At 47.8% G+C, this 72,089-nt stretch overlaps 1 protein-coding gene across 5 annotated transcripts; it reads right to left on the bottom strand.

Annotated features, from left to right (window-relative positions):
- Positions 1 to 39,212: 39,212 nt before the first annotated feature.
- LOC112899560 (actin-related protein 9-like) lies at positions 39,213 to 53,165 on the bottom strand. 5 transcript variants are annotated; one of them, XM_025968069.1, is made up of 5 exons: positions 52,760 to 52,976; positions 40,379 to 40,500; positions 40,219 to 40,278; positions 39,786 to 40,142; positions 39,213 to 39,703 (listed from the first exon to the last, which is right to left on the bottom strand). In XM_025968069.1, the coding sequence occupies exons 1-4, from the start codon at positions 52,800 to 52,802 to the stop codon at positions 40,032 to 40,034; spliced, it is 336 nt and encodes a 111-aa protein (XP_025823854.1). In that variant the 5' UTR covers positions 52,803 to 52,976; the 3' UTR covers positions 39,213 to 39,703; positions 39,786 to 40,031. The 5 variants fall into 5 exon arrangements, 3 of the variants coding, with proteins under 3 accessions (XP_025823854.1, XP_025823852.1, XP_025823853.1); XR_003230067.1 differs by lacking the exons at positions 39,213 to 39,703; positions 39,786 to 40,142 and having other exon boundaries at positions 40,165 to 40,278; positions 52,760 to 52,835; positions 52,941 to 53,165; XM_025968067.1 differs by lacking the exons at positions 39,213 to 39,703; positions 39,786 to 40,142; positions 40,219 to 40,278; positions 40,379 to 40,500 and adding exons at positions 45,532 to 45,858; positions 45,971 to 52,680 and having other exon boundaries at positions 52,760 to 52,835; positions 52,941 to 53,165.
- Between the last annotated feature and the right edge of the window lie 18,924 nt (positions 53,166 to 72,089).

Raw genomic sequence — 72,089 nt, 5'->3', positions numbered from 1 at the left:
TGCAGAGGGTAGGTCTGATTCCCTTAAGGTCCTCGAGTGAGTAGCCGAAAATAGGCCTATGCTTTTCTAGAACGGCTAAGAATTTGGCCACCTCCTTACCAGAAAGTCTATCGCTGATGATGACGGGAGACTCCATGTCACCATTTAAGAAAGCATAGCATAGGCTAGAAGGAAGGGGTTTCAACTCGATTGGTGGTTGTGCAGGCCATTCGTGAGTTGGGAGATCAAGGGTTTCTTCTAAATCATCCTCTTCTTGGATGAAGAGTTCAGCATTTTCTCTAGGGATGACTCAGAAGGTTCAAAAGGTGAGACGGCCATCACTTCCTCAATCGGAGGAGAAATTCTACTGGAGAAATCGGAATCGAGAATGTCTCTTTCCCTAGTTTTACATTAAAAGTTCCTAGAATGGGGGCATCAAGGAACAACTTCTCAAAGGGGTGCCCAATTAAGGCATCGAAGTCATAGACGTCGAAGACATGAAAATTAAGGGCAACCTCAAAATTATCATGACGTAAAAGTACATCATGAATTATTCCAACTCCCTCTAGGATGGATCCTGGTGCATTTATGAGTTTTCTTGGTTGGGACCAAAGAATGCTCCAAATGCGTGAATGCATAGGAAGCTGACATGATGTTTTCTCCAACCATGGGATTGTATAAAACTTTCCCCAAAGTCCCTTGGATAAAGCATTGAATGGTCAAGGAAGGGGTGATGATCTGAAGTGGTTCAAAGGATAACTCTCCCTCTTGTACCCACTCGCTGCTCATAACAGTAGTTAGGTCCCTAACCATATCTTTAAGGAAAGCCTTATCAAGCGGTTTGGTCGGACCAACTGGAACTGGGGTCTTTTCTGGTAGAAGTAACTCGAGGGATTTCCAAAATCTTCGAATAAATCATCCACGAATTCAAAAGGAAACTCTGGAGGTTGAATCTCTTCTTGCTCCATGGTTTCTGGTTCAGGGGAAGGCTCGGTGGATGAGTCCGGGTATGTTAGAAGTAACGGTGCTGACTCAAACAATGTGGCTTCCTCATGGCTTGAAGGCTCTACTACCGGGAAGGACTCGGTGAAGGAAGTGTTTTGATGGTGCTTAAGTCCCAAAATCACCATCAATTTTAGCATCATTTAAATAAATTTAATCACAAAACTTAGCTACAGGGCTTCAATCTAACCAACTCCACAAGTTTTAGTAAATTATGATATGCAAGCACACATAAGTGGAAAACAAGGAAAAACACACATGACACACAAGAAATGCATAGAAGATCACCTGCTATATCACACATACAAAGAGGGCCCACCAAGTAGAACAAACAGACGCGCCAAGGCATGAATCACCGAGGGTTAAAGCCTGGCCCCACCTGTCAGCCAGCCATAGGAAGATGGAGCCAGGGGAGGCTCATCTGGGGTCGGCCGAACCTGGACAAGCTCCTATCCAGGTGCCCTTTGATGTGATGTGCCCCCTACTCTTCCTCAACACCGTGGCTAAGGTTTCCATGCCTAAGGATGGTGGTAACCACCCTTAGAGGCTATAAAAGGAGGCCTCCTCCCCCTCACTCAAGAAACAACTCATTTTTGAGAAGGAGTAGAGGGACTCGTCCACTTGTATCATTAGGATAGGGAGTGTGTGAGGAGAAAGTGTGGAGGAGAGCCGGACTTGTCGGCATCTCTCCGACCTTGCACCTCGATGGATACAAATCGTTTGAGTAAGTATCCGAGTTCGTCTATTGGTAAGCTCTTGGTAAGGTTACCGTTACATTTATTGTTCGTTTATGGGTTCATCATCCATTCTTGTAGCGGATACTCTAGTAGAGGATCCCTGATAAAGACAGGATAACCCTGCAACGCTAGAGTAGTAGTCGATGGCATAAAAGTGTTGTTTAGGCCTTAGATTACCTTTGTTTGCTGCGAGCCCCACAATATTGCTAGGGTAGATGGCTGTAGGTGTCTACGAACCTAGTTTACCCATGTATCCTTTCTTTTATCTTTCTCTTTGATAGGAGGATGAGTCCCGATCTTCCGAGAGGTACGGTAAACTTGATTGGAGGAGAACTCGATGTTGATGATCCAAGGCTCCGAACGAACAGAACCTCGCAACCATTACACCACAGCTCCATTGGTTATCACCCATGACACATGAATGGCCTTGCTACGAAGGCTTATCCCTGCAAGCGCAATCAAGAACACAAGAAAGAATAGGAGATGCAATCAAACAAACTTGATTACGAGATGGGGTCTCACGAACCGATGAACAGCGACACTGTTTGATGACAGATTGAATCTAAGCAAAACCCAAACCCTAAAGTGGCGATGGCTACTGAATAAAAGGGAGTTAGGGGCATGCAAGTCCCCTGGACGCAACCCTAACGGACTCCAACACGGTACACGGGCCAACGGCCCAACAAACGGTGACATAGCACCCTGATAGATTCTAGATGCCCACTTGTGTCGATGATTCCTGTCAACTCAGAAGGAATTTTGAGGTGCAACTGGTTCCATTGAAAGCTCTATGAAATTCTAGTTCTAACCATATATAGAACGTCTAAATCCGACTCCGTATGTGGCCAGGGCGTCAATTTTGGTGAAGTCAGGTTCTGGATTCCGAAGTGGAGTCGAAGTCAAGTTGGACATGGACTTCTCCTTGGTGTGGACGTCCTAGCTCCTCCTCCTTGACTCCTTGGCCTTCTCCAAGTCCTTGCTGGTCCTATCCATTATTCCTAATCAATAAAATATGCATGGAACCAAGCGTAAATTCTGAAAAATAATTGACAAGGTTAGAACGTACCTGGAGATCCAACTGTCGCGCATGTGCTCTAGTGATTGGTCCTTGCATTGTATGCAAAGGAGAGATGACCTCATCATCCTCCCCCTCTTGAATTGGAGTCGTTCTCGGCTCAAGCTCATCTTCCTCACCCAAGTATGGCTTCAAATCTGAAATGTTAAATATGGGACTAACCCCAAACTCGGGAGGCAACTCAAGTTTATATGCATTATCATTTATCTTCTCAAGAACCTTAAAAGGTCCAGCGGCACGTGGCATGAGCTTGAACTTTCACAAATCCGGAAACCTATCTTTTCTCAAATGAACCCACACCAAATCACCGGGTTCCAATTTTACCTCTTTCCTACCTTTACTAGCAGCAATTCGATACCTTTCATTCATTTTTTCAATTTGCAACTTAGTAGTTTCATGCAACTTAAGAATAAATTTAGAATGTTGTGTAGGATCTAAGTTCAAAATTTCAAAAGGTGGTAAAGGTAGCAAATCAATTGGAGCATGAGGATTGAAACCATATACTACCATAAATGGACTTAACTTGGCTGTGGAGTGAATAGATCTGATGAGGACATCCCTCCCAACGATACACCCATGCCTACTACGCAGCAAGGACCAATGACAAGAGCTCGTGCACTAGAGCTAAATTATCAGGTAAACTCGTTCCTCTCTTTCCATAAACCATCATCCATGAATGGGGTACTACTAAATTCTTGTGATGCTTTTCTTATTCTTAGGAACATGGGACATGAACCAGATTGGAGGGAGAGCAAACACGATAAGAAAGCGAGTGTGGATGATCAGATCGGACCATACCAGTTCGGACCTCCAGGAAGGGGCAACTTCGGAAGGCCATAACTCTTAGCTCCGAATATTGTTTGAAGCACATAAGTACTTGTTGGAAAGCTCCTGAAGTCTACTTTCAGATGGATCCAACCTCAAAACAAAATTCTAAAGGAGTTAAGCAGAATCGCCAAAATGACATTTAGTCTTTCAGTCTTGGGCTGAGGCCCTTGTATCTAGTTCAGCCCACTAGGGTCCCATTCTAAGTTAGGGTTTACACCCCCCACGCCTCTTGGCTGCCCCCCCCCCCCACCTATATAAACCACCAGCAGCCACCATTTGACACTTGGGTTTTGTTTGGTTGTAAGTTAGCTGTTGCTACTTCCTTGTAAACGCGTGTGTCGATTAGACCACCCGATTTGCTCGATTCAGAACCCCAACTTCGTGTGTATCAGATTTATCCTTTGGGCAAGGTCTGTGTGCTGTTTGCTTGTCCACTTGTTCTTGCTTGTTCTTCAATTTGCTTGTAGGTTCAAGGTTGTTCTTGGCACAGCAAGAACAACACAAATTGGAGGCGGTGTAACTGTCGCTAAGGCGCAGCGCAGCCCTTGTGGTGTTGTAGTCGGGCAGCACAACGTCGATCCTCCTCAAATCGAGTTATCCCCCACTCTCATCGAAAGATTGGGAGCAAACCCCAGCGGGTTCCATCATGTGGTAATCAGAGCAAGGTTTTTTTCAGTGAGAGATTCTACCAATCCCTTTACCTACAGTCCAGAAAACTACACAAAAATAGGCTAGATCTGAAAATCCTAACAACAAGTTTGAGCTTTTGCTGTTCTGCTTAGTTCTTTGCTTGTTGAGTTTTCAGTTGCATTGTTTGGGCTAGTTGCTGGTTCTTAGTGGTTCAATCTTTAGAGTTTTGAGTTCTGGTCACGTTTTAGTCACCACGAAATCCACCAAATCTATTCATATTTCCGCTGTCATTTCTGCCACCATGAATCCATCTTCCCAGATCTGAGCACTAGAAGAAACAGTCCTATATCTTGTGTTACATGTCCGATTCAAATGTTTAAATACAATCTGGAAAGCTTATCTCGTGTTCTTTCCAATGGATCTAAATTTGCTCCCTAACTCCTTCTGAGCGCGTCGCAATAGCACTTGAGATTCACGACCTGCTGTTTGAAAGTTGAGATGTTGGAACTAATTTCAAAGGAGTTGTGTGCAGCAATCCCTTTGTTTGGGTTGTTGGGTTTTCAAAAGAGTTTTAGCCCCTGAAAAAGAAAGAGCAAAAAAAAGAAAGAGAAGAGAAGAGAAAAAAAAAGTGAAGGGAATAGAGCTGTTGATTTCTTGCATTCCTTGCTGTCTTGGTGTGTGACAACATTTGTGTTCAGGCTCACGTCTCTAGCTTGATTTGGCACTAGGACCAGCATAGGACCATCAATGAATGTCTATTCAACTTGCTTTGACTAATGTGGTTCTAGTTGTACCTTGATTTGTTTTGTTTGCAGCCACCTATAGCTCCACAAATTATCTACTACATCACGGGGTTGTGCTTGTGTAACCATTTGTGTTGTTCTTGCTGGCTGCCGACACCTCCTGCCTTGCTTGGTAAGAACATGTAAGAACTTGAATGGACAAGTCTGACTGAACATATAGTGTGCCACCACCTATTTCCTTTAGTTGGTAGGCAACTTCTTGTGACTTTGTTTGCTGCAAGCTAACCATGGCAGGTGCAGGGAGTGAGGATGAGGATGGTGGAGGTCTGCTTACACCTCGCACCAAAGGCATCGTACAGCATTTTCAAAAGCAAGTGAGGGAGTACACCTTTGGAATTGATAATGATTTGCAGGTAATAAATGAAAAGATTGGGCAAATGGAGATCGCACAGATTTCCAACAACACCAAGCTTGCAGGTTTAGAGACGACAGTTGCTCGCATGGACAAGAGTCTCGCTGCTCTTCTAAGGCGCTTTGATGAGGATGAGGACGGCGCAGAAAATTCAGGTGTTGATTATGCTGCTGACACCGAAGTTGAGGATCGAGGCCAGCGACGTCTACGTCGTAACCGTCGAGGTATGGGTGGACAACGTCCACATGAGGTACATAACAATGACATTGCTTTCAGTAAGATAAAATTTAAGATACCCTCTTTTGATGGTAAATATGATCCGGATGCTTATCTTACTTGGGAGATGGCTGTTGAACAAAAGTTTACTTGTCATGATTTTCCTGAAAATGCATGTGTTAGGGCTGAAACTAGTGAATTCACTGATTTTGCTTCCGTTTGGTGGATAGAACATGGCAAGAAAAATCCTAATAACATGCCACAAACTTGGGATGCTTTGAAACGGATCATGAGGGCTAGATTTGTTCCATCTTACTATGCATGTGATCTTTTAAACCAGCGGCAGCAGTTAAAACAAGGTACTAAAAGTGTAGAAGAATACTATCAAGACTGCAAATGGGCATGCTACGCTGCAATTTAGAGGAGGATGTGGAACCTGCTATGGCTAGATTTTTGGGCGGGTTAAACCGGGAAATTCAGGATATCCTTGCTTATAAAGAGTATACTAACATAACCCGTTTGTTCCATCTTGCTTGCAAAGCTGAAAGGGAAGTGCGGGGATGACGTGCAAGTACCAGGACTAACATTTCTGCAGGGAGGAATTTTTCCACGCAGCCCCGCTCAAGCATTCCATCAACTGGACGTGCTGCTGCACCTTATTCATCGTCAGCTCGAACAGCAGCCCCACCTTCTAGCAACAAGCCTCGTGACAACCCTGCAAATTCAGCAGCAAAGACAACACAAAAACCTGCTGCAACCACTTCATCGGTGGCATCCACAGGTAGAACAAGAGATGTTCAGTGCCACCACTGCAAGGGATTTGGACATGTCATGCGTGACTGCCCAAGCAAGCGTGTTTTGGTGGTCAAAAATGATGGTGAGTACTCATCTACTAGTGAACTTGATGAAGATATACTTGCATTGCTTGCGGCTGACCATGCAGGAAGTGAGGGCTACTCAGAAGAACATATTAATGCAGCTGAAGCCGACCGCTATGAGAGCCTAATTGTGCAGCGTGTGCTGAGCGCACAAATGGAGAAAGCGGAGCAAAATCAGCGGCACACATTGTTCCAAACAAAGTGTGTCATCAAAGAGCGTTCATGTCGAGTGATCATCGATGGAGGTAGCTGCAACAACTTGGCCAGCAGCGACATGGTGGAGAAGCTTGCGCTAACCACCCAACCACACCCGCATTCATATTGCATTCAATGGCTGAATAACACCGGTAAGGCAAAGGTAACAAAACTTGTGCAAATTAATCTTGCCATCGGATCCTACAAAGATGTTGTTGAATGTGATGTTGTGCCAATGGAAGCATGTAGTATTCTGCTAGGAAGGCCATGGCAATTTGATAAAGATTCTATGCATCATGGTAGATCAAATTAGTATTCCTTCCAATACCATGATAAAAGGATTGTGTTGCATCCAATGTCTCCTGAAGCAATTTTAAAAGATGAACTTACTAGAGCTAGTAAAATGAAGAATCAGGAACAGGCTAAATGTGGCAGAACCAATCTGAATTATACCGGCTCAAGTACGCGAGTCCACTCCAAAGGGCTTCGACGTACTTCAAACGGTATAATCCCTTGGCCTGTCGGGTAACGTCCCGATAAACCACCGATACACAGGATCAAATAAGGTTACCTCACACGAAAGTGAGTTCAGAGATACAATCACCATTATATTTTACATCACGGGAAATCACATTACAAGAGTTTCCAACAATAGAGCAAGTTTCAAATTTAGAGAAAACAATACAAACTGATAAAGTTATGGTTTTTAGCAGCGGAAAACATACGCGATGATCTATAGCACATCGTCAAGACGGATGTCATGCTAAGCCCGGGCACGACATCACTCGATATCACCAGTGCTGGCCGGGGACGGATCCCATTCCACGGACCAATCATCTGGAAGAGCACAGGGCCAAGGCAAGGAAAGAGTAGGGTCTTCATAGATATCACCTGAAAAACATACAACTAGCAAGGCTGAGTATACTAATACTCAGCAAGGCTTACCCGTCTCATGGTATACTTAGCCATGTAACTAGACTTATGAAGGCTTTTAGCTTTGGGTAGAGTTTTCAGCTGAAAAGCAATAAAGAGTAGATCCTTACTTTCAACTTTTAGCTTTCAGGTTCTAGTGGATTAACCATTCTAGGTAAGCACCTATAACTACTCAAACATGGTAGAATCTTTAATCAAACATCATCTTTGATAATCATAAATTTGCTCTTGTTACTCTATGTGGTAAAGGGAATAAGTAGTCTCATTCATCGTGAGAGGCGGACGATTCTGAATCGAGATTCAAACCTTGCAAGGTAAACCTAACACACACGCTTGGAACACCACAGGGTCGTTCCGAAGCAACCGTTTACCTTTCATTCCGACTCGTGGATCAGATCCACCACAAGCGACTGCAGGTCATACGCACATCCAAAGTGCAGGACGTACGTCTGTAGCGCGACTACAAAACCCGTACTCCTGGTTGCCCAGCAACACGTATGCCTACACGTTGAACAAAGTAACCAAAAGAAGCAAATACATGTGGTGGGAGGTATGTCCACTCCTCGGGCCGATTGGTTACTAGGCTTACCGCTTACCATATTTCACGGCATGTGGTTAGTACTTTCAAACGCTTAACCACCGCTACCACACACTGCAACCTTATCAAGTTCCACAACACAGACGGGGTATCATCTTAACCATGATACCTCACAAAACTCCCGTCCGTCATCCTTATAGTGATAATAGGAATGTAAACATTACAATTCCTATATCGCGCGAGTGACAGGGAATCACTCGACTTCTACCGGTCCTATCAGCATAGCAGCTATTCGGACTCAAATTCTAGTGTTCAATACATTGGTTCCTGGAACAATGCAACTAAGGTTTCCAAACAACTCCTAAGAACCTAATGCATAAAGACATATATAAATAGTATAGTTTGCAGTGTAATAAAGTAAGGGTTATGTCCGGGGCTTGCCTTCACTGGTGGGGCTGAAGTCAGTAAAGTTAAGATCTTCTGAACTTTGGTTCAGGGCTTCAGATAATTCCACGACGAAGTTCCCGGGGTCTTCAGAATAACCTCCTTCTGATTCCGGGATTAGCTGGTAATTTTCGTTGGCGAGAGTGGTCGAGTCTATATGATATGCAAGATGGAGTTCAATGAATGCATACACTTTCATTTCAATTCACAATAAAGTTGCAATCCAAATAAAAGAACATTACATTTCGACAAACAACCTAACTACCCTGTACTGGGTAGTCATTTATCGGGTATCAACCAAATTAACTAGTTACGTTAAGCAACAGGGTGGGTTACCCTAAACGTCTATACTAACTTCATTAGGTAGCATGTTTGGTTATCTAATTGGCTAGTGTATAGGTTTTGGCCTTAACCGATGAGGATGCATCAGGTTTAGCTGACTGATATGCTTTGGTCGTGTCCAACAAAGGCGTGCCTACTGTGCGATCTTACTGATCCAAGGTTGTGTACTTTGGTCTGGATAGCTGATTGACAGGTGCACTGGTTTTCTAATTGATCGATGAAAACATCGATCACTTTAGCAGAGGGATGTTTCCTAAAGCGGCTGTGTCCTAACTAATCTGGGTGAGCATTAGCGTGCTTAACTGATCGCGTGCGTATCAGCATAGCGGATTCATGCTTTAGCAAAACTAGTCGATCGGTGGTTTGACCTTCTAGCCGATTTAGTGTATCGGCACATTCGCCGATTTATACATCAGTAGAATTAGTCGAGTGATGTATCGGCATAGCTAGTTGACTAATGTGAGTAACTAGCCGATGGTGTATTAATAGACTAGTCGAACTATGTATCCGTACGGCCTGTGTCTCAGCGTATTCAGCCGATTGGTGAATCAGCTGTGTAGCCGGTTTTCATCCTTAATGTTCTCTTATATCTACTGGGGTATATCAGCTGTGTAGCTGATTGTCCTACTCTGCACTGGCTGTGCCTAACTACGATGTGCTTAAGTGTTATCTTAGGTAACTAGATGTGGTTGCATCGGCTGGATTACGTCAACACAACAATTGAGTGCCGTACAGCCGATGGGGTTATCTAAGTTAGACCTATTTCAAGATTTAGATGTAACAGAACACTAATATTAAACTAGGTTGGTGAGACCATAAGTGCGGAATTAGACTAACGAGGATGTGGTTGAGGGTATGTAACCGGTAAGCATATAGCCGATCTCTCAGCCGATAAATTGGCTGATAACAGTGTGTGGATAAGGATGGTAAAACTAAGGATTGACCGGCCATATTTGACCGCTATGGGAAACAACTGGAATTGGCTTAGATCAGTGGATAATAGAACTCTAAGATCGTGTGTGTATCTCCGATACGTCGACTATGTGCAGCCGATACGATATTTAAATCGGAGGGTTAGTTGATCACTGTGCGCATCGGCATAGCCAATTTATGTTTTTAGCAATTTAGTCAATTTGTAAACATCAGCATGCTAGCCGATCAGGGTATGTAACTATTTGATTGTGCATTGGTAAACTAGTTGAGAGTGTGAACATCGGCCGAGCTAATATGTGCGCATGTGCTAGATTTGTGAGTCGGCACAAGTAGCCGATTCCCTATGCTGTACTGGCTGTGCTTAGCCAATAAATACATTCTCTATTGGATGTGCCTATCCGATTCTTCACTGGAGTGTTAACCAAAGTAATCAGTGTTTAAGTGGTTTGATAATATTAACAAATAACTGATTAATGCATAACCGGCGTGGTTGTCTAAATCGGATCAGGTCGGTCAGGGCACTAACATCGGATCGGACCAAAAGGGTGGTTAACATCGGCCGAGGGGCTTTTGCCGGTAGGGAAGAAGTTAAAAGGCTCATGGCCGATAGGGTTACGCCTATCAAAAATTGGCTGAACTAGTAGTCGATTGCTAAGCCTAGTTACAAAGGTGTATCAGCTAAGTAGTCGATACACGAGGTAGACTAGGACCTTTACAGGAAGGGGCTCTGACAAGATTGTAATCAAGACTAAAGCAAAGGTATGAGCATCCATATGAACAAGGGTTAATCAATCATCACAAAAAGTCTGCCATAGGGGCAGCAAGTACATCAGACATGGTGCACAATTTATCTTTAGTCAATCTATGGCAAGGACTTTGGCTACCAATAGCTAATTAAGTTTAGCGTCACACAAATAGTAGGCTAAATATAAATCAAACATTTCATGTTCGAATTAGACCTCTCTTATGTTTTAAAGTTGCACAACAAGTCTAATTAAGATTCGAACAAGCGGCACAAGAAACATATTGCAATAACAAGCACACATGACTAAATATAACTTTAAGTGGATATGCTTAGCTATTTCTTCTATAACACAAATTGAATTGATTAACTTAAAAGAATTTAAGTTACAAAACAAAATTAGGTTTGAAAATTCCACATCAATTCATACTTAATCTATAAAAATTGTATACCAAAAATCATGATCTACAAAGTTAACATGTAGGAGCTATGAATATTACACTCTTTTATCTTGGATTTAACATAGATTCAAAAATATTTAGTTTCATATCAAACTCATTTAATAGAAGTTGTAGAGCTTAAAATCTAATTTCCAACAAAACTGGTTTTGCAATTTTTGGAATTTCCTACAATTTTCTATTGAATTTATAATCAGCAACACAGCTCACATGAAATAACATAAACTCTTACCCAGAGGTCCCCAAACAACACTGTTTCTATGGGTCTAGAACTTGCAGAAACCCCTTGAGCTTGTTCCAATTGTTGCACTAGGTCCTTCACCTGCAATTGGAACAGAGGAAGCGATTGGGGAAAAATGGAGCTCAGGGACGCGGCTGCTCCGGCCTCAGTCTTCCGCACGCCTATGCTACGTGTCCACCTGCGCTCGTCACTCGCCTGGAGCCGCTGCTCCCTGCGCCTGGCCCGCCAGCCAAGCCGCGCCACCAGCAGCTCGCCCCCGCACGCGTCGCGCCCGCGCTGCCGCGCGCCGCAAGCCAGCGCTCCGCACCCGAGCCGCCACCAGCCGCTCGGGGCCGCTCGCCCGAGCTCGCCTCCAGCCGCGCGCCTCCGGCTCCTGTGCGCGCTCCCGCCTAGGCCGTGCCTCCGCCCCGACCCGGCACCGCACCAGCGCCTGGGCCCGCTCGCCCGCCTGCGCCGGCCTCCGCTTGCTGCCGCGCTCCTCCTGCCCAAGCCGCCGCTCTTCAGCGCTGAGCCGCGCGCGCCCAGCGCCGTGGCTCCGCCCAGCGCCAGCTCTGGCGCCTGCTGCCGCCAGTTGCTGCCTGTTTGTGCTGAGGAAAAAGAGAGGGAGAGGATAGGGACGGGACTGTGCTGCCGGTGGGAGAAGAGGAAGGGAGGCAGAAGAAGTACACAGCGCGGGGAGAGGATAAGGGCACGGTGGAGGAGGCGGAGAGGATGGAGGAGCAGCACAGCTAGACGCGTGGATTTTTGCAGCAGGAGGTGGCGATGATGGTCGGCACAACGGCGGGCTGCAGAGCAGAAATAGAGCAGCGCCAGAGGAGGAAGAGAAAGGGGATTTCCCAAGGACTCGTTTGTAATTTTAGAGAATTGCAGGGACCTCTTGGTAAAGAAGAATTTAACCACTGTTCTAGAGCTCAAACAAAAATGTGGCCAAAATGAAAGTTGTACAACTTTTCAAGTTCTACAACTTTATTTTAGGGTTTGAACTCCAAAACTCAAAGTATGAAGTTTTATTTTAAGACTTGGACTAAATTTGAATTTTATAAAATTTTGTCCTTGTTAAGGTAAATTTTATATAACCTTGGACCTATTTGCAAGATGCTATGTAAGTCATGATTACTTACATTATTTCCCTTTGGCTTCTAGTAATTTTGGAAAGTTGCTTTTGTAAATCACCTATTTTGCATAAAAGGACTTATTCTTTATAAAATTACATAAATACCCTTATTTTCACTATTTTACCCAAAATTTTTACACACTTCAACACACGCATTTCCAATGAAACTTTTGGATATATATTTTTTACAAGACATAAAGTAAGAAAAATATATTTCATTTATTTTGAAATTACCTCCTATTCAAATACATTTTACAGAAACAACCCTAGGTTTTTCTGTAATTACAAAAATACCCATTTTACTTGCACTTTAAATTTTCAAAAGTTTCACACAAACACACAAAAGTTTTACACTAACAAGCATACACTTCACACTATCAAATTATAAGCCTAGCTTATAGACACATGAACTGTCACACTAAAAGTGAAAATCAGATTGTGGCAAATGAACTTGAGAAGCACAAAAAGAGAAGTGCCAAATCTGTTCATGATAACAGAAATGAGATCAAGCTGAAAGGGGCATGTTTCATTGCTACTAAATCTGATTTGGATGAGATTGATGCTACCACTGTTGTTTGCTATGCCTTGATTTGCAAACAAACCTTGTTTTCACTTCAGGACATACCTCTTTCCTTGCCCCCTGTTGTCACTAATCTTTTGCAGGAGTATGCGGATGTTTTTCCAAAGGAGGTGCCACCGGGGCTGCCACCAATTCGTGGGATTGAGCACCAGATTGACCTTATTCCTGGGGCCTCCTTGCCCAATCGTGCACCATACAGGACCAACCCTGAAGAAACTAAAGAAATTCAGCGCCAAGTGCAAGAATTGCTCGACAAAGGTTACGTGCGTGAGTCTCTGAGCCCCTGCGCTGTTCCTGTCCTTTTGGTTCCTAAGAAAGATGGATCTTGGTGCATGTGTGTAGATTGCCGAGCGATTAATAACATAACAATCAGATATCATCATCCTATCCCTAGGCTAGATGATATGCTTGATGAATTGAGTGGCTCAATTGTGTTCTCGAAAATTGATTTGCATAGTGGTTACCACCAGATTCGCATGAAGTTAGGAGATGAATGGAAAATAACGTTTAAAACTAAATTCGATCTATATGAGTGGTTAGTCATGCCTTTTGGTCTCACTAATGCACCCAGCACTTTCATGAGATTAATAAATGAAGTTTTACGCGCTTTCATTGGCAGATTTATTGTGGTATATTTTGATGATATTCTGATCTATAGCAAATCACTAGAAGACCATCTTGATCATTTGCATGCTGTTTTGGATGCTCTCCGTGATTGTTTGGTAACCTTGAGAAGTGCACCTTTTGCACAGATCGAGTCTCTTTTCTTGGCTATATTGTGACACCGCAGGGAATTCAAGTCGATCAAGCCAAGGTTGAAGCCATTCACAGCTGGCCGGTTCCCACAACGGTCACCCAAGTGCGAAGCTTTCTAGGACTTGCTGGATTTTATCATCGCTTTGTGAAGGACTTTAGCACCATTGCAGCCCCATTGCATGAACTCACTAAGAAGGGTACAACCTTCACTTGGGCTGCAGCTCAACAGGATGCTTTCAGCGTGCTCAAAGATAAGTTTAACTCATGCACCCTTGCTCCAACTTCCAGATTTTAATAAAACATTTGAACTTGAATGTGATGCTAGTGGAATTGGGTTGGGTGGCGTGCTGCTGCAAGATGGTAAGCCTGTAGCATATTTCAGTGAGAAATTGAGTGGACCTAGCTTGAACTATTCTACTTTCCCCTGCTGCCGGCGTGAGCCACGGGCCGCTGATGAGCAATCCGTAGCCGGCCGTAGGACCCCCATCCCCCTCCAGCCGCCGTGCCATCTTTTCTTGCACGAGCCCGACGCGCCGCCCTTTTCCCTGCTACCGCCGTCGCCTCGCCGCCGCCGCGTCGTGCCGCGAGCCCGGGATGCCGGCGCCCCGCGCACGGCACGGCCATGCCGCGTCCCTGGGAAACCAGGACTCGCGCGCGTGCGTGCACCGAGCCCAGCCTTGCCTCAGCCTAGCCTACACCACAACCTCGCCGTGCACGTCCACCCCCGCGACGGGACCGTGACGTCGCGTTCGCGTCGCGGCCATGCCGTTGAGGCATTTCCCCGAGCGCCCATCGGGCGCCACACACACGCACACATGCACTCGCACCTGCTGCACCAGATCCGGGCCGCCACACCGGATCCCGCGGAGACTGACGTCTGGGCCCGAGCAGTCAGTAAGAGAGGGGGGAAGAGCAGACGCAACCAGCCCGCGAGGAGGAGAAGGCCCAGCCGCGAGGAGAAGAAGAAAGAAGGCCCAGCCCATGGAGGAGAAGAAGCTGGCCCACGGAGGAATCAAGCCGAGCCGTTCTTCACGCTTAGCCAGCCCGCTGCCCGAGCCGGCCTGCTAAGCCGCAGGCCGAGCTGAATCTCGAGCTGATCTGCGAGCCTAAGCCGAGCCGATGGGCCTTGAGCCGGCCCAACACCACTTTCGGCCCAGAATCAAACCGTGACCCTTTTCTTTTTCCTTTCCCAGACCTGACCCGAGGGGCCCACCTGTCAGCCTCGTGCCGAGGCTGACCAGTGGGGCCCGACGGCCGCTGACCTGACCCTTGACCGTTGACCGTTGACCGGTCAACGCTGACGTCAGCAGGGCCCACTGCTGACGTCATCATCCAGGACCCCCCTGATGACGTCAGCATGCCACGTGGCACGCCCTGGTGCTGCCACGTGTCTCTGTTTAGTGTTTTTCTTTTCTGAAACTCTTTTATTAATTTCAGAAATAGGTTTTTCCTTAGAAAATTCATAATAAATTATCCGGACCTCAAGGCCTTAGACATGGTCGGTAGACCTAGGGAAATCTATACGATTCTATCCACTTATTATAATACCTTGGACTATTTTTCGTCGACCCCTTGACTCAGTTCTCCTCCACTCTTGAGTTACTCTCTTACCTACGCTGACTCAATTCTCACGTTCCTACGCAGGGTAGCAACCGCGATGGCAACTACAATGGAGAATGTGACCCACGACCTCGAGCTGTACGAGGAGTACCACCAGAGGGGCGTCTTCAAGTGGTTCGAGCGCGTGGTGGAGCACATCGGCATCGACTTGGCCTACATCAAGCTCTCCCTGAAGTCGACCACCGCTTCCCCATACTACTCCAAGATGGCCACGCTCGTCGTCTTGCCAGACCCCGCAGTGCCCGCCTTCGAGGGCAAGATGGTCCACAGCTTCGGCGTACTCACCGAGACCGCCGTCCAGTCAGCCGCTTGGAAGATGACGATGGAGCTGCTTGCCCAGTTCTGGCAGACCAAGTTCGCGGACTCCTCTTTCCGCCTGCTGCCTTGGGCCGTCCTGCCCAATGAGGACCCCGAGGCCGTCTACCTGGAGATGTACTCTGCCCCGGTTCAGGAAACCGGAGGGGACCAGTACATGATCCACACCACCGGCTCTTACCTCTACGACCTGGACCACCTAGCTGTGATCCTCTCCTCGGAGAGCGAACAGCTCCACCTGGGTTTCTACGACAGTGTGAGGCACATCCATGTCCTGCAGCACGAGATTCAGGGGTGGAACCAGCTCTACACCACAGCCCAGAGAGAGGCCCGTCTCAACCAGAGGAATTACATGGAGGCGCATTTGATGCGTCAGACAGAGACCCAACTGAGGACGGCCGCTGAAGCCAAGCTACTCCAGACCGAGACCGAGCTCCAGAAGCTCCGGGAGGAGAAGGCCGCGTGGGAGATCAAGGAGAAGGACTACCTAGCCACCATCAGCAAGCTCAAGGACCGGGCCACCGACAGTGAGGCTGAGTGCCGCCAGCTGCAGACTCAGGTGGACGACCAGCAGGACTTCATGACCTTACACGGCTACTTCGAGGCCAAGGTGGAGGACCGGGTGAAGGAACTGGAGGCCCGACTGGAGAGGAACAAGAAGAACATCGCCTTGCTGACCCGCACCGCCGTGTACCTCCGCGACAAGGCCGCACGCGCCTTGCAGACGTGGGAGATTTCCGACTCCATCCGCGTCGATGAGATCCACGAGCTGAGGGACCAGCTACCCGAGGAGAGTCAGCCCCTGGTGAGGAAGGAGGATTTCAAGCTCATCCCCACGGAGCTTCGCCTGCACCTGTGCCCTCACGAGGAGATGCCGCCCGCGATCGAGACCGAGGAGGTGGTGGAGGCCGTCGCAGCCATCGACGCCATCTTCCCGGAGGACTACCCGGAGGAGTACAAGCGCGTGTTGTCCTACAAGAAGCCGTGCGTCACCTTCTATTAGGGCGTGAGTCAGTGTCTTAGGTAGGGGTAGATGTAGGATAGGTAGCCGCCGATGGTCCATTCCGGCGAGTGTTCTCAGGAGTCTTCTTCTGAGCCGATGACATGTTTCCGGCTAGCGTTCTATGATGTCACGAGTTCAGGTAGACACGTTAGGAGTCGCCACTTTTTGTAATTGTTCATGATGTATTCTTAGAGCGTGAGTTGGGGGTGTTATCTTGAAGGCTTTTGTGTTGACCTCGAGATAACACTGGTGATTCCTTGTACTGCCTGAATGATGTCTAAATGGATGGATGTTATGTCTCTTTTTCTCGCATTATTTTGTTCGATAATTGCTTCCATTTTAAAATGTTATTGCCTTTATTTTTGCAACTTTCTCGGATAATTGGCATGTGTGCCCATGTGTGTATTCTTTTACTTTGGGTGGTGAGTGCTGACGTTTACGCGGGAGAATTTTCCCCCTACATCCTAAACAGGAAATGTCGATCCGGGGATCCGATCGCTTGATGGCCCGTTCCGAGCAAGCCGCCCAGGAAGAAGCCGCAGCCGAGGCACGCGGACGAGGCCGCCCGTTTGGCCGTGGGCGCGGACGTGCAGCCCCAGCACGTGCCCCGGCAGCAGGGCGTGGAAGAGGCAGAGGACCTGTCGCGGGTGCCGCACCCCGCGCCTTTGGGGAGGCACGCCGTGGAGATGAAGCCGATGAGGAGGAGGTCGATGAGGAGATCGACGCTGAGCCAGCACAGCAGCCACCGCCACCACCGCCGACACTCGCGGAGATCATGGACAGGCAGACTCAGCTACTTAGCGTCTGGCCGAGTCAGTTGATCAGAGGAACCACGGGGCCAACCGTCATGGCCCGCCTGAAGAGGACCTCCAGCGCAAGATCGAGAGATTCATCCGCCTGAAGGCCCCGACTTTCAGCTACGCCGAGGACCCTTTGGAGGTCGATGACTGGCTGAGGGTGATCGAGACCAAGCTGGACCTCACCAACTGCACCGACGAGGAGTGCGTCGCACTCGCAGTCCACCAGCTTGAGGGTACCGCCAAGTCGTGGTGGGACAGCTACTGTGACTCCCACCATGACCCAGCACACATCTCGTGGGAGGAGTTTGCCAGGGCGTTCCGTGAGCAGCACATGCCCCGGCAAGTGATGATCCAGAAGGCCCAGGAGTTCCGTACCATGACTCAGGGTATGATGAAGGTGGAGGAGTACGAGCGTCACTTCACCAAGATGATGAGGTACGCTGCGGACGACACCAACACCGAGGAGAAGAAGCAGTTCTGGTTTCTCCGAGGACTACACCACGGCATCCGTTAGATCGTGACGGGATGCGAGTACCCATCCCTCCGCAGCTTGGTCAACCGTGCCATTGCTGTGGAGAGAGAGAGACCAGGATGGGAAGACCGTCAGCGCAACAAGAAGCGCCAGACCGACCACCAGGTACGAGACCGGCCCTTCCAGAAGGCAAGGAACGCACCACCTCTGCCACCGAGGAGCGGTTTCCGTTCCGGCTCCAGTCATCCGAGCAGGAACTACGGTGGGGGAGGCAACCACTACTTCGGCAACAGGACCCACGGAGGGCAGAACCAAAGAGGAGGCAACTACCACCGCCAGCAGCCGGCACAGAGGACCAACAGTGGCTCCACACCGTTTGTTTGCTTCACCTGCAACAAACCGGGCCACAAGTCCTATGAGTGCCCCGAGAAGAAGACCTCGACCCTAGCTCGCGCGCCTGGCTCCGCCGGCAGGCCTACTCAAGCTCCGCGCTCCGCAGACCGTGGCCGCCTCACCCACCTGACTGAGGAGGAGGCCCGGGATGCCCCCGATGTCATGACAGGTGAGTATCTTATCAACGGCTCTAAAGCCTTGGTGTTGTTTGACTCTGGAGCCACTTGCTCCTACATCTCTTCCAAGTGTGTTGCACAAAAATCCCTTCTGATGACCCCGAGAAGCCATCCTATCATCACTAGCTCCCCACTGGGGGATCATAGATGCACATTAGCATGTAAAGGAGTGAAAATCGTGATTCAGGGACTGCCATTCACAGCTGACCTGACAGTACTGCCGTCCGAAGGGATAGATGTTATTTTGGGAATGGATTGGTTGACTACACACAGGGGTGTCATATCTTGCTCGCCTAGGTTGGTGACCCTGGAACACCCTAGTGGGAAGAAGATCGAGGTGGAACCGTTGAAGTCCCGAGATGTACCTCAGGTGTACAATTTGAATAGCTTGGAGAAGAGGACACTCGAAGATGTGCCAGTGGTTTGCGAGTATCCTGATGTGTTTCCCGAGGAGCTGCCAAGACTACCACCGGACAGGGATGTCGAGTTCGTGATTGACCTTGTGCCAGGGACGGCACCGATCGCGAAGCGACCCTACCGCATGTCCGCGGAAGAACTCACCGAGTTGAAGAATCAGCTAAAGGACCTGCTAGATAAGCAGTACATCAGGCCTAGTGCATCGCCATGGGGATCACCCGTGTTGTTCGTGAAGAAGAAGGATGGAACCATGAGGTTATGCATCGACTACCGATCGCTGAATGCCGTGACCATCAAGAACAAGTATCCGCTACCCAGAATCGATGATCTGCTTGACCAGTTGAGAAAGGCCAAATTCTTCAGCAAGATTGATCTGAGATCCGGATACCATCAGATGAAGATCCGGGAAAGCGATATCCCGAAGACAGCGTTCGTGACCAGATATGGCCAGTACGAGTTCACCGTAGTATCGTTCGGACTGACCAATGCACCCGCTTACTTCATGAACATGATGAACAAGGTGTTTATGGAAGAACTGGACAAGTTCGTCGTAGTCTTCATCGACGACATCTTGATCTACTCTGAGACAGCCGAAGAACACGCTGAGCACCTGAGGATAGTACTCGAGAGGTTGAGACAGAACCAGCTGTATGCCAAGTTCACTAAATGCGAGTTTTGGCTAGAGAAGGTTGCCTTCCTAGGCCACGTGTTGACTGCAGACGGGGTTGCTGTAGATCCCGAGAAGATCGAAGCAGTGTCCGAGTGGCAGCAGCCGAAGAGCGTTACCGATATTTGAAGCTTTTTGGGTTTGGCAGGCTACTACCGGCGATTTATTGAGAATTTTTCCAAGATTGCCAAGCCTATGACCGAGCTACTCAAGAACAACGTACCGTTCGTATGGTCACCCAAGTGTGAATCCAGCTTTTAGGAGCTCAAGTCCCGACTCACTACTACTCCAGTCCTCACTCTTCCGGACATCCGGAAGGACTTCGTAGTCTATTGTGACGCTTCTCGTCAAGGCCTGGGTTGCGTGCTAATGCAAGATGGCAAAGTTGTTGCATACGCCTCCCGACAGTTGAGGAAACACGAAGAAAACTACCCTACCCACGACCTTGAACTCGCAGCTGTTGTGCATGCCTTGAAGATTTGGAGGCACTACCTAATTGGGAACAAGTGCGATATTTATACCGACCACAAAAGCCTAAAGTATTTCTTCACTCAGGCAGAGCTGAATATGAGGCAGAGGAGATGGTTAGAGCTGATCAAGGACTACGACCTGAATATTCAGTACCACCCCGGCAAGGCTAACATCGTAGCAGACGCCTTAAGCAGGAAGCACTATTGCAGCAATCTGATGGTTCATGACGAGCAGCCTGCACTGTGCGATGAACTCGAGAGATTGAAGTTGGAAATAGTAGAGCAAGGGCACCTGAACACAATGACAGTCAAGTATGATCTGGAAGATCGAATCAGGCAAGCACAGCGACGATGCCCGGAATTACAGAAGCTCAAGCGAGCAATGCGAGACGGAAAAGCGACCGACTACAGGGTCGACGACCAAGGGGCCATATGGCTGAAAGATCGCATATGTGTACCCTAGGATCAAGGGATCCGTGCCGAGATTCTGGATGAAGCGCATAACTCCAAGTACGCCATACACCCAAGGTGCACGAAGATGTACCAGGATCTGAAGGACCGTTTCTGGTGGAATGACATGAGAACAGACATAGCCGAATTCGTGGCTAAGTGCGACATTTGTAGAAGGATCAAGGCTGAACACCAGCGCCCTGCCGGTCTGCTGAAACCACTTGATATTCCCGTATGGAAGTGGGACGACATTTGCATGGACTTCATAATAGGATTACCCCGGACTCTGAAGGGCAATGACTCCATTTGGGTAATCGTCGATCGCCTGACTAAAGTGGCACACTTCATTCCCGTCAAGACCATGTACCCCGTGAGCCGACTGTCCGAACTGTACATAGAGAACATTCTGAAGCTCCACGGAGCACCACGAAGCATAGTATCGGATCGAGGCCCTCAATTCACCACGAAATTCTGGCAGAGCTTGCACAAATCCCTAGGGACTCAGCTAGATTACAGCACCGCCTTTCACCCCCAAACCGATGGGCAGACCGAGAGAGTGAACCAGATCCTCGAAGACTTACTTAGAGCATGTGTGCTAGCCTACGGGAGTGATTGGGAGAAGAGTTTGTCCTATGCTGAGTTCACGTACAATAACAGCCATCAGGCCAGTTTGCGGATGTCACCCTTCGAGGCACTTTATGGCAGAAAATGCAGAACTCCTCTGATGTGGTTAGAAACTGGGGAGAGATCATACTTTGGTCCAGACTCTATCGTAGAAGCTGAGGAGAATGTTGCCAAAATCAGGGAGAACCTGAAGATAGCGCAGAGCAGACAAAAGAGCTACGCCGACAAGAGGAGAAGAGACCTCTCGTTTGAAGTCGGAGACCACGTGTACCTGAAGGTGTCACCACTCCGAGGCACAAAGAGGTTCCATGTCAATGGGAAGCTAGCCCCGAGGTTCGTTGGACCGTATCCGATCATCCAAAGGATTGGAGGATTGGCGTACAAACTGAAGCTACCAGAAGGACTTGCTGGGGTACATCCGGTTTTCCACGTATCCCAGCTACGCAAATGCTTGCGAGTGTCGGATGAGACAATACCCCCAGAGGCTGTGGACTTGCAAGAAACGCTCGAGTATGTAGAGTATCCCGTGAAGATTTTGGCCCGAGCAGACAAGGAGACTAGGAGGATCTCCATTCCCTATTGCAAGGTTCTTTGGAGTAATCACACAGAACGGGAAGCCACTTGGGAGAAAGAGTCCGATCTGAAGGAAAGATACCCACACCTTTTCAAGGACCAGGTAAACCTTTAATCTCGGGGATGAGATTCTTGTGAGGGGGGGAGTCTGTAACATTCCATGTTAGTATTTATAAGGTTTGTTTAACAAAAATTATGGATTTCAAAAATTTTTGTGAATGGTCTTGGTTTGAAGGGTTATTGCATCTTATTTGATTTGGATTTTCGAATTTGTTTGATTCATTTGTGTGAGATTTGAATTTGAAAGGGCCATTCAAATTCAAATCTAAATGCTAAACTCTAACACCCCCCAATGGGCCACCAGCCCACCACCCACGCAACCCGAGCCCATCTGCCTTTCCCTTCTTTCTCTTCTTTCCCCCGCGCGAGAACCGGCCCGCACGACGGCCCAGCCCAACGACGCGAAGCGTCTCGCGCTCTCTCCCCTTCCCTTCACCCGGGGCAGCTGACGGGCGGACCCCACCCGTCAGCTTTCCCCTTCCTCTCGCCCACGCCCTCTCCCGGCTCGCCTCGCCCGCGTCGCCGTTCGCCGCCGCTCCGCGACAGAACCTCCAATCGCCTGCCCCTTCTTTTTCCTCTTTCTTCCCCGCCGCGGCCCCCGGTCCCTCACGTCACCTGGCAGCCGCGCGCGCCTATCGCCGCTCCGCGACAGCGCAGCGCAACTGCCCGCCTCTTTTTCCCCCGCGCCTCGGCCGCCGCGCTGCCAAGCCCCAACCCGCGCTGCAGCCGCCCGATGCCCGCCGCGTGGCCGTGGCACGGACGCCGGGCATCGCCGCCCTCGGTGTCCGGGCCCATGCCGCAAAACCTAGGACCGCCCCCCATAAAACCCCGAGATCGCCGCCAAAAACCCTAGCCACCCTCGCGTCCCTGCTCCATTCCGCCGCTGCCGCACCCGAGAGAGAGAGAGAGGGAAGGAGGTGGAGGAGAAGAGCCGCGCGAGGAGGAGGACGATGTCACCCGGAGCCGCACGAGGAGAAGGTTGCCGCCGCCCGGAGCTTCACCGAGCCGGCGCCCCGATCGTCTTCACCAACACCATGGTTCTTCCTGCACGGCCTCGACCCACCGGCTCCGACCCGCCACCGCACCGGGCCCTTCTCCCTTCAGCCCCGCCGGTGAGCCGCACCGCCGCCAACCCCTCTTCTTTCCCCTGCTGCCGGCGTGAGCCACGGGCTGCCGATGAGCAATCCGTAGCCGGCCGTAGGACCCCCATCCCCCTCCGGCCGCCGTGCCGTCTTTTCTTGTAGGAGCCCGACGCGCTGCCCTTTTCCCCCGCTACCGCCGTCGCCTCGCCGCCGCCGCGTCGTGCCGCGGGCCCGGGATGCCGGCGCCCCGCGCACGGCACGGCCACGCCGCGGCCCTAGGAAACCAGGACTCGCGCGCGTGCGTGCACCGAGCCCAGCCTTGCCTCAGCCTAGCCTACACCACAACCTCGCCGTGCACATCCACCCCAGCGACGCGACCGCGACGTCGCGTTCGCGTCGCGGCCATGCCGTTGAGGCATTTCCCCGAGCGCCCATCGGGCGCCACACACACGCACACACGCACTCGCACCTGCTGCACCAGATCCGGGCCGCTACACCGGATCCCACGGAGACTGACGTCTGGGCCCGAGCTGTCAGTAAGAGAGGGGGGAAGAGCAGACGCAACCAGCCCGCGAGGAGGAGAAGGCCCAGCCGCGAGGAGAAGAAGAAAGAAGGCCCAGCCCATGGAGGAGAAGAAGCCGGCCCGCGGAGGAATCAAGCCGAGCCGTTCTTCACGCTTAGCCAGCCCGCTGCCCGAGCCGGCCTACTGAGCCGCAGGCCGAGCTGAATCCCGAGCTAATCTGCGAGCCTAAGCCGAGCCGATGGGCCTTGAGCCGGCCCAACACCACTTTCGGTCCAGAATCAAACCGTGACCCTTTTCTTTTTCCTTTCCCAGACCTGACCCGAGGGGCCCACCTGTCAGCCTCGTGCTGAGGCTGACCTGTGGGGCCCGATGGCCGCTGACCTGACCCTTGACCGTTGACCGTTGACCGGTCAACGTTGACTGGTCAACGCTGACGTCAGCAGGGCCCGCTGCTGACATCATCATCCAGGACCCCCTGATGACGTCATGCTGACGTCAGCATGCCACGTGGCACGCCCTGGTGCTGCCACGTGTCTCTGTTTAGTGTTTTTCTTTTCTGAAACTCTTTTATTAATTTCAGAAATAGGTTTTTCCTTAGAAAATTCATAATAAATTATCCGGACCTCTGAAAATTATGAAACCAGTTTCATAATTCTTCTAAAATCATGTACCACCTGTTAGAATAGGCATTGTGGTGATTTGGATCTTATTTGCAACCTTTTCGTGCACTTTTGCGCTTTGGTCCCTACTCTTACTCGTATTTACGAATAGGACCCGACCGCGAGGAGTTGACCGATGACCAGGACTACCCGGAGGCCCAGGAGGACTTCGAAGAGACGCCAGGTTCACGCGCATCTACGAATTGAACTCCTATTTAGGCATTTGCTTGTAGATATGCTATCGCTATATGTATGTATTTATACCGAGGTAAACCTGCATGGCCCTTTTATGTACCACACTCCTTGCCAACCTATCTTACTTGTTTATTATATGAAATGCCTTGTAAATCCTTGAATGTGTATGTGTGGGATATGGATGGATAGTCTTGGCGTGTGTGAAGTGGTTCTCTTCAGGAGTTGGTGATTAGGGCTTAGCCGGGAGTGGGCAACCTAACTCGATCGTGGATCGAGGGCTTGGGGCGTGTATCTTGGCACACCCTACGGAGTACCTGTGGCGGGTACAGTTTTGGTTACGCGTTTGAGGTGTTCAGGGCACCCGTTAAGGGTGCGGTTGCGGACCACCGAGGTGGATACGCCTTCGACGTAGATGCCCGCTCCAGCAGATAAGGACCGGGTGAGAGTAACCATGACTTGTGGGAATTTGTTAAGCGTGCACACCACTTACCCATTATGAGGGTGGGCCCGGTCCGGAATTAGCAAGCGCGATACCAAGCCGGTAGGAGGATCGAGTATCGGTGCAGGGGAAGGGGGTGCTGACCTCACGTTCCCCGAGACGCATGGGAGGCTTCACAGTCCCGGGGCGACCTCCCGTGGGAGGATGCGCCCAAGACCCGGGAAAGCCGGATGGTGCCGTGGCTCCAAATTCCGTTTCGTAGACCGGTGTTTCGTATACTAGTCGGCTGATCTCCGGCTAGTGTCGATTCGAGTGGGTCCAGGTGTACAACCCCTGCAGGGTGAAAACTATACGTATAGCCGTGTCCTCGGTTATGGACATCCCTACTCCTCTGTTGCTCTTATTAGTTAGTGTTACTCATGATTTCTACCTCCCTCTAGAATATTGTCCTACCAGGGGGCAGTTGAGATACGAGGAGAGGGAGTCCTCGCATCGACTTGGTGGTTTTGGAAGGTGTGTGTGACCGGGAGTCCGGAATGCCGGAAGAGCCCGAGTCGGGAATGAAAGGAGATGAGTATTCTTATATATATTATTTTGCATGAATAGGGAAAACCCCAGCTGTACCTCTTGAACTCTGTTATATCCGTAGTATAGACCACAAAAAGCTTGCATACAGATGGTGACGTGAACCTATCCCATTCCTTGGGGATAGCCTGGTATGATGGAGGGTCCGATCCGGAATTCGACCACAACGACGACGGATGGTACGACTAAGGCCCGAGCTACGCTCAAGTCGCCTGTGGAGGAGGTTCCCGAAGACGAAGGACGGCCGAAGACCTAGCTACCGTTTTGCGCCTTCTGCTTGTTCGATCTAGCCGAGAGGCTTGTAATAATTTCCGTACTACATATCCTTTGGATTTATGTAATAATTAAACCCATGTTTGACCTCTCAATGAGTATGACTGTGATATTATGCCTGAAATGAGTTCTGTATGTGATAGCGCTTGATCCAGGGACTATCACGACGATACAGGGAGTCGGATTCCTCGATTCGGGAATCCGGTTCATTTCACGTGGAGAGATTTGTTGCTCGCTGCACAACATGCCAAAAAGCTAAGTCACGCCTTAATCCTCATGGTTTGTACATGCCTCTACCTGTTCCTAATGCACCATGGGAGGATATTTCAATGGACTTTGTATTAGGACTGCCTAGAACAAAGAAGGGGAGGGATAGTATTTTTGTGGTTGTGGATAGATTTTCTAAGATGGCACATTTCATACCATGTCATAAGACCGATAACGCTACTCATGTTGCTGATTTGTTCTTTTGTGAAATTGTTCGTTTGCATGGTGTGCCAAACACAATTGTTTCAGATCGTGATGCAAAATTTCTTAGTCATTTTTTGGAGAACTTTATGGGCTAAATTAGGTACTAAGCTGCTATTTTCTACTACATGTCATCCCCAAACTGATGGACAAACTGAGATTGTGAATAGAACTTTATCTACCATGCTTAGGGCTATTTTGAAAAAGAACATAAAAATGTGGGAAGAATATTTGCCTCATGTTGAGTTTGCTTACAACCGTTCACAACATTCTACTACTAAAAAGAGCTCTTTTGAGATTGTTTATGGTTTTGTGCCTCGAGCCCCTATTGATTTGCTGCCTCTACCAACTTCTGAGAGATTGAATTTTGATGCTAAACAACGTGCTGAGTTGACGTTGAAAATGCATGAGACCACAAAGGAGAACATAGAAACCATGAATGCTAAATATAAATTTGCTGGTAGTAAAGGAAAGAAGCATGTCACTTTTGAACCAGGTGATTTGGTTTGGCTGCACTTGAGAAAGGATCGGTTTCCTGATTTGAGGAAGTCAAAGTTGCTTCTGAGAGCTGATGGCCCTTTTAAAGTTGTAGCTAAGATAAATGATAATGCATACAAACTTGAGTTGCCTGCAGATTTTGGGGTTAGCCCCACATTTAACATTGCAGATTTGAAACCATATTTGGGTGAGGAAGATGAACTTGAGTCAAGGACGACTCAAATGCAAGAAGGGGAGGATGATGAGGACATCCCTCCCAACGATACACCCATGCCTACTACGCAGCAAGGACCAATGACAAGAGCTCGTGCACGAGAGCTAAATTATCAGGTAAACTCGTTCCTCGCTTTCCATAAACCATCATCCATGAATGGGGTACTACTAAATTCTTGTGATGCTTTTCTTATTCTTAGGAACATGGAACATGAACCAGATTGGAGGGAGAGCAAACACGACAAGAAAGCGAGTGTGGATAATCAGATCGGACCATACCAGTTCGGACCTCCAGGAAGGGGCAACTTCGGAAGGCCATAACTCTTAGCTCCAAATATTGTTTGAAGCACATGAGTACTTGTTGGAAAGCTCCTGAAGTCTACTTTCAGATGGATCTAACCTCAAGACGAAATTCCAAAGGAGTTAAGCAGAATCGCCAAAATGACGTTCAGTCTTCCAGTCTTGGGCTGAGGCCCTTGTATCTAGTTCAGCCCACTAGGGGCCCATTCTAAGTTAGGGTTTACACCCCCCACGCCTCTTGGCTGCCCCCCCACCTATATAAACCACCAGCAGCCACCATTTGACACTTGGGTTTTGTTTGGTTGTAAGTTAGCTGTTGCTACTTCCTTGTAAACGCATGTGTCGATTAGACCACCCGATTTGCTCGATTCAAAACCCCAACTTCGTGTGTATCAGATTTATCCTTTGGGCAAGGTCTATGTGCTGTTTGCTTGTCCACTTGTTCTTGCTTGTTCTTCGATTTGCTTGCAGGTTCAAGGTTGTTCTTGGCATAGCAAGAACAACACAAATTGGAGGCGGTGTAACTGTCGCTAAGGCGCAGCGCAGCCCTTGTGGTGTTGTAGTCGGGCAGCACAACGTCGATCCTCCTCAAATCGAGTTATCCCCCACTCTCATCGAAAGATCGGGAGCAAAACCCAGTGGGTTCCATCAAGATCTGTTATAAGAAAACTCAATATGTGGCAAACGCTCCTCCCACAACCTCAAATTATCTTTCAAAACAGCCTGCAACATAGTAGACAAGGTACGATTAACTACCTCCGTTTGCCCATCAGTTTGTGGATGACAAGTAGTAGAAAACAGCAACTTTATTCCCAATTTATACCATAAAGTTCTCCAAAAATGGCTCAAAAACTTAGCATCCCTATCAGAAACAATAGTATTTGGTACACCATGCAAACGCACAACCTCATGAAAGAACAAATCAGCAACATGTGAAGCTTGTCGGTCTTGTGATAGGGTATAAAATATGCCATTTTAGAGAAACGATCAACAACCACAAAGACACTATCCCTCCACCTCTTTGTTCTAGGAAATCCTAAAATAAAGTCCATAGAAATATCCTCCCAAGGTGCACGAGGAATAGGAAGAGGCATATAAAGACCATGTGGATTAAGTCGAGACTTAGCTTTGGTCCATGTAGTGCAACGTGAGACGTAGCGCTCCACATCACGCCGCATCCATGGCCAAAAGAAGTGAGCGGCCAGCACATCCTCCATGTTTTTAACACCAAAATGTCCCATCAAACCACCGCCATGGGCCTCCTGCAATAGCAAAAGATGAACGAAGCTAGCTGGAACACATAGCTTATTAGCACGGTAGAGAAAGCCTTCACGCAGCAGAAATTTTTGCCATGTTCTTCCTCTTTACAATTTTCAAAAGCATCTTTGAAGTCCAAATCAGTAGCATATAATCCCTTTATGGTCTCTAAACCAAAGATTTTATGAGAAAGTTGAGACAGCATGGTATAACGTCTAGATAAAGCATCGGCAATCGTATTGTCTTTCCCTTTCTTATGTTTAATGATGTAAGAAAATGACTCTATGAACTCAATACATTTAGCATGATATTTGCTCAGATTAGCTTGTCCTTTAAGGTACTTCAAAGATTCATGATCCGAATATGTGATAAATTCTTTAGACCATAGGTAATGTTGCAAAGTTTGTAAGACTCGCACTAAAGGTCATATGTAGAATAATTCAGCGAAGGACCATAAAATTTTTCAATAAAGAAAGTAATAGGTTTACCTCCTTGTATAAGAACTCCTCCAATACTAATCCCGCTTGCATCACACTCAAGCTCGAAGGTCTTCTCAAAATTAGGAAGTTGCAGCAATGGTGCTTGTGTGAGCTTTGATTTGAGAGCATCAAAAGCTTGTTGTTGTGCTTGTTCCCATTGAAATGGCACTCCGTTCTTTCTCAACCGTGGAGAGGTGCTTCAATGGTGCTGAAATCCCGCACAAAACATCGGTAAAAACCTGCAAGACCACGAAAACTTCGAACCTACGTGACCGTAGTTGAAAGTGGCCAGCTTGTGATGGCAACAATCTTTGCCTCATCCACCTCAATGCCCTGTGATGTAACAACATAACCAAGAAAAGACACACGATCGGAGCAAAAGGTGCACTTCTCAAGGTTACCAAATAAATGTGCATCGCGCATGACATTAAAAACAGCACGCAAATGTTCAAGATGTGCATCATATGACTTATTGTAAATAAGGATATCATCAAAGTAAACCACCACAAATCTACCAATGAAAGCATGTAAAACCTCGTTCATCAATCTCATGAAAGTGCTGGGTGCATTAGTTAAACCAAAAGGCATGACTAACCATTCATAAAGATCGAACTTGGTTTTAAAGGCAGTTTTCCATTCATCCCCTAAAGCCATACGAATCTGATGATATCCACTACGTAAATCAATCTTGGAGAAAATAACAGAACCACTCAACTCATCAAGAATGTCATCCAAATGAGGAATAGGATAGCGATATCGAATGGTAATGTTATTGATGGCTCGACAATCAACACACATGCGCCAAGTGCCATCTTTCTTAGGAGCCAAAGAACAGAAACAGAATAAGGACTAAGGCTCTCACGAATGTACCCGCGGTCCAGAAGGTCTTGGACTTGTCGCTGAATTTCCTTAGTCTCGTCAGGGTTGGTTCTGTAGGCAGCACGGTTTGGCAAGCTCACCCCTGGAATCAAATCAATCTTGTGCTCAATGCCTCGCACAGGTGGTAATCTGGGGGGTAGCTCCAACGGAAAGACATCCATATACTCCTGCAAAAGGTTAGCAACAGCAGGTGGTAAAGCAATGGACGCGACCTCAGTGGAATATAAAGCATGTTTGCACACTAAAGCATAGCAAGGTCCAATAAATGCAGATAACTCATCAAGCTCAGATTTAGTGGCAAACAAATCAGGATTGTTTAACTTAATAGGTTGCTGATTTTCAGAATTGAAAACACCCTTTTGTTTAGCATTATTCTTTTTCTCATTCTCAAATTGCACAATTTCAGTGGGAGTCATTGGCAGCAACACAATTTTCTTGCCCTTATGCATGAGAGTATACTTATTAGATCTACCATAGTAAATAGCATCAGTATCAAACTCCCAAGGATGTCCCAACAAAAGAGAGCAAGCATCCATAGGCACCACATCAAAATCAGCAAAGTCATGGTAAGACCCAATTGAAAAAGTATCCTTGCTATTTTTGTTACCTTTACCTTACCGTTGTTGTTAAACCATTGAATGTGATAAGGATGTGGATGCTCCCACATGGTCAAGCCAAGCTTCTTGACCACCTCAACATTCACCAAATTGTTGCAGCTACCTCCGTCAATGATTGTATGCCCACGGCAGTCCTTGACGACAAGAAACATGTTGAAAAGGTTGTGACGTTGGCGTTTGTCGTCCTCTCCCACCGTGGTGCTCAAAGCTCAGTGCACAATTAAGGTCCTGTAGTTGTTGGTCGCAGATGTACCAAGAACCTCCTCAGCACCATCATTGGATCCTGAAATGTTAGCTGCAATAATATTTTCATCTTCAATATCAGAAGCACTAACATACCCACCGTCAGCGGTAGCAATGATGGTCTGTTTGCTAGGGCAATCTCGCTGGCAGCGGTGGCACTTGATGTCGGATGTGCGACCAGTGGAAGTGTTGGGCACCATAGCCTTTGCTGCAACACCAGGAGACGTCTGGGACTTGCTACTATCTTGACCCTTTGATGTTGAATGTGTAGTGCTGCGTACAACACTGGTGGAGGAAGGTGTGGCCGCACGTACGCTCGAGGAGGGCGCCGCTTTGGCTGGCGCCGGAAACTTCTGTCACACCTGGTTTAGGAAAGGAACCGAATGCATCCCATATATGCGCCAGGATCAAGTTCCGCAAATATAGTAGATATCACAAGTGAATACCCAAATTAATGCATTAACGAAATAGAGTATATTAGTACTTTATTACATGACTGACAGTCTTAATCTTAAACAAATAAATAAATATTGATAACTAGTAGCGGACTTCGACTTCACAGGCAGATGACTGGGAGACATACGCCTAGTATTCCTCGAAGTATTCAGATAACTTCGGACAATTATCTTGTGCTAAGCAGCATTGTTTCTAATAAAGCAAGTGTGACACCGAAGGTCTACCTCCTTTCGTGCGCCCCTCACCATGGTTGGTACTCAGCAAGTGGAGTAAATTATATGACATGCAAGGCTATAATCAAGGAAAAGCTAACATGGTTTGACTGCAATAAGCATTTTTAGTTGATCAAGTTTTATTAAGCAAGCTTAACTATGTGTAAGTATATACCAATCCCTTAAACATATATTAGTAACAGATAAGCATCATCATAAATAAACAAAGAACATCGCTTTAGATCATCTTAAAGTTTAATTATCATGTGAGTGTCCAAGCCGCTCCTAACCGTGAGCACGGCTGATATGTCAGATTTCACTCTACAGAGGTTGTACACTTTACCCACAATTTGTGTTTCCCTTGATGCTCGGATTTGCAAGGCCCTTAAACACTTCCAAGGTGAGTGGCAGGGATTCACTACGAGGCCTTTACAAAGATTCCCTAACTTATGATAATCCGCTAAGGTTTCAAGCCAAAGCGGTCATAACCCTCCCTAATGAGGAAACGCCTTAGCCAAGGACCACATATATCAATATGCCTCAAGAGAACCGAGCTATACCCCGACGATGCAATCCCTCTTGCCCTTTCGGTAAGATCATCATAAGCTAAAGTTTCTAATTAATTAGCCAAGACCAGAACCATGTAGTATTGTGGTTGCACTGTTTTCCTGGGTGGTTCTCCATGTTCCAATTAATGCAATGATCTTAATTATCACCATAAAAGTATTCCACAACATGAGTAAACCAGTATAGCATGATTTCAGGTTATCCAACCAAAATCTAAGTAATAGAAACTAGCATAGCTACAACATAAATGTAACAACCCAGGTTTAATCAAGAAAGTTCAAAAGAAACTAGGCACATCCTTAGTTTAGGATCCATCATATTCTAGACACATGCATGCATATAAAGTAAATGTGTGTAGTTATAAAGTTATTGGGACTAGAGTACGATCAAGGACCATTTGCCTTCGTTAACGAACTGCTTCTGCTCGAGAACATCTTTGAAGCTCGGCTCTTGTGGACCCTCGAACTGCGTACCGTCTATCGTAGCATACAAATACATAGAACCAAACAAATACAATAAATAAGAAACAGTACACCAATCAATATAAACAGAGCAAAATAATATAATAAAGCTACTGCATATGTTGTAAGGATCACGTGAGCGCAAGAATCGATGAAAACGGAGTTAGAACGGAGAAGTTAGGGTTAAAACATGATTCTAGGGGCTTATTTGTAGAAGATTTGAAACTAAGAGGGCTCTGACCGAAGAAACTGAGGGCTAGATCATAATTAAACCTTAGACCTAGGGGTTAGATTGTAAAATAGAAGGATCTAGGACTGTGGGTTCTATTTTTGAAAAAGTCAGGGGCCTAAACGGAAGAAAAAGGATCTATTCGTGAATACTTTTGAACTACCGTGGACTGCGGGTTGATTTCTACAAAACTCAAGGACTAAGCGCAAATTGACCTTGGGTTGATCGGTACCGGACCCTATTGACTCGGGTTAGATCTAATCTAACCCGTTGGATCTAGATCTGACGGCTGGAACGCGAGGGCGGCGCAGGGCGGCGGCGCTCAGCGTCGGCGGCGGGTCGGTGAGGCGGCGAGCAGCGGAGCCTCATCGGGGCAAATGCGTTAACATGCTCCCGGCCTCGGTTTCGAGTGCGGCTTGCACTGGGAGATAGCGGGCTCAACGGGTAACCCATCTGGGGGCTTTGGGGGTGGCGGAACCGGCCGGAGCAACGGCGCGGCGGCGAGCGGCGGCTCGGGATCGACGGCGAGGCCGTGCGGGCGCGGGGAAGCAAGGGAGAGGGAGAGAAGTGGTGGGTGAGTATCCTCACCCCGATGCGAAGCCCCTGGAGCGCTTGTTCATCGGCGGGAAGCGGTGGAGCGGCGATGCGGCGAGCTCCCAAAGCTTGGCAATGGCGGCGGCGGTAGAGCTGCTGCGCTAGTGTTTTCCTAGGCAGATGCGGTGGCTGTGGCTTGGGGACTAGGAGCTAGGGCACGGGGCATTTAAATAAGGGCACGCCAGGCACCTGGGCGTGCGGGCCTGTGGCCCCCCGCGGCGGAGGTCCACCGGACTTGGGTGCGAGTCCGAGTTGGACTCGCGCCTGAGGTCGGGGACGATCCTGACGGGTGGACCCCGCCCGTCAGCGAGAGGAGGAGGGGGAAAAGGAAAGGCCGGCGTGCGCTGCAACCTGGGCCGGGGGGTGTTGCTGGGCCGCGCGAAGGAAAGGAAAGAAGGGAAGAAAGGCCGCCTGGTTGGGCCGTGCGGGAGAGAGGAGAGCTGGCTGGGCTGGGCCTGAAGGGAGAAAGAGAGAGAGAAAAAGAGAAAGAAAAGTGGGCCGGGCCCAACTAGGAAATGAGAGAGAAAAAGAAATGCATTCAAATGCATTTGAATTCAAATTTTAAATTTAAATTCAAATGGAAGACAATCAATAAAATAATGCGAGGGGCATGAAATGCACAAAGCCTATAGTTCCTTATATTTTTTTTATGGTTTATTAAATTGCTATTAATTCATGATGCATGCTCTAAGCTCAAAATGAGAGAATGAAACCTTATGGTCCTAAGAGAATACTAAGTTTTAAATTTTCAAAATTAGGGTGTTACACTGCCGTGGCGTGAAGGTGTTGTTCTGCCGCTACTGTTGGTGACCCTGCAGTTCTTTTTCCACCAACATAGCAAGTTGAAACAAATGTTGTATAGAACGATATTCCTTATAATCAACTATGTCCTGGATCTCACGCCGTAAGCCCCCATAAAACCTAACAATATGGTCTTCCTAATCCTCAACTACCCCATAACGAAGCATACATTTTTGCAACTCTTGGTAGTACTCTTGGACAGACATGTCACCCTGATCAAAGCGTTGTAATTTCTTACAAAGATCACGTCTATATGATGGAGGAACAAACCTAGTGCGCATCTCTTCTTTTAACGCAGTCCATGTCTGTGACGCATTATGTGCATTGACAAGTTCATTCCACCAAATGATAGCAAAATATTTAAACCCACTAGTGGCTTGTCTAACTCTATGACGCTCAAGAACAAGATGGGAGCTAAATTTCTGTTCTACCATCATATCCCAATCCAAGTAAGTCTCAGCATCATAAGATCCATAAAAAGTTGGAATGGAAAACTTAATCTTAGCGTAAGGATCATTATCTTGCTCAGGAGCATGAGGACGACGTCTACCATTACCTCCCATACCTTGACGATGACGTAGAAGGCGAAGCTGTTGTTGTGCATCAACCTTGTCGTCGCCTAACTCGTCCTCTTTGTAATTGTGAGCAAGGCTGCGGGCAGCACGGACGATGGGGGGTGGAGCGTGGTGGGGAAAATGAGCCTCCACCGCGTCCAGCCGTGCGGCAAGACCATGAATACTTGTATGAATTCTATGAAAGGTGTCTGTTGTAGTGGTCTGGTACTTGTTGAAAGCATCAGTCATCGCCCGCATCATGTCTTTTAGTTCCACATAGGACACGCACTCATTATCATTCGGTGGTGTAGAAGGAGAGGTCTCGTCCATCAGCTCCTTTCCTGTCATGGTTAGAACAAAATAGAAATAAAGGCAAAAGGTTGTGAACCCTACGACTACACTCTCTAAAGTGGAAGTGGAAAACAAGCAGTAAGATGTGTCTTACCCCGTTTTTACCAGCACTGCAGGTGGCAAACGGTGACCGGTATGACAACCCGAAGAGAGTGGGTGTGATTGCAAAGGGTACCTGTTCTGCTCGGGAGAAGATGGAACTTGGGAAGGCTCAAATGCAGTATATGTATGTGGCCCACAAGTTAGTAACAGATAGCAATGCTGAATAAGTGTCCGAAGAACTTGATCTAGTTGCTGGCCTAAAAATGTAGTAGAATAGTTATGGCAGCAAGCAAGGAACAAGGATAAAAGATGATGAACAACAAAGACAGTAGCAGCAAGTATCCAGCAGCTCACATAGAAAAACAGCAATTTACCCCCTGTTTTGTCTTTTAGCACTAGTAGGAATCAAATTTTTATTTTTTTGCTTTGTTTTTGTGATATTTTTTTCTCAACCAGGGGCACAAGAATAGGAACAGCACCAAATATCCGCCCAAACCGATGAAAGATGTGATCGGTACAAATTCAGGAGCATTTGGAAAAACTGGTGCTGGAACTTTGGAGCCCGAATCAAGTGCCTTCCTGATTTTTTTTGAATTTTTTGAGAATGTCCTGCCCAGTGTAGTGGGGGAATCATTTGTCCAACTTTTCAAGGGCTTTTCAAAAAAAATTCACCTTAATTGGAGTTCTGAGTGAAAAGTTATGCCCGTTTTAAGGAGGACCCTCCGAATTAGGTTTTTGTGGCGGTGGAAACTGAATCGGATACGAATAGGTGGATCGGTGGTGGATGTAAAATTTTCTATAGACTGATTATTTTTTGTGGATGGCAGCGGATTGAAGAAACAAAACTAAACTAAAACAAATCTAAATCAGCAACCAAACTCAACCTAGGACACGAACTCAGAACTACGGACTCCAAAACTAAATTGTGCAAAAGGCTGAGCGAGGGTTGTAGGTCGGACAGAGTAAAAATTTTTGTGGCTTTTTGTGGACTATAGGACGGAAACAAAATTAATCTAAAGGCACACGAGTATACCTCATGGGCAACCTGATAATTGATACCACTTGATAGGAGGATGAGTCTCGATCTTTCGAGAGGTACGGTAAACTTGATTTGTGGAGAACTCGACGTTGATGATCTGAGGCTCCGAACGAACAGAACCTCACAATCACTACACCACAGCTCTGTTGGTTATCACCCATATCACATGAATAACCTCACCATGAAGGCTTATCCCTGCAAGCGCAATCAAGAACACAAACAAGAACAGGAGATGCAATCAAACAAACTTGATTACAAGATGGAGTCTCACAAACCGATGAACGGCGACACTGTTTGATGACAGATTAAATCTAAGCAAACCCTAAACCCTAAATTGGCAATAGCTACTGAATAAAAGGGAGTTAGGGGCATACAAGTTGCTTGGACGCAACCCTAACGGGCTCCAACACGGTACACGGGCCAACGGCCCAACAGACGGTGACACAGCACCCTGACAGATTCTGGATGCCCACTTGTGTTGACGATTTCCATCGAATTAGAAGGAATTTTGAGGTGGGACTGATTCCATTCGAAGATTTATGAAATTTTGGTTCCAACCATATATAGAACGTCCAAATCCGACTCAGTATGTGGCCAGGGCGTCAATTTTGGTGAAGTTAGGTTCTGGAATCCGAGGTGGAGTCGAAGTCGAGTTGGACATGGACTCCTCCTTGGTGTGAATGCCCTAGCTCCTCCTCCTTGACTCCTTGGCCTTCTCCAAGTCCTTACTGGTCCTCTCTATTGTTCCTAATCAATAAAATATGCATGGAACCAAGCGTATATTCTGAAAAATAATCGATAAGGTTAGAACGTACCTGGAGATCCAACTGCCGCGCACGTGCTCTAGTGATCGGTCCTTGCATTGTATGCAAAGGAGAGATGTCCTCATCACTCTTTCTTTTATCCTTTTTGTTACCATGGAGCATATTTCTATCCAAAATCTTTCTGTTCCCAAGGGCGAGTTCTTAGAGCAACCTCAATCTTCCAAGCCCATCACAGCTTCTGGCTATGAACTCTGTCCTGGCTTCATTGCCATGGTTCGGGAACAACCCTTCTCAGGCTACGATAGTGAAAATCCCTACCACCACCTACGAGAGTTCAAGCAGTTGTGCTCATGCCTAACCATTTCGGGTATGGCATAAGAAACACTTCAGTGGAAGTTGTTTCCTTTCTCCCTTGTTGAGAGAGCGAAGCAAAAGCCTTCATGGCTAGGTCCCCGATGCAGCAAAGCATATTGGGCATGCCAGTTTTCATCAGCTCCTTCTCCATCAGCGGAAGGAAAAATGTCCCCCCCCCCCCACACCGCTTTGGCAAGGAACTGGCGCTCACAAACACTGCTCTCAAACTGAAGGCTCCCAATTGTGCAGCCACCGATTAGTTTGGCTCCCAAAGCATTTAGCTCGGCAGCAACAGCAACAGGATCCTTTATGCTCACAAAGTAGGCATCGCTTTCAGATTAACTGCCACTCCCTTCGGAGTCTTCGCTCCAGAAGCCTGACGAGCACTGGAGCCACTTGGGTCAGACTTGCCAGTAGCGGTTGGGAGGTCCCTATTGCCGCTGTTGTTCGAAAAGGATGATGAGCCGGAACTGGGCGAGCACGAAGAAGATCGCTGAGGGCTAAGCGTAACTATCTCGCGAGCCTTCATAGTCAGAGCTGAGGACTCAACAATTTCAACTCTGCCAAGCTCCTCTGCCCCCTCGTCACTCTTGGGCTCTTGTGCGTTCAACTCCAGATTCATAGATTTTCAAGCCAACGAGCCAGCACGAGGGGTTAGCTCCATGGAAACAAGCGCAGCTGAAAGGGGGTCTTGCTCTTCGTCTACAGCGTCGTCAGATTCACCCTTTGTTTACAGCATCATCAGATTCCCCCTTCAACTGAAGGGGGGAAGGGGAAAACAAGGTCTGCGCAAACTGGGCATGTTTCCGCCCACGGCCAGGCCTCGTCCCACTTTTCCTTTCCTTCTCCTTTTCAAGGCGCGAAGTAGCGAGACTGCTAATGCCACCTTTGGGCATCTTCGCGCCTAAGGCAGATCGCTTGTTTCTCTTCTTATCTGCAGCAACCTTGTGCTTCGCGGCAGCAATACGTGAAGGGGCTGTGATACCGAAGGCCTGGAAGATGTGATTGGTGCGCGTCCCACCCAGCTTCTGCTTGATATGTTTATATTCTGTGGCGGTCTTAGGGCCAAGAATATCATCAGTTCAGCGTTCAATGGACCCCGGACTAACACCTACGAAACCGAAGGCATCATTCGTAACAGAAAAAAGGAAGCAACAAGTACAAAATTTTCAGTCAAATATTCACCTTCTTTAGTCAACCCAAAGAAAGAACCAAAGTCAGGCACAGGAATCAATCCCACGTTCTCCTTCCATGAAGTAACGGACCAACCATCCTTCACGGGCCAGTACTCGCAAGCGACAAACTCCTCGGTGATGTCATGAGTGCCGAAGACTTTTGACCTCGCGAAGCATATCCATGAAGGCCTGGTGTTCCGGAGATTCTTTGACATCAACACTGGGGGTGCTCAATGTTAGGTTCTGAATTTGCTTCACCATGAGGGGATGAGTTCTGATCTCGGGGTCGAGGGGAACATTGTGGTAGAACTAGAACGAAGTCCAATCTTCCCACTTGTTCCGGTAAGCAGTCATCGGGCCATAGACAAAGTCACCGTAAATGAATTTGTAACAGCCATATTGAGCTTCGGCTTCCTGATCATTTCACCAATCGGCGAAACCGCCTTTGGTTGGTAATGAACTTTGTGCACGTACGCGAAGCCTTCAGCAGAGTGCTAAAAACGGCATGTCTTCGTCTGCCAAAAATATAGGTTCAAGTGAACAAAGGAATTCGGCGTCAATTGATGTGTGTACATGTTATACAGCCGAAGGATATCCACCAAGGTGGGGTCCACAGGAAACCGAAGGCCCATGATGAAGAAGTCACAAAAAATGACAACCTCATCATCGTGTGGATTAGCTGAAGTCTCTCCACTTGAGGGGGCTCGGCCATCGCTGTCAGCAATCATGCCCAAGCTCACCATGTTGGCGATAAGGCCTTCGATCATCCTGGTGTGGCCGAGGGTCGTTGTAGGAGGCTGCTTCGGGCGGTCAGCTTTCGGTGCCATCAGTGTCAACAAATGGGCACGAGGACTCAAAAGGAAGGGTCGGAAACAAAACGACGGCGTGTGAGAAATATAAAGGGATCACCGCGGGCGAGAAGAAGGAGAGCTCCGAAGGTGTCAAAGTTAGAGGGCGCGGCAACAATGACAAGATGCGCCGTTTATATAGCGCAACAAGCATGCCCAAACGAAAAGGATGATCCTGCCCCCGAAAACACCGTCTTCGTCTTAGCACCAACAATATGATTTTGAGAGCCAAAGAGGGGCTCCCAAAGTCTTTTTTACATTATCGGTTTTTTAATTGTGTTTTCTTTTTCCTATATCCTTTGTTATTCATCTTTTTTCAACAGGATTGTCATCGGATCCTAACATGGTGCTCCAGCTTCGTGGTAGCGGATCCAAAGGGTGGCGCTTCGGGACATGTCGGACGCGTCCAGATGTCGAGGGCTCGGGTCTCCCAAGGAAGGCCCTCGTCCTCGAGGGGCTACTATTGGGGACGCCACCTTCGGATCTACTCGACGGCCATGAGCCGAAGGCCAGATCGATCCTCAGCCTAATAACCCTAGGAACACGAAGCTTCAGATATTTACCGAAGGGTTTTTCGTCCGAAGAGGACCGAAGGGTCGAGATGGTGAAGCCTAAGTCAAGAGGGCCCGACAGCAGCTAATAGAGCCAAGATCCTTGCGGAGTTCAGGAGTCGAAGGCCGACCGACGAAGGGGCTTCCTCGAAGGGGATCAAGCTGGCAGGTGTGGTGAGCTGCAAAGTTAGAGAGGAATTACTATATGCCCCTGGAATATTCGAAGAATATAGTCATTAAGGGGTAAAAATATGTAATTACAGGGTGATCCCTTGTAACTGTAACTGATGGGATGGTTGATCCCTGTTGAATAGAATACTATTTTCTATTCCGAAGACGTCTCTCTTGTCTTCATCTGTATAATCTTAGGGCTGTTGTGTTGTTTCTTCGCTCCGAAAGGTACTCTCCACCAACAACCGCCCCGCGGGGCCACCCGGTGGCAATCGGCTAATCCTCGCTTAGACCCCTAAAGGCCATGCTTTGGGGTACCCATCGTACCTAAACCCATCACATAAGGTAAAGGCATGTGGTCACAATACACACTAACTTTGGAGGAAGAGGTTGGTTCGGTGAAGGCATTTCTTCATCCAAAAATGGTATTTTCATCAGTGATGCAATCTGTAAGAGTAACAACTCATTAGCTGCAGAGCCAAACATAGTCCAAAAGGAAAATGACTGGAATCTTTTCTTTTACAATATCATATGCGCTCTCGCGCTCTGCATTCTGTGATGAAGAAGCACGGTAATTGAGCATCTGCAAACAAGCATAACTCTTGTTCAGTAAAGTTATATTGAAATTACAATGCAAGTATGCAACAAACACTATAGGAAGGCCTCCCTCTTATTTGCATTACCTGATCTCGAACAGAGAACTTTTGTTCTTTGCCCTCCTGTGGATTGATGCATCGCACAATGCAGTGCGGTATATTGAATGGTACATCCTGACTAGCAAACCCCATGCGCACGTTTGCAGATCCTACAAAAGATGTACAGGTGCTTAAATGACTAGCAACCATGAATTACATTCGTGTAGGAAAAACAAGTAATGCACTTCTCACTGTCAGCACGGTATGTTACAAATCATGTAACGCACTTCTATTAGAAGTTAACTTCGTTACTGTTCTTACAACCAAGCAAAGGAGAAACATGGCGATATTCCCATTTTGAATTATCAAAATTAACCTGAGGTTCACAATTTCCGAGCACATTGGACCCCGTAAGGCGTGAATCGCGAATAGAGCGACGAAGAAGCAAATCTGTCAGGCATGGGTAGTGTTTATCTCCGTTAGTCTGGTGGTTTTGCTTCGGGTTCCTGGATATTAGGCCTTGGGCCGTTGCCGGTGTGCGTGTGTGTGTTTGCGGCCCATGAGCCATGCTATATGTACTGAGACAGCCTGATCGCTTGTTATCGAAGAAGTGAAATGAAAACTCTCCACCTGAACCTCTCCTCTCTCTCCCGTGTTCTTCCCCTTCCTTTACGATTCTCCCTCTAATTCTCTATGTCTCCTACCTAATTTCTTGTATCCTGTTATCGTGGTGCTCTGATGGTCCTCATAGGATATCGGGACATTATATTTGGTATCAGATTCGGGTCTCGATCGGTGGGAATTCCTGGTTACCTCTCGGTCTTGAGTTGATAAACGCCGCTGGTCAGAGATCGCCCCTGTTTCGATCTCTTCGTAATTCCAGTAGCCCATCACTCCACTTGGAGAAGGAAGCCACCACGGCTCCCAATCGCCAAGCTGCTCATACTCGGCAGATCTGTGCCGCTATGGATGAGATGGAGGAGCGTATCTGTAAGCTGTTCGAGGAAAAGCTCACGTCCGTTGTCGAGAAGCTGGAGGACTTTTCCGTGGTGAAGGTGATGGAATAAATAAGAGCTTCAGTTTTAAATTAATCTGAAGGTAAAATATGACCATGATGAAAAGTGCGTACAGAAAACGAACATATGTAAATATACTGATCAAGCGATTCAAGATAAAATATTGCAGCAGCAAAATCAACCCTAAGGACAGAAAACCGTACATCTCTAGGCTGACCGGAATAACCGGATAAAGAAGATGACGGCGATGATCAGCACCTCCGCGCGCTTGATGACGCCGAGTCGCGTCACACTGATGAGGAGGAAGACGAGCCGTGGCGACGAGGACGTAGAGGACGGCGATGTGGAAGGGTTCAAGCAGTAGCGCAGAGCGCTTCCCAAAAACCTTATTCGCCCTCTTCCAGTGCAGGATCGCTGAGGACGAGGTTCCAGAGACCTGCTCTCCCGATCGCCAGTGCATGCTGACGAACGGGATAAAGTAGCGTACGCGGCGGCGTAGCAAGCAGGCTGAGGCGTGAGGCACGTTGTGCGTTCTCTATCTTCTGTATCCGGCACCCATGCGTATTTATAGGAAGAACCCGCTAGGATTTTTGCATCCCAAAAACAAGTCGGTTACGAGTCCCAAAATTCCGCGTGTGATATCTGTAACAGATTCGAAGTGGCAAAATAAATCTGCAAAAGGAAGCCGCGTTCCCGCAAGGATTGGACCGGATTTTTGGCGGACCATTCACGCGCACGTCGCGTGCGCGCGCCCTTCGCCCGAAGCCCAAGCCCGAGCCCGGCCTGGCCCAGCGAGTGAGCGCGCGCGTGTTCTTACTTCTTTCTCTCACCCACACTTGCAAGAGTATGGAGAGCATCCAACTATTTAAGTTGGATTTCCTCCACCTCCACTAGCAAGGTGGGACTAAATTATTGCCATGCACCTTTGCACTAATGGGCCTTTGAGATTTTATTGGAATATTTGGATTTACATGGTGGGCCTTTGCACTATTGGGCCCAAATATTCCAACAATCCCCCACCAGATCTCAAAGTCTCATTATGATTTTGCCTCAACCCACTGTTGTTTGATATACAAGTGTTTCAATGGAGACTGTTAAGTTGAACTTCCATCTAGAACAGCAAGTTACACTCATTTACAACTTGAACAATGGACTAAGCCTTGAATTGCAAGTTTTGTGCAAATGAGTTTCATTTACAATCAAACTGATACTTGACCTCCAGTAGGCTACTTCGCAGTTGGAGCATATAGGTCATACTCTCTGGTCTCTTCATGAGCTTAATAGAGATCATCCGAATCTCACAGACTGCAACCGTCCAACAGTCGGGCTCACATAGGTGTATTCTTTCAAGAACGTTCTGCAGGATAACGTCTTTGCTAATTAAAGCCAACAGAATACATTAAGGCCAACGCCAACCTGCCATGCAGTAATCAAGAGTATTGCATACTTCTCGAGTGAGTATAAAAGGTTACTCTCATGCTAACCTCTAGCTTGTTCTTCCCGGATTCTAATTCACGGGATCTCCGATCATATAGTTTGGGTTACCACTAGGGAATAGCTTATACGGGTCTCAAACCCATCTCCTTGGATGCATTGTCTATCACATTGCGTGACAGCCCCTTGGTGAACGGATCAGCCAAATTTTTCTCAGTGTGGACATAAACCACGGTGATAACTCCGGAGTTTCTCATTTTTCTGACTGATTTTAACCGTCTCTTGATATGTCTTGAAAACTTCATATTGTCCTTTGAACTGTCTACTTTGGCAATCACCGTTTGATTGTCACAGTTCATCATTATTGCCGGCAGTGGTTTCTCGATAATAGGCAAGTCCATCAAGAGCTCACGAAGCCAATCGGCTTCCACTGTAGCTGTGCTGTGAGTTTTGCCTCCATAGTAGACCTCGTCAGTATCGTCTGTTTGCATGATCTCCATGAAACAGCAGCACCGCCAAGAGTGAAAACGTATCCACTAGTGGCATACAGCTCATCTCGATCCGATATCCAATTAGCATCACTGTATCCTTCCAGTACTGCAGGAAAATTGGAATAGTGAATCCCGTATTCCATAGTACCCACCAGGTAGTGCATTACGCGCTCAAGCGCACGCCAATGATCATCTCCCGGATTACTAGTAAACCGGCTCAACTTGCTAACAGCAAAAGAAATGTTAGGCCTCGTTGCACTCGCAAGATACATGAGTGAGCCAATCATCTATGAATATCTCAATTGGTCTCTGCCAATTCTTCTGTTCTTTCGAAGGATCAAGCTCAGATCATAGGGAGTTGGACTAGATTTGCGATCCTTATAGCCAAACCGATTCAACATTTTCTCCATATAATAGGATTGCGAAAGAGTAATCCCATTCTCTCCCTTGATCAGCTTGATGTTGACAATAACATCAGCCTCACCAAGATCTTTCATATCAAAGCTTTGACACAAGAATATCTTGACCTCGTTGATTACATCAAGACTAGTGCCAAAGATCAGTATGTCATCGACATACAAACACAATATAACTCCTTGGCCCCCACCATAGCGGTATACACACATCGATCAGCCTCATTGACACTAAAACCTGCTGATATGAGTGTCGAGTTGAAATTCTCATGCCATTGCTTAGGTGCTTACTTCAGGCCATACAAAGATTTATACAACTTGCACACCTTGTCCTCATGACCCTCTACTACAAAAAAATCAGGCTGTGTCATGTAGATTTCCTCTTCCAGCTCTCCGTTGAGGAAAGCTGTCTTAACATCCATCTGATGGATGAGAAGACCATGCGAGGCAGTCAGGGAGAGTAGAACACGAATAGTGGTCAATCTCGCAACAGGTGAGTAAATATCAAAGAAATCTTCGCCTTCTTTCTGGGTGTAACCCTTAGCCACAAGACGAGCCTTGTACTTGTCAATAGTACCATCAAGCTTAAGCTTCTTCTTGAACACCCACTTGCAACCCACAGGTTTGCAACCATACAGTCTTTCGACCACCTCCCAAGTTCCATTGGAGAGAATGGAGTCCATCTCGCTACGGACAGCTTCTTTCCAATCATCCGCATCGGGAGATGAGAATGCCTCAGTGATTGTTTTGGGAGAATCATCTATGAGATAAACAGTGAAATCATCACCAAAAGACTTTGCAGTCTTTTGCCTCTTGCTCCTCCTAGGAGCATCACTGTGAATCTCCTCATGATTTGATTCAAGTGTGTATTCATCATACTCAGAAAATTCAACAGATTTAGGAGTTGTATTCACTGTTTCATTCAGAGGTAATAAAGATATAACATGAGAGTCTTTCATAGGAAAAATATTCTCAAAGAAAGTAGCATCACGAGACTCAAGCAGTGAATTTACATGCATATCAGGCACCTCAGATTTAACTACTAGAAATCTATAAGCAATGCTATGATTTGCATAACCCAAAAAGATACAATCCACAATTTTAGGTCCCAACTTGCGCTTCTTGTTGATTGCCACATTCATCTTGGCCAAACAACCCCATGTGCGCAAGTAAGAGAGTGAAGGTCTTCTCCTAACACACTCCTTGTAAGGAGTCTTTTCCTTATTCTTCATGGGAACTCTATTCAGAACATGACATGCAATCAATACTGCCTCCCCCCACCATGCATTAGATAATCCAGCGGTGTCTAACATGGCGTTAACCAAGTCAGACAATGTGCGATTCTTCCTTTTGTCAACCCCGTTTGATTCGGGTGAATAGGAAGGCGTCCTCTCATGAATAATGCCGTGTTCCACATAGAATAAGTCAAAATCGTTAGAGAAATATTCACCTCCTCGATCGGACCTAAGTCGTTTGATCTTTTTCTCAAGTTGGATTTCTACTTCAGCCTTATAGATTTTAAAGCAGTTAAGAGCCTCATCTTTTATTTTCAACAAGTACACATAGCAAAATCTAGTGGCATCGTCAATCAAAGTCATGGAATATCTTTTTCCATGTTCTGTTAACACGCCATTCATCTTACAGATATTTGAATGGACGAGTTCTAGAGGTGCCAAATGTCTCTTCTCTGCCACCTTATGAGGTTTTCGAGATTGCTTAGATTGCACACAACTATGGCACTTAGAATCTTTGACTGTGGAAAAATTCGGAATTAAACTCATGGTGGAAAGTCGAAACATAGAGCCAAAATTCAGATGACATAAACACGAGTACCAAACAGATGCATCACTCTCATTTATACCATCAGAAATTAAGTTCACGGACTTATTACAATAATCTGAAACTGAAAAACGGAACAAGCCTCCGCACTCATAGCCTTTACTGATAAATTTTCCACACTCAGATACGACAAATTTATTGGACTCAATCACTACTTTAAAACCTTCCCTACACAAAAGGGAGCCACTAACTAGATTCTTGCCGATAGTAGGAACATGTTGCACGTTCTTCAGCTGCACGATCTTTCCCGAAGTAAGTTTCAGATCAACCGTGCCAACACCACGAACAGTAGCATGCGACCCATTGCCCATCATCACTGTAGAATCCCGAGCGGTCTGGTAAGAAGAAAATAATGTAGCATCAGAACACATATGAACATTTGCACTAGTATCAAGCCACCAACTAGTAGATTGAAATACTGAAAAAACCAAAGGTAAAGAATTATACCCACTGGTTTCCACTCCAGCCATGGTGACCATGTTCGCAGTCTTCTGCTCAGGTGAAGACTTCCTTCCTTTGCGGTGTGGGCACTTCTTTGCCCAATGATCGGTAGATCCACACACAAAACAGCCTTGATCTTCCTTGAACTTCTTCTTCTTGAAAGTAATGGTACGCTGCGGCTTGGTCTTTTTTCCCTTGCCCTTGCCTTTGTCCTGAGACTTCTGCACTATGTTGGCACTAGTGTGACCCTCAGCAGCCTTAGATCGCCCATCCTTGGCCCGAGCTTTTTCCTCAATATCAAGGGATGCTATCAGATCAGACACTGATATCTCCATCCTCTTGTGTTTAAGCGTAGTGGCGAAATCCCTCCATGAAGGAGGCAACTTGGCAATGATGCCACCAGCCACAAACTTGTCGGGTAGGTTGATCTTGAGGTGCTCAAGCTCCTTGGCCATGCACTGTATCTCATGAGCCTGCTCGACTACAGATTTCCCATCGGTCATCTTGTAGTCATGGTACTGCTCCATAATGTACAGCTCGGCGCCAGCATCTGTGCCGCCATAGTTAGCCTCCAGGGCATCCCACAACTTTTTAGCGTCTGTATGATCAAGGTACACATCCTGTAGACGATCTACAAGTGTACCGATCACAGCGCCCACAAAAACTGTGTTGGCCTCGGTAAACGCCTTCTCCTGCTCAGGGGTAAGAGGCCCCTCAGGTTTGCCCTTGGACACCCACAGCACGTTCATGGCAGAGAGCCACATAATCACTCTCGTTTGCCATCTCTTAAAGTACTCGCCAGAGAACTTCTCGGGCCTCAAAGCATCAACAAATCCAGCCATGAAACTAAAATTTCTATAATAAGGTTTTTGGATTGATGGAATAAATAAGAGTTTTAGTTTTAAATTAATCCGAAGATAAAACATGACCATGATGAAAAGTGCGTATAGAAAACGAACATATGTAAACACGCTGATCAAGCGATTCAAGATAAAATATTGCAGCAGCAAGATCAATCCTAACCAGATCATACTAGGTATGAAAGACGTAGTTAGGGACAGAAAACCGTACGTCTCTAGGCTGAACGGAATAACCGGGTAAAGAGGATGACGGCGACGATCAGCACCTCCGCGCGCTTGACGACGCCGAATCGCACCCCACTGACGAGGAGGAAGACGAGCCGTGGCGACAAGGACGTAGAGGACGGCGATGTGGAAGCGTTCAAGCAGTCGCGCAGAGCGCTTCCCAAAAACCTTATTCACCCTCTCCCGGTGTAGGATCACTGAGGATGAGGTTCCGGAGACCTGCTCTCCCGATCGCCGGTGCACGCCGACGAACGGGATGAAGTAGCGCACGCGGCGGCGCAGCAGGCAGGCTGAGGCGTGAGGTGCGTTGTGCGTTCTCTATCTTCTGTATCCGGCACCCGTGCGTATTTATAGGAAGAAACCGCTAGGGTTTTTGGCGTCCCAAAAACCAAGTCGGTTACGAGTCCCAAAATTCCGCGCGTGATATCCGTAACAGATTCGAAGTGGCAAAACAAATCTGCAAAAGGAAGCCGCGTTCCTGCAAGGATTGGATCGGATTTTTGGTGGACCATTCACGCGCATGTCGCGTGCGCGCCCCCTTCACCCGAGCCCGAGCCCCGCGAGGCGAGCGAGCGCGCGCGTGTTCTTCCTTCTTTCTCACCCACACTTGCAAGAGCATGGAGAGCATCCAACTATTTAAGTTGGATTTCCTCCACCTCCACTAGCAAGGTAGGACTAAATTGTTGCGATGCACCTTTGCACTAATGGACCTTTGAGATTTTATTGGAATTATTTGGATTTACATGGTGGACCTTTGCACTATTGGGCCTAAATATTCCAACAGAAGGAGCAGCTCACGGACTTAACCAACAAGATCTCCGACCAAGCTGGTCGCCTCGATCAGGTACAGAAGAAGGTGGACTTGGCGATGACTTCTCTGGGTACCGTACAGCAGGAGCAGCAGCAGATGGCTCGCACTCTGAAGGGATCCGCGCTGCCGAAGCTGACGATTCCGGGTCGCGATGGCCCGGGATTGATGGGAAGTCACCCAACATTTCCGCCGCCGCCACCGCCGCAGTACCATCCTCCTCTGGTGATATTTCCCCTATCCCCTGTGTTGCCTGATCTGAATACTTCGGTGTCAGATGCCACTGGAGCTCCTGGGGTTGGTAGTCAGATTGTTCTGGTAGGAGCCATTACCTCTCGTTCTGCTGGGATTTCTGATGATTCTGGTGCTCGGCGTCCTTGGTTAGCTAAGTTGGATTTTCCTCGCTTTGATGGAACAGATGTTAGAATTTGGCTAGACAAGTGTATTGCTTATTTCACCATGTTTCAGATTCCAGAGGGGTTTAAGGTTACTGCTGCCACTATGTACCTGGATGGTCGCACTGCTCATTGGTTTCAGGCCTATGAGGATTCTTATGGTGTGCTGAGTTGGGATCAGTTTCAGAGCGGTCTTAGCCGAGTTTGAAGTCACTACCCATAGGGATAAAATCATGGAACTACTATCTCTGAAACAGCTTGATTCTGTGGAAGACTATAGAAAATCCTTTGAGCAGTTGGTCTACCACATCCGTTTGTATGACAAGACAATCAGCAAAACATTTCTCATATCACAGTTTGTGCTGGGTCTCAAGGATGAGTTGCGAGCAGCAGTGGAGTTACAAATCCCTAACACTCTTGGCAAGGCTGCCACATTGGCTGCCATACAGGAAGGGTTGGTACTCCGACAGAAAAAGCCCTACTACAAACATGCTACTCCTAGAAGTCCTTCTTCCAGCAAAGCTGATTCTCCTACACAACCACCAACTGGTGATCTCTGGAAGGCCAGACATCTCTGGAAGGCCAGACAGTTGAAAGAGTTCAGGAGACTCAATGGTCTGTACTTCCAAGTGTGGTGAGAAACTTGTTCCAAACCACAAGTGCAAACAACCTGCAAATCCGGCCCTGAATTATATTGCTATAGAAGATGGAGGGATGGTGGCTTTATCTTGTCTGATGAGGTCTTGGATTTATTAGAGTCCCCTCCCTCTGTGTACAACCCTGAGGACATTTTTGTTTCATTAAATGCTATATCTGGTGGTGGTAAGCCCAGGCTTACTAAGTTCAGGGGCCTGGCCAGGAATCAGGTGGTCCTGCAATTGCTTGACACTGGGAGTTCTCATACTTTTATCAATGTTGGGTTGCTTGACAAGATATCTTGCACTGTGGTTGATATCACTCCTACGGAAGTTAAAGTGGCAAATGGTCAGACCATTCTCTGTTCCCAAGCTGTGAAGAATTTTTCTTGGTGGGTGCAGGGGCACACTTTCACAGCTGATGCCTTGGTTCTACCTTTGGGGGCTTATGACATGGTCCTTGGGATGGACTGGTTGGAGCAGTTTAGGCCCATGAATTGTGATTGGCATGACAAGTGGGTGGAGTTCACCCATCATTACTCCTTGATCAGATTGCAGGGGATTTGGTCCCAGTCCACTTGTCATTTATCTGAGATATCTGCTGCGCAGCTATATAAATCTTGCAGAGGCCATGACATTTGGGCACTGGCAGTTGTCTCTCTTGCTGAGGATGATCCCACTTCTACAGCCCCTGTTGTCCCTGTTATTATTCAGAAACTGATCACTGAATATGCCTTAGTGTTTCAAGATCCCAAGACATTGCCCCCATCCAGACTTAATGATCATGCTATCCCTTTGGTTCCTCAGGCCACCCCAGTAAACTCGAGACCTTATAGGTACTCACCACTTCAGAAAGATGAAATTGAGAAGCAAGTGGGTGAGATGTTGGCTGCTGGTCTTATCACTCCTAGCACAGTCCATTTGCCTCACCAGTTTTTTTGGTTAAGCAAAAGGATGGCTCATGGAGATTCTGTGTAGATTATAGGAAGCTCAATGAGATCACTGTCAAGAACAAGTTTCCAATGCCTATCATAGATGTGCTGCTTGATGAGCTTGCTGGTGCTAAGTATTTTGCTAAATTGGACATGAAATCAGGGTTCCACCAGATCATAATGTTACCCGGTGATGAATATAAAACAGCACTCAAAACCCATCATGGGCACTTTCAGTTTAAGGTCATGCCATTTGGGCTCACTAATGCCCCTGCCACATTTCAGTGCCTCATGAATGCCATATTTGCACCTTACTTGAGGAAATTTGTGCTATAGTTCATGGATGATATTCTCATCTATAGCCCATCTTTGGAAGCTCATGCTGAGCATCTCGAGCTGGTGTTCCAAGTGTTAAAGCAACATCAGTTGGTGGCCAAATATAGCAAGTGTTCCTTTGCTCAAACCAAGTTGGACTACCACAGCAACTGAGCTCAGGGGATTTCTTGGTCTCACTGGTTATTATAGGAAGTTTGTGCGCAATTATGGTATTATTGCTAAACCCCTAACAAGTCTGTTGAAACTCAAATCCTTTCAGTGGTCCGAGACAGCTCAACTGGCCTTTGAGCAGCTAAAACAGGCAATGTCTACCACACCAGTCTTGTCCTTGCCAAACTTTCAAGAACCATTTGAGATAGAAACCGATGTATGTGACACAGGAGTGGGTGCTGTCCTATCTCAGAATGGCCATCCTGTGGCTTTTTACAGCAAAGCACTTGGGGTCATCAATCAAAAGCTGTCCATATATGAAAAAGAATTCATTGCAATTCTAATGGTTGTTGACAAATGAAGGTGCTATCTACAGAGAGGGCAGTTCACCATAAGGACTGATCACAGGAGCCTCTGTCATCTTCAAGATCAAACCCTATCCACTGACTGGCAAAAGAAGGCAATGGCTAAGTTGGCTGGGCTACAGTTCAAACTACAATACAAGAAAGGGGCAGAGAATAAGGTGGCTGCTGCATTGTCTAGGGTGGGACATGCATTTGAATGTTCTGCAATTTCTTGTGGCACTCCAGTCTGGTTGCAAGAGGTGGTTAATTCATATGCTACTGATGTAAATGCTCAGCAACTGCTTACTGAGTTGGCTGTGGTTAGTCCCAATTCTCATGGCTTTTCCCTGAAAAATGGTCTGATATACAAGATACAACAAGTCTGGGTAGGCAGCAACACAGCCTTGCAGACCAAGATAATTTCTGTATTTCATGCTTCTGCAATTGGTGGGCATTCAGGAGTGCAGGCTACATATCAGAGGATAAAGAAGCTCTTTTATTGGCATGGTCTCAAACATGATATGTAATCTTTTGTGAAGCAGTGCCAAATTTGTCAGCAGGCTAAGCATGAACATTGTAAATATCCACGGTTGTTGCAGCCCCTGCCAATTTCTGCAGACTCCTGGAAGGATCTCTCCATGGATTTTATCGAAGGCCTGCCAAAGTCTGACTCTTATTCAGTGATTCTGGTGGTAGTTGACAGATTCACAAAGTATGCACACTTCTACCCTCTGAAACATCTTTATTCTACAAAGACTGTGGTTCAATTATTCTTTGACAATGTGGTCAAGCTTCATGGGGTTCCACATACCATCGTGTCAGATCATGACAAAGTTTTTACTGCATCATTTTGGCAAGAGTTGTTCAACTTGTTGGGTACCAAACTGCTTATGAGCTCGGCATACCACCCACAAACAGATGGAAAGACCGAGAGGATCAATCAGTGTCTTGAGATGTTTCTTCGGTGTGCTGTTCATGACTCACCCACTAAGTGGCATAAGTGGCTTTCCTCTGCAGAGTTGTGGTACAATTCTAGCTGTCATTCTGCCCTCAAGTGCTCACCGTTCAAATCTTTATATGGAGTTGATCATAACCCGGGAACTTTGCCTGCACCTCCCACAAACTCTGAAGATGACCCATATGAGGCTGTTGTTCTGCTGCAAGACAGACAACTTCTCCTGGCTACACTTAAGGAGAACCTGCACAGGGCACAGCAGAAGATGAAATCATTCGCTGATAAGAACAGATCACCAAGGCAATTTCAGTTGGGTGACTCAGTTTTCCTCAAGCTGCAGCCGTATGCCCAATCCTCTGTGGCTAACAGGCCCTTCCCAAAACTAGCATTCAAATATTTCGGCCCCTACAAGATTCTGGAGAAGATTGGCAACACTGCTTACAAATTGGAGCTGCCTGCTCTTGCTAAGTCCATCCAGTCTTCCATGTGTCGCAACTGAAACATTCTGTGCCTGACCATACTCCTGTGTTTTCAAAGATTCCTACATTCCCATCTCTGGACACAGTGGATGTGGTGCCTGAACTATCCTGGACAGACACCTGGTGAAGAAAGGCGATACTGCCATCACTCAGGTTCAAGTACAGTGGAGTGGTCTGCCTCCTGAGATGTCTACATGGGAAGATTACTACAGTTTGAAGTCTCGGTTTCCGTCTGCACCAACCTGGGGACCGGCTGGTACTGAAGGGAGGGAAAATGTCAGACATGAGTAGTGTTTATCTCCGTTAGTCTGGTTGTTTTGCTTCGGGTTCCCTGGTTATCAGGCCTTGGGCCGTTGCCGGTGTGCGTGTGTGTGTTTGCGGCCCATGAGCCGTGCTATATGTACTGAGACAGCCTGATCGCTTGTTATCGAAGAAGTGAAATGAAAACTCTCCACCTGAACCTCTCCTCTCTCTCCCGTGTTCTTCCCCTTCCTTTACGATTCTCCCTCTAATTCTCTGTCTCCTGCCTGATTTCTTGTATCCTGTTATTGTGGTGCTCTGATCGTCCTCATAGGAGATCGGGACACTACAAAACCGCTTCAGAAAAAAAAGTAGGCCGAGAAAGGTAAGTGATAATTTTACATGTGCGAGCACTAGGATTTCGACAGGGGCGCACCTAGGTTGATGACTACGACGAGGTTGGAGCCGCGCTCGGCCATGAGCTACAATGGCACCACCGTCTTGAGGTAGTCCTGCGAGACGGGGCGGCACAGAATCAAACCTTATGGGGGTAGGAGGAACAAGCCAGATTCGGCGTGGAGGAGGATAGGCAAGGGAGGGGAGCCAATAGAGCTTACCATCTCGGTGGCGGCCGCCGCGGCAGAGTGGGGCGCCGGGGTTGAGGCAAAGGCTCTGTTCCTCTTCCACTAGGAGCGGGTTTGCTCGCCCGCTTTTTGGGTGTGGATTTCTTTCCCCCCACTACGAGCGGGACCATCAGATAAGTCGTGTGCTCCGCATCCGCTGGTCTTGGGGCATGTTTGATTACTGCCACCATTTACCAAAAAATGTAAATAGTACAGATTACTCCCATTCGGATAACTCCAAAACTATTTTTGGATTTAATTTATCCCTAATCTATATTATTTGGTTGAGTTTACCTTTTTAATAAATTTATCTTAAGTTAAAATTTTCAGGATGGTAGCAGTTATCATAATATATTTTAGAAAAATATGTCAATAAATTTTTATCATTACTTTGATAGGGTATAATATTAAATAATACATTAACCTTTATGATATAAAATTATAGAAAAATAATGTTGAAAAATTTAAAATATTTTTTTTGACATACGTTGTGATGCACACTACATCCCTAGTTCCCTACTATATTAAATTACAGATTCCACTTGTGTGTGTAGAGAAATAAAAAATAAATAAATTGTATTAGGAGGTAAATTGAACCAAATGATATAGTTTAGAGCTAAATTGGATTAAGAAATAGTTAAGAGGGTTATCCAAACTTTGACCATACTTAAGGGGAGTAATTTGAACTTTTCTTAGAAAAAATATTCAAAATCTTTGCCACACCTTTATAAGAGTAAGAGATGCTTAGTACAACTTTTTTTAATTATTATATATTTACTAGCAACAAATTTAGCCACGACTATTGCTACAACTTAATTGTACAAACTAGTCAAACTTACTTAATCTTAGGCATGGAAGGCAATAAACAAAATATGCTTTCTATCTTCAACTTTCGCTACGTAACTGTGCAAGCTATTTGGAAGCAAGGAAATGTTTTGGCGATTCTTTGAGAAAAACTTATAAATGGATATCTCTTGAGGAGCATAAATTTTTTTACTTTTGTTTTAAGTCAAATACATAAAAGAAGTATGATGAAAAATACACCAACATGTACAATGGGGAAGAATTGGATCTTTTTCAATTTCTACCGAATCGTTAGTCTAGCACTAGTATTGTCCAATCTATGAATTTTCAAACTAGCAACTAGGACATGCTAACATCATGATCTTAGGTAGGTAAACATATTAATATGATTATTTTTCCTAGTAAAGATCACACTATCAAAAATTTCACCTAGTCAAGAGAGCACACTAGATAAAAAAACGAAAGCACACTAGCAAGTATATCCACTAGGCAACAAACAAGCAATCAAGAGCAAGAACAAAAAAATCTGAATCAAACTGCTCAAATGTAAATGAGAGAGACACAAGACAACCTGATTTTTTCCCCATGGTATCATGGAGTTGACGCTCCCCCTGGTCCACATTGGAGCACTCACTAAGGGTCTTGCTCCCTTGCACATAACAAAGACAAGTCTTCACTAAGAACGCTCCTTCTCTATCTCCGGAACGACGAGTTTCAAACCGTGTACAATCTTCATCTTGGCCTCTTGGGTCTCCTACAATTTCCGAGAGCTCTCCAAGATCCTCCGGATCACCAAGACCATCTAGGTGCTCCTAAGGTTTTGCTTGACCTACACTAAACTGGTCTTAAGCTTCAAGCACACTTGCTACTCTCAAATGGATTGGTTCTTCTTGTTGGATCAACTCTCAAGCTCTAGATCTTCATCCCATGGCCCAGAGGAAGTGCTTATATAGGCTAGAGAGCCGGCCACAGCCATTGTGTGACGCCCCGAAAATTTCCAAACTCGAATCACGCGCTAAGATAATCTTGTTCGAAACCTTTTCGTCGTCAAACCTCGTTCAAATCTAAACCCTGACTCTCCCCCGGATTTGCCGTCATATCAACACCCTCGTCGCCGTCCCGTCCCGCACCGCTCGGCGGGTTGTCGACCATGCGCGACCGCCATCCTGCGAGCAACGCCGACGCGGCCCCTTTTCCCCTCGCACATGGCGCAATTGTCGCGCGCGTGGCCGACAGTGTGACAGTTCATGTGTTTGTAAGCTAGGCTTATAATTTGATAGTGTGAAGTGTACGCTTGTTAAGTGTTAAACTTTTGTGTGTTTGTGTGAAATTTTTGAAAATTTAAAGTGCAAGTAAAAAGGGCATTTTTGTAATTACAGAAAAACCTAGGGTTGTTTCTGTAAAATGTATTTGAATAGGAGGAAATTTCAAAATAAAGGAAATATATTTTTCTTACTTTATGTCTTGTAAAAATATATATTTATCCAAAAGTTTCATTAGAAATGCGTGTGTTGAAGTATGTAAAAATTTTGGGTAAAATGGTGATAGTAAGGGTATTTATGTAATTTTATAAAAAAAGTCCTTTTATGCAAAATAGGTGATTTACAAAAGTAACTTTCCAAAATTACTAGAAGTAAAAAGGTAATAATGTAAGCAATCATGACTTACATAGCATCTTGCAAAAAGGCCCAATGTTATATGTAATTTACAGTAACAATGACAAAGATTTTATAAAATTCAAATTTAGTCCAAGTCTTAAAATAAAACTTTATATTTTGAGTTTTGGAGTTCAAACCCTAAAACAAAGTTGTAGAGCTTGAAAAGTTGTACAACTTTCATTTTGGCCACATTTTTGTTTGAGCCCTAGAACAGTGGTTAAAATTGTTTTTACCAAGAGGTCCCTGTAATTTTCTAAAATCACAAACAAGTCCTTGAGAAACTCCCTTCCTCTTCCTCCTCTGGCGCTGCTCTGTTTCTGCTCTGCAGCCACCGCTGTGCCGACCCATCCTCGCCACCTCCTGCTGCCAAAATCCACGCGTCTTCCTCCGCAGGTAGCTGTGCCTTATTTTCTTTCCCACCGGCGGCAACAGCATCAAAACGTTTCTTTTCTTCTTCTTTCTTCCTCTGTTCTTCTTCCCGTTAGCTTCCTCTTCCACTCACGGACGCTGGGGATCCGGCAGCCAGGGGCCCGAGCGGCGTGCGGCGCGGCAGGTCGTACGCGCGCGGCAGGCGGGCCCAAGCGGGGTGCGCAGCAGGCGTGCGGAGCAGCGGGCGCTCGGTGCGGCTCGGCAGGCGCTTGGGCGAGTGCGTGACAGCGGGCGGCCGCTGAGGGCGCGAGCCGATGCGGGCGCAGGTGGCAGACGGCCGCGGCCCAAGCGGCAGGCGGGCGTGGGCCGGCGCAGGAGCGGGGAGTGCGCAGGAGGCGGGCCCAGGCGGAGCGAGCCGCGGCGGCTCGGGTTGAGCGCACGGGCGAGCGGGCACCGCGCAGGCAGGCCGGGTCGGGGTGGAGGCACGGTCTAGGCGGGAGCGCGCACAGGAGCCGGAGGCGCGCGGCTGGAGGCGCCAGCGGGGGCCCGAGCGGCGGCCGCAGGAGCTGAGCGTGCGGCTGGCGCGGGGCGGTTCAGCGCGCTGGCGTGGGCGCCGCGCGGCGCGAGCAGACGAGCGGCTCAGGCGCGAGCGGTTCGGCCAGGTGCAGGCGGCGGAGCGCACGGCCGGAGCTGCCTGCTCCTCTAAGTTTTCCCCCCACGCCGATGTCTCCCTTGTGGCCCTTCTCCTCGCTTCCTGATCACCAAAAGGAGTTCCCGGTGTACTGCTCGACCTTCCCGACCCCCGGCATAACCTCCTCCCACTGGAATTGAACCCCCACGGCGTCTCCTCTGCTTCCAGTTCACGGGAAGGACCCTGTGCAACAATTGAGACAAGGTCAGGGTGTTTTCTGCAAGTTATAGACTCACAGAAATAGTGCTGTGTGGGGACCTATATGTAAGAATGTTTGTTATTTCATGTGAGAAGCGCTGTTAGCTTATAAATTCAATAGGAAATAGTAGGAAATTCTAAAAATTGCAAAACCAGTTTTGTTAAAAATTAGATTTGGAGCTTTACAACTTCTATTAAGTAAGTTTGATATGAAACTAAACATTTTTGAATCTATGTTAAATCCAAGATAAGAGAGTGTAATATTCATAGCTCCTACATGTTAACTTTGTAGATCATAATTTTTGGTATACAATTTTTATAGATTAAGTATGAATTGATGTGGAATTGTTAAACCTAATTTTGCTTCGTAACTTAAATTCTGTTAAGTTAATCAATTCAATTTATTTATAGAAGAAATAGCTAAGCATATCCACTTAAAGCTATATTTAGTCATGTTTGCTTGTTATTGCAATGTGTTTCCTGTGCCGCTTGTTTAAATCTTAATTAGACTTGTTGTATAACTTTAAAGCATAAAGAGAGGTCTAATTCGAACGTGAAATGATTGATTTATATTTAGCCTACTATTTGTGTGACACTAAACTTAATTAGCTATTGGTAGCCAAAGTCCTTGCTATAGATTGACTAAAGATAAATTATGCAACATGCCTGATGTACTTGCTGCCCCTATGGCAGACTTTTTGTGATGATTGATTAACCCTTGTTCATATGGATGCTCATACCTTTGCTTTAGTCTTGATTACAATCTTGTCAGAGCCCCTTCCTATGTAAAGATCCTAGTCTTCCTCGTGTATCGACTACTTAGCTGATACACCTTTGTAACTAGGCTTAGCAATCGACTACTAGTTCAGCCAATTTTTGATAGGCGTAACCCTATCGGCCATGAGCCTTTTAACTTCTTCCCTACCGGAACTTCTTCTCTACCGGCAAAAGCCCCTCGGCCGATGTTAACCACCCTATCAGTCCGATCCATTGTTAGTGCCCTAATCGACCTGGTCCGATCTAGACAACCGTGTCGGCTAGACGTCAATCGGTTGTTTTGACTGATAAAATCGAACCAATCAAACACTAATTACTTCAGTTAACACTCCAGTCAAGAATTGGATAGGCACATCCAATAGAGAATATATCTATCGGCTAAGCACAGCCGGTACAGCATAGGGAATCGGCTACTTATGCCGACTCACAAATCTAACGCATGCGCACATTTTAGCTCGGTCGATGCTCACACTCTCGACCAATTTACCAATGCGCAACCAAATAGTATCAACCCTGTTTGGCTAGCATGCTGATGTTCATAGATCAACTAGTTTGCTAAAAACACAAATCGGCTATGCCGATGCGCACAGTGATCAGCTAACCATCCGATTTAAATAACGTATCGGCTGCACATAGTCGATGCACACACGATTTTAGAGTTCGGTTACCCATTGATCTAAGCTGATTCTAGTTGTTTCCATAGCGGTCAAATATGGCCGGTCAATCCTTAGTTTTCCCATCCTTATGCGCACACTGTTATCAGCCGATTTATCGGCTGAGAAATCGGCTATATGCTTACCGGTTACATACCCTCAACCATATCCTCTTTAGTCTAATTCTGCACTTATGGTCTCACCAACCTAGTTTAATATTAGTGTTCTGTTACACCTAATTCTTGAAATAGGTCTAACTTAGATAACCCCATCGGCCGTATGACAATTGATTGTTGTACTGACGTGATCAAGTCGATGCAACCACACCTAGTTATCTAGATTAACACTTAAGCACATCTCAATAAGGCACAGTTAGTGCATAGTAGGACAATCAGCTACACGGCTAATGTACCCCAATAGATGTAGGAGAACATTAAGGATGAAAACCAGCTACACAGCCGACCCACCAATCGGCTGAGCACGCCGAGGCCCAAACCTTACGGATACATAGTCCGATTAGTCTACCAATACACTATCAGCTAGTTACTCGCACTAATCAACTAGCTATACCGATACATCACTCGACTAATTCTACCCGATGTATAAATCGGCGAATGTGCCGATACACTAAATCAGCTAGAAGGTCAAATCACTGATCGACTAGTTTTGCTAAAGCATGGATCCGCTATGCTGATACGCACGCGATCAGTTAAGTACGCCGATGCTCACACAGATTAGCTAGGACACAGCCGCTTTAGGAAACATCCCTCTACTAAAGTGATCGATGTTTTCATCGATCAATTAGAAAACCAGTGCACCTGTCAATCGGCTACCCGGACCAAAGTACACAACCCTAGATCAATAAGATTGTACAGTAGACACGCCTCTATTAGACGCGACCAAAGCACATCAGTCAGCTAAACCTGATTCATCCTCATCGGTTAAGGCCAAGACCTACACACCAACCAATTAGATAACCAAACATACTACCTAATGAAGTTAGTATAAATGTTTAGGGTAACCCACCCTGTTGCTTAACGTAACTAGTTAGTTTGGTTGATACCCGATAAATGACTGCCCAGTACAGGGTAGTTAGGTTGTTTGTCGTAATGTAATGTTCTTTTATTTGGATTGCAACTTTATTGTGAATTGAAATGAAAGTGTATGCATTCATTGAACTCCATCTTGCATATCATATAGACTCGACCACTCTCGCCGACGGAGATTACCAGCTAATCCCGGAACCAGAAGGAAGTTATTCTGAAGACCCTGGGAACTTCGTCGCGGAATTATCTGAAGCCCTGAACTAAAGTTCAGAAGATCTTAACTTTACTGACTTCAGCCCCACCAGTAAAGGCAAGCCCCGGATATAACCCCTACTTTATTACACTGCAACCTATATTATTCATATATATCTGTATGCATTAAGTTCTTAGGAGTTGTTTGGAAACCTTAGTTGCATTGTTCCAGGAACCAATGTATTGAACACTAGAACTTGAGTCCGAATAGCTGCTCTGCTTATAGGACCGGTAGAAGACGAGTGATTTTCTGTCACTTGCGCGATATAGGAATTGTAATGTTTACATTCCTGCTATCACTATAAGAATGCCGGACGGGAGTTGTGAGGTATCATGGTTGAGATGATACCCCGTCTGTGTTGTGGAATTTGATAAGGTCGCAGTGTGTGGTAGCGGTGGTTAAGCATTTGAAAGTACTAGCCACATGCCGTGAAATATGGTAAGCGGTAAGCCTAGTAACCAATCGGCCCGAGGAGTGGACATACCCCCCACCACATGTATTTGCTTATTTTGGTTACTTTGTTCGACGTGTAGGCATACGTGTTGCTGGGCAACCAGGAGTACGGGTTTTGTAGTCGCGCTACAGACGTACGTCCTACACTATGGAAGTGCGTATGACCTGCAGTCGCTTGTGGTGGATCTGATCCACGAGTCGGAATGAAAGGCAAACGGTTGCTTCGGAATGACCCTGTGGTGTTCCAAGCGTGTGTGTTAGGTTTACCTTGCAAGGGTTGAATCTCGATTCAGAATCGTCCGCCTCTCACGATGTATGAGACTGCTTATCCCCTTTATCACATAGAGTAACAAGAGCAACTTTATGATTATCAAAGATGATATTTGATTAAAGATTCTACCATGTTTGAGTAGTTATAGGTGCTTACCTAGAATGGTTAATCCACTAGAATCTGAAAGCTAAAAGTTGAAAGTAAGGATCTACTCTTTGTTGCTTTTCAGCTGAAAACTCCACCCAAAGCTAAAAGCCTTCATAAGTCTAGTTATATGGCTAAGTATACCATGAGACGGGTAAGCCTTGCTGAGTATTAGTATACTCAGCCTTGCTAGTTATATGTTTTTCAGGTAAAGCCTTTGAAGACCCTACTCTTTCCTTGTCATGGCCCTGTGCTTTTCTAGAAGATTGGTCCGAGGAATGGGATCCGTCCCCGACCAATACTGATGATTTTGAGTGATGTCGTGCCCGGGCTTAGCATGACATCCGTCTTGATGACGTGCTGTAGATCATCACGTATGATTTTCGCTGCTAAAAACCATAACTTTATCAGATTGTTTTGTTTTCTCTAAATTTGAAACTTTGCTCTATTGTGAAAACTCTTGTAAAGTGATTCCCTGTGATGTAAAATATAATGGTGATTGTATCTCTGGACTCACCTTTGTGTGAGGTAACCTTATTTGATCCTGTGTATCGGTGGTTTATCGGGACGTTACCCGACAGGCCAAGGGATTATACTGTTTGAAGTACGTCGGAGCCCTCTGGAATGGACTCGCGTACTTGAGCCGGTATAATTCAGGTTGGTTCTGCCACAGACAGGCCACGGTCGCCGCCGCGAATCCCGCTGGCACGCGTCGTTCTTTTCCTTTCTTCTCTCTTCCTATTTTCTTTTTTCCCTTTCCATTCTTCTCTCTTTTTCCCTTTTTCCTATTTCCCCTCTCCCCTTTTCTTTTTCTCCTCCTCCTCTTTTCTTTTCCTCCTTCATTCTCCTCCCTGTTTCCCCCTCCTCCCTCTGCCACTCGGCCGCGCGCTTGCCGTGGCCGCGCGCACGCGCTCGCCCCGCGTGCCCCGCGTGCCGCGCCAACCGCCGCGCCGCTCATCGACAGGACGACCGTGACGTCGCACCGCCCGCCGCTGGCACCCAGCTGCTGCCCCACGTGCACGCACCGCGGTGTGCACCGCCCCGGCCCCTCCCCCTGCGCGCGCCCGCTGTGCCTCCTGCCGCTGACGCCCGCTCTCGCCGTTCGCGCCGCACCGCGCCCGCACGCGTGCCGAACCGTCGCATCGCTCCGGCCTTGCCGCCCGCGCCGCCGCTCCGCGACACGGGCGCCATTAAGGTGCTCCGCACCGCTCGCCGGCCTCCTCACCGGCCACCACCGCCCACCGCCTTTAGCCGCCTATAAATAGGCACCCCCACGCGCAGCCCGCCACCCCCCACAACTCCCACCGCTGCCCCTGCCCTCTCCCCAGGCCGCGCTCGCCGCCCCGCCTGTGCCGCACCGCCCGCCACCGCCCGCCCCGTCGGCCGGCCGCCACACGTCGCCCCGCCCAAGGTGAGGCCGGGGATGGGATCCCCGTGCCCCCCTCTCCCTTTTCCCCCACCCCCGGACCGCCATCGAGCCCTGGGGCGGCCGGATTTGGCCGCCGCCGGCGCCCCCTTCCCCCTCCTCTATTCTGCACGGGGGAGAGGAAGGAGAAGGGCACTTTGCCCATAACCCCCCCCCCCTTGTTCCCTGTATTTCCCCCAAAAAAAGAACCCCCCCTCCCTTAATTACTCCTTTTGCTAAAGAGACCCTACCCTTTCCGTTAATTCAAATCCAAACCCCCATCACATAAACCTAGATATACTCGACGTCCTTTAGCATACCCTGAATATTTCTAGGGTTCACAAATAAGCCCCTACCCTCTTTAGATAATTACGAACAAGTCCCTGGACCCCCGTTTAACCCCTGAAACCATCTTTAACTCGTCATTTTATGCGCCAAACGATCTCCGATCGACCCGAAACTTTACCACGCCCTTTCTAGTATAGTTCTAGCCATGCCATTAAGAAACCACCCAAAAATATTACCCCTAACTCTGTAACTAAATTATTTCCGATTCAAGCTCAACGATGAAAGCTTTTAGTTCTTTCGCTTGATTGTATGCCTGTTTGTTTGCGTCGTAGGACATGGAGTGAACGAGGAAGTTCCCGAGTGTGATCAAGTGAACGAGGACCAGTTCTGCGACCCCGAACCCGAGGGACAGTGCTTCGACCAGGACCTCCCGCAAGGACTTGACGATGGCAAGTTCAACTCCACCCTTTGATGCATGTTTCTGTCCTAGTTTTTATAAACACAACCCAGTGGCCTACTTTATAAAATTGCATGGATTTGCTTACTGAAAACATGGTAGGATAGCCACCCTTGTTTGTGATATCCATACCTTGACCACCTGGTTTTATAAAGAAAGTGTGTGTGTGTGTGGGAAGGGATAAAATGTGTTTTGAAAGATGAGTTAGACGGGATGGATGGCATTTCTGTGTGATTTGCCGTTGGTGTGCTCGTACCTGTGTGGTTGAGCGAGGAAGGGAGATATCCATCTTGTCACCCCTAAGGACCGAGTTGATGTGTCGTCTCACCTAGCTTCCTGTCATGCAAACCACTTGACCGTTGTATGGGCAACGGCTTAGCCTAACCCCACTAGTTAGTCTGATAGCCATCAGGAGAGCTAGGAGCAACGGGTGATCAAGGAGACGGGATAAGCTCTGTGTGACTTATGCCCCGGTTAAACCTCGGTGATAGGTCGAATGATGAAGCGTCCCCCGATCAGGGAAGACTTAAAAGTGTTACTTTATCAGTCCCAGAAGGCTGATAACACTTTTATTACATCAGATGGTACATCACCGTACAACTTTTCGCGGTAATGGGCAGTGAAGCGCCACTATCGCGAGGATTACAACTAGAATCCAAACTACTACACTAACTACGAAGAGGGAATCATCAGAGTCTTGCGCCATGCAGAGCTCCAACGGTGACCTCACCCACAGGCAAGTCTGGGTGCAGGACGGAACCCTACTCGACGTCTTCGGGAATGTAGTCGGGATCTTCCACTGTAAAGGTAAGAATGGGGTGAGTACGAACGTACTCAGCAAGTCCAATCACACCCGCGGAGGGGGAATAACAGAGATAAATGCACAGGTTAATCCAAGGATAAGGTTATGGTTTTATTTGCGGAAAACTCGACTTTATGCAAAGGTTCGTTTAAAACATTTTCAAAACAAGTCGTTAAGCATCAAGGAGCACATGGCGTTGATCCACATAGGATCCAAGTTTAAAACTGCTACCGGACTCCCCGTCCGTCGTAGCACACGGCACAGCGGCCGGACATTTCCCAAACAACCCACACCAGTCCAACCATTCCTAGAGAGAAACACTAGTTATGTGACCACACCGTAACTTGCCCAGTACCGTGGGCACGGCTATTCGAATAGATTTTAACTCTGCAGAGGTGTGCAACTTTACCCACAGGTGGGGTACCACAGCACGAACACCTTAGTGCCGGTGCAGATCCCATCGAAGCCCTTACCCACCTTAGCTAGACCTGACTAACCACCACGGGATCTATCAAGGGGTCATTCGACCTATCACCGAGGTTTAACCGGGGCATAAGTCACACAGAGCTTATCCCGTCCCCTTGATCACCTGTTGCTCCCAGCTCTCCTGATGGCTATCAGACTAACTAGTGGGGTTAGGCTAAGCCGTTGCCCATACAACGGTCAAGTGGTTTGCACGACAGGAAGCTAGGTGAGACGACACATCAACTCGGTCCTTAGGGGTGACAAGATGGATATCTCCCTTCCGCGCTCAACCACACAGGTACGAGCACACCAACGGCAATTCACACAGAAATGCCCTCCATCCCGTCTGACTCGTCTTTCAAAACCATATTTTATCCCTTCCCACACACACACACACTTTCTTTATAAAACCAGGTGGTCAAGGTATGGTTATCACAAACAAGGGTGGCTATCCTACCATGTTTCCAGCAAGCAAAACCATGCAATTTTTATAAAACAGGCCACTGGGTTGTGTTTATAAAAACTAGGACAAAAATATGCATCAAAAGGCGGGATTGAACTTGCCATCATCAAACCCTTGCGGGAGGTCCTGATCGAAGCACTGTCCCTCGGGTTTGGGGTCGCAGAACTGGTCCTCGGTTGCTTGGTCGCAGTCGGGAACTTCTTCGTTCACTCCGTGTCCTACGACGCAAACAAACAGGCATACAATCAAGCGAGAGAACTAAAAGCTTTTATCGTTGAGCTTGGATCGGGAATAATTTAGTTACGGAGGTAGGGGTAATATTTTTGGGTGGTTTCTTAATGGCGTGGTTAGAACTATACTAGAAAGGGCGTGGTAAAGTTTCGGGTCAATCGGAGATCGTTTGGCGCATAAAATGACGAGTTGAAACGGGTTCGGGGGGGTTAAACAGGGGTCTAGGGGCTTGTTCGTGATTATCTAAGGAGGGTAGGGGCTTATTTGCGAACCCTAGAGATATTCGGGGTACGCAAAAGGGTGTCGAGCGTATCTAAGTTTATGTAGTGGAGGGTTCGTTTTGAAATATTAGAAAGAACGAGGTTTCTTTTGCGAAAGGGAGTGAGTAGGGGGTGTTTTATGGGTATTAGAGTGAAGGGGGGGGGTCTCTTGGGAAACACAGAAAAAAGGAGGGGGTTATTGGGAAATTTTCCCTGTTCTTCCTCCTCTCTCCCGTGACCGAACAGAGGAGGGGACAGGGGCGGCGGCGGCGGCCTCTCGCCGGCCGGCCAGGGCCCGGGGCGGCTCGGGGCTGAGGGAAAAAGGAAGAGGGGAAGGAGGGGATCCCATCCCCGTCCTTACCTCGGGCTGAGGTGGAGCGAGGAGGCGCCCCCACGGTGGGCAGTGGGCGGCGGCGGAGCTACGGGCTCGGGGAGGGGCTGGAGGTGGCGGTGGAGGCCGTGGGGAGGCGGGCTGCGCGGTGGGGGGGGGGCGATTTATAGGGGAAGGGCGGCGGAAAGGAGGGCCTCGGGTGGTGGCGGCCGGCGGGCTGCGCGGGGCGCCATTAATGGCGCTCCGGCTGCTTGCGGTCATCGCGACGCGGCGTGGCGGTGAGGGCGCCGGGCACTGCACGTGGGGGGAGGGGCGGCACTGTGCGGCACAGGGCGGGAAGCGACGGCGCGCGCGCGGGCGGGATGCGGCAGCGGCGAGCGGCGCGGCACGCGCGGGAACAGGGCGCGCGCGTGCGCGCGTGGCGCGGCGTGTCGCGTGTCCGGGGCGAGGGCGCGGGCGACGGGCGGCGCGGCGCGGAGCGCGGTCACGCGGGGCACGCGGGGGCGAGCGCGTGCGCGCGGCACGGCAGCGCGTGGCCGTGTGGCGCTCGGGAGCAGAGGGAGGAGGAAAGAACAGGGAGAAGGGGAGGGAAGGAAGGAAAAGAAGAAGGGGGAAGAGAAAAGGGAAGAAAGGAAAAGAGAAGGGAAAATGGAAAAGAAAAAAAGAAAAGGAAATGGGAAAGGAAAAAGAAAGGAAGGAAAAAAGAAAATGGAGAGAAGAGAAAGAACGACGCGTGCCGGCGGAATTCGTGCGCGCGACGCACGCACACTGCGCGTGGAGAACAGTGAGGGGAGGGGAAAACGCGTCGGCGCCAATCGCGGCGGCGGCCGCGGCCGGTCGGCCACGCGTGCGGTATTCGCGCGAGGAGAGAGAGAGAGAGAAAAGGAAGGGAGTCGCGTCGGCGCTAATCACGGCAGACGGTCACGCGTGAGTGTCAAGTCACCGAGCAGTGCGGGACGGGACAGCGATCCGGTTAGGGTTGGGGTTTTGACGTCGAACAGTTTTTACACGAATTACTCTAGCGCGTGATTTAATTTAGTGAATTTTCAGGGCGTCACAAACCTACCCCACTTAAATGAATCTCGTCCTCGAGATTCGGCTGGCTCCTAAACAGATGGGGAAATTCCTTCTTTAGAGCCTCCTCGTGTTCCCAAGTTGCTTCTTCTACTCCATGCCTGCTCCATTGAATCCTGCATATCCGTACTTCAGAGTTTCTTGTCCTCCTAGTGACAGTGTCCAGAATTTTGACCGGTACTTCCTGGTATCGCAGATCCGGTTGCAGGTCTATTGTTTCCACCGGCACGTGTTCACCTTCGGGTACTCTCAAGCATCTCCTTAATTGCGAGACGTGAAATACTGGATGTATATCTGACATTTCTTCTGGTAACTCCAGTCGGTATGCTACTGCTCCGACTCTCTTTAGAACCTGATACGGTCCAACGTATCGAGGGGCCAATTTGCCTTGTACTTGAAATCTTCGCGTCCCTCGAATAGGTGAGACCTTGAGATAAACAAATTCTCCTGGGTTGAAACTTAGTTCTCGCCTTTTCTTGTCTGCGGAGCTCTTCTGTCGGGATTGAGCCGCTTTCAGCTTTTTGCGGATCTCCGCTACTTTTTCTTCTGCTTCCTTTATAAGTGCGGGCCCTACTAGTGCATGTTCTCCAACTTCCGACCACATCAAGGGAGTTTTGCACTTTTTTCCATAGAGGGCTTCGAATGGCGACATGCCCAAGCTGGCTTGGTAACTATTGTTGTACGAGAATTCCGCATAGGGCAGACTCTGCTCCCAGTCCTTTCCGTAAGTCAGGACACATGCTCTCAGCATATCCTCCATAATTTGATTTACCCTCTCGGTTTGACCGTCCGTCTGTGGATGATATGCGGAACTGAAATCTAACTTGGTGCCCATAGCTTGATGCAAGCCTTTCCAGAACCTAGAGGTAAATTGGGTCCCTCTATCTGAGACAATCCTGCTAGGTACTCCGTGCAGCTTTACTATATTCTCCACATAGAGTTTTGCCAGCTTTTCTCCTCCGTAGTTAGTTCGTACGGGTATGAAATGTGCCGATTTAGTGAGTCGATCCACTACTACCCATATGGAATCGTGTCCCTTCTGTGTTTTAGGTAGACCCACTACAAAGTCCATTCCTATCTCATCCCATTTCCACACCGGGATAGGCAAGGGTTGCAATAATCCCGCCGGTTTCTGATGTTCGGCCTTGATCCTTTGGCAAGTATCACAATGAGCTACGAATCTTGCAATATCCGCCTTCATTCCATTCCACCAATATTTTTGCCTTATGTCCATATACATTTTGGTGGATCCTGGATGGATGGAGTAGGCTGAGTTATGGGCTTCGTCCATGATTATCTGCCGGAAGTCTCCATTGAGAGGTACACAAATCCTATCCTCGTACCATAACGTTCCCTTATTGTCTACCCTGAAGCCCGGTGCTTTGTTTTCTCCAGTTTGTTTGCGAATCTTCATTAATTCCTGATCTGAGCTTTGGGCCTCTCTAATTCTATCCTCTAGTATTGATCGGACGTTCAGCACCTGGCTGGAACCCTGAGGAACAACGTGCACGTTTAATCGTGCCATTTCCTCGCGTAGGTGGTCATCCTTGGGTCCATAGGTTTTCCGGCTTAAGGCATCAGCTACCACGTTCGCCTTTCCGGGGTGATACTGAATCTCCAAATTATAGTCCTTGACCAACTCCAACCATCTCCTCTGCCTTAGGTTTAAGTCCGGCTGGGTGAAGATATACTTCAGACTCTTGTGGTCGGTGTAAACCTCACACTTATTTCCAATCAGGTAGTGTCTCCAAATCTTAAGGGCATGCACTACGGCTGCTAATTCCAAATCATGGGTCGGATAATTCTGCTCATGAGTCCTGAGTTAGCGGGAAGCATATGCAACGACTTTTCCATCTTGCATCAGTACACACCCTAATCCTTGTCGGGATGCGTCACAATAAATGACAAAGTCCCGATGAATGTCCGGTAGGGTCAGCACTGGGGCGGTTGTCAACCTTTGCTTCAATTCTTGAAAACTTCTCTCACAGGATTCTGTCCAAGCGAATTTTTTCTCCTTCTTAAGAAGTTCCGTCATGGGTCGGACATCTTAGAGAATCCCTCAATAAATCTCTGATAGTATCCGGCTAATCCAAGAAAACTTCTGATCTCACTAACATTAGTCGGTCGCTGCCAGTTGGATACGGCTTCGACCTTCTCTGGGTCCACTGCTACACCTTCCGCGGTCAGAATGTGACCAAGAAAAGCTACTCTCTCCAGCCAGAATTGACACTTGCTAAATTTTGCATATAGTTTATGTATCCTTAGCTTTTCCAACACTACCCGCATATGTTGTTCATGTTCCTGAACACTCTTGGAGTAGATAAGTATGTCGTCGATAAAGACTACGACAAACTTATCCAGTTCGTCCATGAATACCTTGTTCATGAGGTTCATAAAATAGGCAGGGGCATTGGTTAGTCCAAAGGACATTACGGTGAACTCAAACTGCCCGTAGCGGGTGACAAAAGCTGTCTTAGGGATGTCACTTTCTCTAATTTTGAGCTGGAAATATCCCGACCTTAGGTCGATCTTGGAAAAGTACTTGGCTCCTTTTAGCTGATCGAACAGGTCATCAATCCTGGGGAGGGGGTACTTATTCTTAATGGTAACCTCGTTCAGTGCTCGGTAATCTACACACAACCTCATACTCCCATCTTTCTTCTTGACAAACAGCACTGGGGCTCCCCACGGCGACGAGCTTGGTCTAATGAAGCCAATTCGTTGCAGTTCTTCTAGTTGCTTCTTTAATTCTGTCAACTCAGAGGCTGCCATCCTATAGGGTCTCTTGGCTATCGGAGAGGTTCCGGGGATAAGGTCTATGACGAACTCTATATCCCTGTCCGGCAGCATACCGGGAAGCTCTTCGGGGAACACATCTGGGTATTCGCTTACTACCGGGACTCCTTCTAAGGGCTTGGCTTCCAAGCTAAACACCATTGGGTCGAACTTACGGTCCCGGGTATGGCAGATCACTTGGACTCCTTCGGCGTTTGTTAGGTGTACCACTTTGTCCGTACAGCCTATGAGACCATTGTGTCGGCTTAACCAGTCCATTCCAAGGATCACGTCTATTCCCCCAGACTTAAGTACTACCAAATCTGTTAGAAAGTCTACCCCACTTAAATTGACCCTTACCCGTGGACAACCTAACTGACAATTAATGTCACCTCCAGGCGTCCGGGTTAATAGGGGTGTTTTTAGTAGCACTGTAGGTATTCTGTGTTTTTCCACAAAACTCGAGGATATGAACGAGTGCGACGCTCCAGAATCGAATAGTACTGTTGCCAGAGCTGAGTTGACTAGGTACTCACCGAGCACTACGCCTTGAGCCTCTTGAGCCTCCTGCGCGTCGATGTGATTGACGCGGGCTCGTCCAAATGATTGCTGCTTCATCTGCTGGCTGTTGTCGCTGTTGCGGATGGGCACTCGGTTGGCACCGGTCAGGGCTGGTCTGGGCCCATTCACCGTGTTGGAGAAGGCCGATGTTGCCGGCTTATTCTTGGCATAAGGGCAATTGGCGATGAAGTGCCCTGTCTCACGGCAGTTGAAACAGGCCCTAACATTGTTGTTGTCGGAGGCGGCCAGGCTTGTGTTGCTCTGCGGGGCCCTCATGGTATTCTGACTTTTAGGCTGTGCTTCAGGGGCCCGTGGTCCTGTCACTTGGGACTGAGTCCTATACTGCATTGGGGCCTGAGATCTTGGTGCAGTGTAGCTGGAGTTTCTCGGCCTTTGGAAGCGGTCCTGTTGGCGGGCCTTACTTTCCAGGAATTTGCGTTTATTATCCTTCCTCTCCTCGGCTTTGGCCCTCTCCGTGAGGATAGCTTTGTTCATCAGGGTGTTGAAGTCCAGATAGATCTGTGGGGTAAGCAAGGTCCGGAGTTCTGGGCTTAATCCCTTCTTGAACATGTCTTGCTTCTTATCGTCGTCGCTCACTTCTTCAGGCGCATATCGGGCCAATTCTATGAACCAGTGGGTGTACTCTTCCACCGTCATGCTTCCTTGTTGTAGTGCGCGGAATTCATCCACCTTGCGCTTCATGGTGGCCGAAGGGATGTGGTAGCGGCGGAACTCCCTTACAAATTCTCCCCAGGTGATGGTAGAGGCATCCTCGGCTGCGGCACAATAGTTTTCCCACCAGGATAATGCTGTTCCAGTGAGCTGGTGGGCTGCTAGAAGGACTTTGTCCCGGTCCTAGCATTCGAATGGTTCGAGCTTCCTCTGAATCACTCGCAACCAGTCGTCTGCATCCAACGGGTTGCAGGATCCGGCAATGGTGGGCGGCTTGGTCCATCAGCTTGTCGTTCATATTCTGCCCTCGTGTCTGCCGGTTAATGAGGGCATTGGCCAGCGTCTCCAGTATGAGGGTCTGGTTGTGGATTATCTGCGCCAAGTCTCCGAGGGGTGGGGGTGGTGGTAGTTGTTCTCCTTCTTGACTTCCTCCTTGGTTCTGGCTTACTTCTTGTTCTCCTTGGGGAAGATCTTGTTCAACGGGCTGTGCTCCGGCACTAGCGGCTACGATGTTCCGGCCACGGGAGGCCCTCGCGATGTTCCAGGGCGATTGCCAAGCAGCACCTGGCTTACCCGGCCTCTTAATCAACACCTTGGAGGACCTTGGCGTTACAGAACGCCCAAGGTACTACAGCCGAGAGTACGAGCACCATGGTACCCTCCGCTGCAGGGTGATCCTGGTCATCGCCAGGAGCAACCGCTACCCTGACATCCAGCCTTGGCGAGCGACCGCCACAGGGTTTAGACACCAAGATACCTACCCCTTGGCCATCAGAAAAGCACTCCGTTATTTGTGCCGGATTTTTGAAGAACACCTCGCCCCCACGCCAGCCAAGTTCTTCCCGCCGGCCATCAGGACCCCAGTCTGGGAAGCGCGCATGAGAAACCTGGAATGACGTCGCCACGAAGAAGGCCCCCTGTACCAAGTGGCTACTTACCTAGCCGCCCTGGACCAACTCTTTGATGAGCAAGCCAACCTTCTAAGGGAGCAGACCCATCGAGCCGAGCAAGCAGAGCTCGCAGTGAGGTTACAGCAGATCCGAGCCGACCACGCCGAGGCGAGAGCCGCAGCCGCGGTCAGTAGCGAAGCAGTCGCCCAAGAGAGCCTTAGGCAGGCCCGAGACCAGCGTATGCAAGATTGGACCCAAAGTGGAACACCAGTCCCGGCAATTGGGGAAGACCATGTTTTACTCGGGACACCCATCATAGGGTGGGGATCACTCTTTGGGAGCACACGAGCCCCACCCGAGAACCCTGAAAGTTCCGCTGCCGCCGACGAAGGGGATGCTGCAATGCAACCCCTGACCGATGGGAACCCAGAAGACGGCGAGCGAGGACCTCTCACCCTTCCCGCCCCGGAAGAAGGCACACCACGCAAGTAGAGTGACCGACGCCATCCCAGTGATGCCCCTTCCCAGCCTTTCTGTTTACGACGTACCCTTAAGACAAGACCCTGGCCGAGTAGCACGAGACCTAGTCGTACCCCTAAGTTGTACCCCCCCTGCAGTAATAAAATGGTTGGTGCTTGTTGCTTGTGATGTTGTGTGCTGGTTTGTTGTGTGCTACTTGTTTATATGGGTACCGGCAGAAGGTAGATTCTGCCTTATATATACGAATTAAATGACTTAAACATCACATAATCGTAACCCCAATCAACAGGTGACCCCCGGAACATCGCGAGGGCCTCCCGTGGCCGGAACCCCGTAGCCGCTAGTGCCAGAGCACAGCCCGTTGAACAAGATCTTCCCCAAGGAGAACAAGAAGTAAGCTAGAACCGAGGAGGAAGTCAAGAAGGAGAACAACTACCACCACCCCCACCCCTCGGAGACTTGGCGCAGATAATCCACAACAAGACCCTCATACTGGAGACGCTGGCCAATGCCCTCATTAACCGGCAGCCACGAGGGCAGAATATGAACGACAAGCTGACGGCCTTTCTAAGGACCAAGCCGCCCACCTTTGCCGGATCCTGCAACCCGTTGGATGCAGACGACTGGTTGCGAGTGATTCAGAGGAAGCTCGAACCATTCGAATGCCAGGAC

Source organism: Panicum hallii, chromosome 7 (genome assembly GCF_002211085.1).
Source record: "Panicum hallii strain FIL2 chromosome 7, PHallii_v3.1, whole genome shotgun sequence".
Lineage (NCBI taxonomy): Eukaryota > Viridiplantae > Streptophyta > Magnoliopsida > Poales > Poaceae > Panicum > Panicum hallii.
The sequence above is the reverse complement of the archived record's forward strand: the minus strand, read 5'-3'. Positions and strand labels throughout refer to the sequence as shown.

Coding starts and splice junctions, on each gene's coding strand:
- LOC112899560 (XM_025968067.1), bottom strand. CDS start 46,995: ATGATCTGGTTAGGATTGATCTTGCTGCTGCAATATTTTATCTTGAAT. Junction 45,859..45,970: donor GCTGGAGTGGAAACCAGTGG/GTATAATTCTTT, acceptor TCTTCTTACCAG/ACCGCTCGGGATTCTACAGT.